This window comes from Ictalurus punctatus, chromosome 5 (genome assembly GCF_001660625.3).
Source record: "Ictalurus punctatus breed USDA103 chromosome 5, Coco_2.0, whole genome shotgun sequence".
Taxonomy (NCBI): Eukaryota; Metazoa; Chordata; class Actinopteri; order Siluriformes; family Ictaluridae; genus Ictalurus; species Ictalurus punctatus.
Window position 1 is genome coordinate 17,058,347 of NC_030420.2, and position 72,089 is coordinate 17,130,435.

A 72,089-nucleotide genomic window follows, 5' to 3' on the forward strand; every position below is an offset into this window, starting at 1 on the left:
AACGATTGCTAAAAATGTATGGTGTGTTTATTTGGTATGTGAGAAAATTATGCATTTATTATGCATGATTATGCAATCATACACAATTATGCATTAATGAAAGGTGATTCAAGACCCCAGAAAGACTTTTAAAAACAGTTTAAATGGCAAAATGAGAGGATCATATGATTGACATTTACATTGAAGTGACATTGAAGGAAAGAAAACTAAGAATAAATAACAAACAAAGACAGATATACATGGAGGGGATCACACTCTACTGTCTGGTTCGCAACTGTGGAAGCCTAAAATTATGGTTCAATCACAAATGACTCCCTATTGGATATAGTGTAAAAAGCTAGTTGTTCTGCACTTATGTTTATGTAGGGAGCCATTTGGGATTCAGCCTAACAACTATTCATATTCCAGTAGAAAATAGCACAGTAAACCCTATAAAACATTTCTTGATAGTGATCAAACAGTAGCTTTTACCATTCACAATTGTATCAGTGATAAGTATGTAATATATTTGTTAACAGCATGATCGTATCAGAGTGGCTGTATATATCCTAGTGCCTGTGTCCTGCTGAGTAAACCAAACCTACTCAATTTTCTCTCAAAAGTGACCACTTGCAGCATAAGGAGAGGGGTGTATCAGAGGAAGTGGAAGAATAAATTGGAATGCTTCTGCCATAGGCAGTGATTTCCTTGGCAATTTGTAAACTGCTCATTGCCATGCTAAGCCTGCCGAAAAATCCACCTTTTTCTGCCAAAACACAGAGTTGGTCAAGTTGGTAGATCACTAATTGCTTAGGTATTGTGCTATTTTCTTAAAACAACTTGACTACGATTTCATTAGTAACGGTTTCTATGGGCTTTACCAGCTCTGCTTGTGTTTTAGAACAAGCTGGGTTTTTCTTTTTTCAGAAAATTATTTCATTCGTTTGTTTGTTTTTTATCAACATCTTCATTTGCATTTTTTTTGGGGGGGGTGGGGGGGTCCCACCAAAAAAAATGGATCAGATTGGATCAGAATGACTGACTCCCCATCCCAGGGCTTATCAAACAAACTACACTTTAACTAAAAATATATGGGAATGCAGACAGTAAAGCAGAGACTCCACTCCATGGCAGGACATTGCATCTCACCGGGGCTTCAACATTTAATCACAAACAGCAACTCACAGACAAATGAAAACATAGATTGCTCTAGAAAATACTTTTATCATTCAAAATTTTACATTTACAAATATATCAATTCTACTTTTTCCCCTTATATTTCAAACCTCTTAGTATAAAAAGTCATTCTTTGGGTTTCTTCAAACCTTCGGTTCTTTCTATTGTTAAGTGAAAAAGAGAAGACATCTGCATAGCTTCACTCAAAATGGGGCCCAAATGGTGCATTCACCCAAAAAAACAACAACATAAAAATGAACAAAATGAAACAAAAAAAAAATCCTCTCCTCTTCCTCAGACACCCAAAATTTGTCTAACTTCCACTATCCATTGCAAGAACATAACCCACACCTAAAATGGCCCTTATGTTTCCATAGGCTGTTGTATGGTGTGTGTGCCATGCACACATTCAGGTTCAGGGGCAATACACATTTATTTATGATTAGTTCACCTGCAACACAATCCTTTAAACTTCTCTGTCCAATATCTAGAATATCTAGCTGTCACACCCTTGAAGACAATCTGGAAAAATATTTTTCCTCAAATGTAGGAGCACAGTTTACATTTTTTGTCAGCCAGTTTGTAGTCATATAAATTAGCTTAATTTTTGTAACTTTACTCTTCTGTGGGATCGAACCAGACAGGCTTCTGCCCAGGCATTCTCAACCAGACTCCCCACACACATCAGTAAGCCTTGGGTGCCCATAACACTGTCACCAGTTCATCGGTTATGTGTCCTTGGACCACTTTTGGTAGGTACTAACCACTGCATACCAGGAACACCCCAACAAGACCTGCTGTTTTGGAGATGTTCTGACCCTGTCATCTAGCCATCACAGTTTGGCCCTTGTCAAAAATTGCTCAGGTCCTTACGCTTACCCATTTTTCTTGCTTCCAACACATCAACTTTGAGAACCTTGACAGGTGCCATTGTAACGAGATAATCAATGTTATTCACATCACCTGTCAGTTGTTTTAATGTTATGGCAGATTGGTGTATTTCCTTTTAACTGTTAACTGATTCTTGTTAATAATATGTTTCTTTTTTATTCAAGCAATAGCTTTTATCAATTATTGAATCACGTTATTTTGATTCAACAACAGACTAAATAAGAGGCCTCTGAAGCATCTTTACAAATGCAGCAGTGATTGCGGCTAATTCACAAAATACAACCTGCAGCCTGACTTTGAATCAATGAGAACCCTGCAGAGTTTAGCTCATCCTGAGTTAAAGGCCAAAAGAATCCTTCAGTTTGACAGAGCTAAATCTGACATTTCCTTTGAAACCCTTTGGCAGTGGGGTGAGGAGAATATCTGAGGCACTAGGATGGGAAGTTGGCCTCAAAATTATTTAAAAGTGGTAATCCTGCACATATCACCCTGAAGATGTAAAATATATAATGTCTTATTCTCTATGCAAGTTTCTTGAATTTACATTTATTCATTTAGCAGATGAATTTCTACTGACTCTCTTGTGCCTCATCTAGAATTATCTGAAGGAGAGGAGTGCTTAGGACAGCTAAAGTGCAAAAATAGCTCGAAGTTTTTGTTCTTTACTGATTATTAATTTTACTGTCTTTGGCTGTGTCGATCATGGTATGCCACTGCTTTCCTTTACACTCTCAGCGTCTATCTTCATCTTTCTTCCTCTTTTCACCTAGACAGATTCAGTTCTTCTTGAAAAACGAGAAAAGGCGCTTATCACCATCAGAGAGGTGGGATGCTCGCCTGGAAGAAGCTCCCGAGGAGCCGTAGGTACGAGGCTTAGCCCCAGAGAAAGAGTTTGGAGATTCCAGCAATTCCCCCTGATGCTTATCTATCAACTGCTGATCTATCACTCTGAGAATATCATCCTGGGAGAGAGTGACAGAGAGAAAGAATTTAAGGTTACAATTACATTTTTATTGGTGTATAAAACAAAGAAAGTTAAGATAAGATGAATATGAATATTATATGGAAAACTGAAAATGGATGGAAATATTTGTATTTGAGGGATACGGATAAAAGTTTCTGTTAAATTGATGGATCTCCATGCCATGGCAAATTCCCACAGAATAAATTGTGGCTTTGGATATTTAGATGGGTCAAGAGGCATACAAAAGCTCACCTCTAAGGCAGGAAGGGTCTGCCACAGAGGAAGAGGGAGTTTGTAAGGAAGCTGAGAAAGGCCACTAGATAAGAAACCACAAGAGCCACACAGTGAACAGCCCTGAGGAGGCAAACTGCAGACAAGGAGAGAGATAGTGGAGCTAGGAGTTACACAGGGAGGGGAATCGATATATATATATATATATATATATATATATATATGTATATATATGTATATATATATATATATATATATATATATATATATATATATATATATATATATATATATATATATATATATATATATATATATAAATCCTGAAAACACAGGAAAAACAGACAGAACATACAAACAAACTAAAGACACAGAATGCACACAGAGTTGGAAAAAGTAGAAGATCCTAATGAGCATATTGTACGTATCTCCCTAGTCTTCTAGTCCCAGTATAAACTGACACAGACTATGTTTAAAAATATTTTTTTAAATGGTGTCCTGCTTTGTCTGTGTGTAAGGTGTGTGCTAATGGCATTCCTGACCCACCTGCCAGGCTTCTAACTGCTGGGACAGATTAAACTTCTGCTGGATAGCATCAAGAAGCTGGCTGTTCAGAGACATAATGTCTACCTTACACTTCGCCAACTCCATCTCCACTGCTTTCTTTCTGAAGTACACATAGAGAGAGTGTTAAAAAAAAATAAAGGATTGAATCTCATGACAGTACATGATATGCTTGACAGAATAAGGTTGTGATTATAAGCATATGGGAACACATTATTTTTGAACACCTGATTCTAATTTCATAGATTTGAAGGTGTGATAAATGTAAGGGTATATTTATTTTTTTCCATGCGACTGATCATGTGAATTTAAATTGTGAAAATTACTACAAAATGTCATTTTTATGTGTCATTTGCTAGAGTGTATCAACTTTATATATAGTTTCAAAGAGGATCAAATGTTTGCTTGTTCAAATATGCCGAACATGCCCAATAAAAATTAAAAAACAATTTCAAAACGGTGTACTTATTTTTTCACATGACTAGTATAAACTGTTCTTAGGCTTCCAATATAAGTGAGTTTGAGTAAACAGGTTTTTGATTCTATGTCCTTGTATTCCCTTCCCTAGTATTTGCACATACTATATTTTACAGATAAGGTGGTTACAGCTTAGTAAAAAAAACATTGTGTGTTACTCAATGAACAAGTTATGATATGGACAAATTAGTCTATGGAATGAAGGCCTACTTGGCAATGGCATCATCTCGGTCTCGGATGGCATTTTGTAGTTGTTCACTTGGCTCTCGAACCTCTGACACTCTTAGCCTCTCGTTCTCCTCCCGTGTTGAGCACACTTCTAAGGAGAGAAGTGCAATCTACAAGAAGACACAAGAAATCACAGATCAAGTGAATAATAAGCCTAAATGTGCCTATGCTTTAAGGCATATCAAACTTCACTGTGAGCCTTTTTTCCACTTTCATTTTTGTTTCATTGTCTACTCTACAGTAAGTGTGTGTGCATTTGATATGTACCTGATTATGTAGTTGCAGCATGTCTTCCTGAGTGCTCCGTACCCTTTCCTGCTCCTTTTCGTAAAGCTCTCGTGCTTCTCGCAGTTCCTCAACAAGTTTCCGCACCTGCTCTTCCAGCACATCCTCATCAGTGCGGCGTGATCCCTGATCCCAAACACACACACACACACACACACACACACACACACACAGTATAGTATTACTACAGTCTTGTATCCATTTCCTTAGGTTCCATTCTACCTAAATAAAGATGGAAACAAATAGATCTAAATGAAAAAAAAAATGTGTCCAACATACTAATTTAAATAAAGTAACTGAGTTTGTTTTCATGAATATTTTTTTGTTTGTTTGTTTTAGCTTTTCTCTGCACAGAATTTGTGTGACTGGAGTTTAAGTTTAGTGAGAAAAATAATGATTGGCAGGAAGAGAATGATATTCAGTGCTGGCAGAAAAAAACTAATTTTTTTCTTACTCACGGACACACAAATACATAAACACAAACATGGCTAGGCTCAGCTTGCCCTAAAAGAACTCAACATGACCTCCGTAAATAAAACCCCACATATTCGCCGTAATCACACATGGGTGAGAATCATCATGCATTCCTTTGAGGTTCAACCCACTTCTCTGCAGCTCCACCACGCCCCCACTGCCACACCTCCATATCTAACGTAGTACGTAAAGTCATTCGTAAATTATATGAAGCTAGTGTGCAGTTCTACCTCAAAAAGACAGAGGCCTCCTGTGTACAAACAGCAAAAGTGAAATGTTCTAAAGGTCAAATACATGACATCCAATCAAATTATCCTGTCTTTCACGGTCAAAACTGCATCCACTCACAGTCATGCATCAGTGTGCATCTTACCGCAGGTCATTTATCGCAAGCACGCGGATATATGATGAAGTTAAGTAATAGCTCGTAACATTAAAATGGAGAAGTACAAAGCTATCAGCCCACAGCCACAGCAAGCACTGCTGATCCACAGTCCTCTGACAGCAGTGGCCCAGGTCCCTCTAACACTTCATCCGTAGCAAGCATAAGTGTACCCACTGTTACTAGCCCAGTTCATGCTGATAGAGACAACAGTGTATCCGAAGTTGAAACGCCACCGCTTCTTCACCAGCAATTCGCAGAAAAACCATCAAAGAGGCGCAAATATGATGAGAAATTTATTTCTTTGGGCTTTACATATGCTGGCAGTGAAGAAAACCCCCAGCCAATGTGTGTATATGTGCAAACGTACTTTTTCATAACTGCATGAAACCAGCATTTCTGCGCGGATATTTAGAAACAAAGAATGCTACTTACTTTTTGCTAAATAAACCTTGAGAGCTTTTTGAAAGACATCTAAGACAACTCAGGAGTAGTAAGACCCTTATAATAGCGTAGGAAAACCTAAATAGGAAGGGTCTGATAGCATCCTACATGGGGAGTTGCAGAGTGGCTAAGATGGGCAAACCCCATACTATTGTGGAGGACTTAATTCTTATTGCTGCAGCTGATATATGAGTTCGGAATCTGATTGATTGATTGCTTCTGTGGACAGGTGTCTTTTATACAGGTAACAAGCTGAGATTAGGAGCACTCCCTTTAAGAGTGTGCTCCTAATCTCAGCTCGTTACCTGTATAAAAGACACCTGGGAGCCAGAAATCTTTCTGATTGAGAGGGGGTCAAATGCTTATTTCCCTCATTAAAATGCAAATCAATTTATAACATTTTTGACATGCGTTTTTCTGGATTTTCTTGTTGTTATTCTGTCTCTCACTGTTCAAATAAATCTACCATTAAAATTATAGACTGATCATTTCTTTGTCAGTGGGCAAACGTACAAAATCAGCAGGGGATCAAATACTTTTTTCCCTCACTGTAGCTGGTGTAATGCTTGGGGAAAAGGCCAAAACCCCCCAAACAATACAGAGGATGCCATCGTCCGACAACACAGTTTGAGAGAGGGGGTACAGAAAAGGATATTAAATGCCTGGGGGGGTACACCACTGTAAAAAGTTTGGGAACCACTGGCATAGAGCATAGCATAACATCCTGTATTGTTCAGTTGTCATGAATCTCCTCACTTTTAACAAGCACATCATCTCTGGTTGACAGCCATTTAAGTCCTTCACATACTGTTGCTTGGTTAAATTATACTGACGTCTTCTACTTTTCATCCTCATAAGAAATGTTCTTTGTGAAAGCATTCAATGCATAATTTGTGTTGATGGGTATAAAGGTGGATTTGGGATAGAAACAAGTGATAGATCACTATTTAATTGTGCTGTCACATTGCCAGGCCTCTGATGGTGGCACACTTTAAAATGTAAACTACAATAAAATCTGCAGAGGAATACCTTTGTGTAAAACTCATTGCCTAAATAAGTTGTGGAAAATGAGACGCCTTTGAATAGATCTGAAACACAGTCAATTAATAAGGGAAGATCTGAGATGTTAATCACTGCCGTTCTCTCTCCTTTTATTGGGCCCTTGATATAAGCAACAATTGCCCTCTCTTGCCCCTTCATGTTTTCCTCTTTTGTTTCAGCTTTGTGGCCTGGGATGGAACTCTAAAAAAAAATCACTTGAACCATGAATCACAGTTGTCCATGTTGGCCTGCAGTCCACTATGGGCCCATCTTCTTTATCTGTACTAGGCAGACTAAATGAAACAGATTGGCTTTCAGGCCCCCTATCCTAGACAGCATCAGTAATATAGTCATCCTGTTCCTTGTGAGATTTGAGTAACTGCAAACAGTCCACATGAGTGCTTGGTTTTGGAATCTTTGCACCAAAAGTGGGATGAGCCAAATTTCCTTTTCGCTGGATGCATTTAAAACTGTGTTCATGTAAAGCAATTCACATGGAACCAGCAAGCTAACTGACTAAATCAAGTGTAAGAGGTGTATTTATGTTGAAGTAACATATTTCATTTGTGATCTGATATAAACATTTGAATCAAGTAAATTCATATAACTTTTTTAAGTGTAGCTTTTGTGCTCCCCATTTGTACTTCTTGTTCTGTACACTGAAAAAAAAGTTTAATTGAATTTACTTGATTCAAATGTGTACATTGCTTCCATGTGAACACTGTTTCTGAACAGACAACATGATTTGATAATGTATATTCAAAGCCCTGGAATAAAACTGAACTCTTCACAGTCATTCAAGCTCAGGTTCAAAGCCAGTTCCCTGTGGCTGCAAGTCCACAACATGACCCACTGTACATTATAGAGATAATTTAATTTAATTTAATATTAGTCAGTGCCAGCACCCTCAAGAGTGACTGGATAGACCAATGGATTAAATTCCCTCTACATAATACAAACTAGTAGATTAAATTTTTGTTTAAAATAAATTTAGTGAAAGCAATGAAATCACCTTCTGCTGAGTAACTAAATATTTTTTATACAAACAACACACTATAGTTTTTCTTAAATCTGACCAACATTTTCCCTTCTTTCAGTATTGCTCTTCCAAACAAACGTAAATTCTGTACTTGCTTGCATCTATAACCAGCTATTTATGAATATTGTACTTTCCACCTGTGTCTATTTTTGCTATTTAAGTCACTGATTGATCTATTAAATTTACCTCAAGACTGTGAATTGTTTGTTTGTCTATGGACTTGTGCAGCTTTTCTCCTGAGTCAGGCTACACAGAGTCAACAAAAAACTACTTGTTTGTTAAATCTCTGATAACGAAGGTGTTTTTTTAATTTTATGTATTCTTTAAGTTGTTTGCTATTCACTAAGATTCATTGTTATCAGGAAACCATCCCAGAACAGTTCCCTGATTTTGGAAAGACATCACTGTTATGAAAGATTTTCTGCAAATTGCTATTTGTTGTTACAATTTGTGAATGAAAAATTACTTCTTTTTCCAGCAGCCCTGGGTTTTTTTCAGTGTCTCCAGGGGCATACTGGTAAGGTCACAAAAAAAAAAAAAACTAACTAAAACAAAGAAACCCCTCCCACCTCCAGTTTACATCCAAATACAGATAAAGATGTAAATATTTTGAGCACTAAAGAGATACAGATACAGTGTTACACCCTTAGTATATTCCATGAGTGTATGTACTGCATGTTGAGTCTGTGAGTGTGTGTGTCTACTGCATGTTCAGTGTGTGTGTTTGCATGTTGTGTGTATTGCATGCTAAATGTGTTTGTGTATTGCATTAATGAATGTGTGTATTTGTGTATTCCATGTGTGTGCTGCATGTTGAGTGTGTGTATTTGTGTGTTGTATGTGTGTTGCATGTTGTGTCTGTATTGTATATTCAGTGTGTGTGAATTGCATGGTGAGCGTATGTATATTGTATGTTGAGTATGTGTGTGTTGGTGGGTTTGTGTATTGCATATTGTGTGTGTGTGTGTGTGCTGTATCAAATGTGTGGGTATTGCATGTTGTGTGTTTATTGAATATTGAATGTGTGTCTGTATTGTATGTTGTGTGTGTATATATTCCATGTTGTGTTTATACTGCATGTAGAGTGTGTATTTGTGCATGTGTATGTATTGAATGTTGAGTGTTTGTGTATTTGCGTGTTGTGTGTGTGTGTTGAAGGTTGCATGTTGTGTGTGTGATTCGGTGCCATACTGTAGACTCGTTGCCATCCAGCACGTTTTGTGTGAGTCTGCGAAGCTCAAGTAGACTGGACTGCAGGCTGCCCATAGGCACGTCTTTAGCTGATGATGTTTCTGATGACTCATCCATGGATGAGTCCGTGGACAGGGCAGAGTCTGTGATGTCATTTCCTCTCAGCTGGGAGCAGATAGAGCGAATCTGGCAGTAAGCTTCCCATAGCTGCAGACGCAACTGCAGAGAAAGAAGATAACATTGAGAGATAGTGATATTCAGAGTGTCAGACTGGCATGTGTGGGTGTCTGTTTCTGTGGAGGAGAAAGATAGGGAGTGAGAAAGAGTGTGTGTGGCCAACTATACCTGCAAGTCTTTACTATGTTATTCATGTTGTGTATGTGTGGGTGAGCTGGAATCTGAGTCAGAGCTCAGTATCTCTGTATCACATGTGCATATGTATGTATATGTGTGCACCTGCTCCCTCTCCTGCTCGAGCTCCTCCTGCTCCATGCTCTGCTCTATCTCACTCAGCAGTGAGTGACTGTTAGAGCTGAAGCTGTGAAGACTTCTCTCCTCAGTCATCTCCGCCAAATGGGCACTTAACTGCCGATGAGACACACGCACCTCCTGCAGCTCCAGTTGATTCTGCCGCAGCTGAGGACACACGAGATACACACTGAAACTGATTGGCTAGGAATAACATAATGGTTTATATGGTTTGCTTGCAGACCCATACAGTAAAAGGTAACTGGGGAGCTAAAAACACATAAACAACTTTAGTGAACATGCCTTACATCAGTGTTCAACCTGTGGACAGTCAATATTTCTTAACATAAAAAAATCACATATATTATGTCTATTTAAATATCTATTCAGTGAAAAGCACAGAAAAAAAAAACTGAGTTGAACTGAATATATTGCTGGCCATCATTATATATTTACAATTAGAATAATTGTTCGTGTAAATCACTTATACAAACTAGTTTTAAATCATCACTTACCTGCAAGTCCTTCTCGTGGCATAGCTTCTCCAAAACAAATGTTCGCTCTTTCAAGTTGTCCACAGTGCTCTGCAGCTGCTCATTCTCCTCATGCAATTTGGTTAAACATCGCTCAAGTTCCTGCTTTCGCTCAGACAGCATCTTTATCTGAGCAAGATAAATGGACAGAGCACTGGGTCAGATACATTGCCACACACAACCTAAGCAACTGCACTTGACCTTTTAAAGCACTTTCTGTTAGTTTGAATTTCCTATAAACCAAACAGCAAATACTGCATAGCTACATGGCAAGGCTACAACCACCCCCGGTTTTAGGAATGTTTAACTTGAACCATTGCCTACTGAAAGCGTAAGTCAGTGACATTGATCTGTCACTGTCTCTGACCCAAAATGTTTTCACTCTGTGCTGGGTAATGAGCCTACAAAACAGCTTAGAACATTAAATAACCATCAGCCTACGTATCTCCCTCATGCTATGACCTATATCTTTAAATTATTTCAGTAGGAGCTTGACTTTATTGAGTTTATCTAAGGGCATTCACAGATATAAGATCTACCTGCTTCTGTAGCTACTGTTTTCCCCTTTATATAATTAACCATTTGTAATGGCTAATTAATTGACAATGCAGTTAAAAGCCAAAATAAAAATATTGTACTTACAAACTAAGTCTAAATTATGATTCATAGTCCTGTGGAATCAGAACAAATCTTCAAAAAGGAAACACGTGCAATTCATCTCCATTCTGCACAGTTTTTTTTGGAACACCCAGGCACTGCATCATCAAACAATAGCTTATCCACACTCTGCTACTGCTCTAGTATTTCACATTTGAGACATCAGAAAGAGAGGAAAGTCTGATACTTTATGTGTAATATTTCATTCATTTTAAATAAATCAACATTGAGGTTCATTATTTTGACAGTGCTGCAATTACATACTTCAGCATGGTAAAAAATCCAGTTATAAAGTCCTTTATAACAAACACTGGCTATAATAATGGTGAAGGTTTTTTTAGAATTGTTTTTTAAAGTGTTTTTATGTGGTTAACCACTTAATATCAATCCACAATTCAATGCACAAATTTATCACCATTGTCCCTGTGTTATAATCCAATAACGCGTGTATGAATAGTCTATAGAAAATAAGTCTGTTTTGTCTTATAGTTAGATTTGGCATTATTTGGAAGTACTGCATTTATACTTCCAGGGAGAGCTACTGGATTCTGTTTCAGAGACAAGAGTTGAGGTATTTCACATGAAAGAATCAGACAGACAGCATCTGAACTTATTATCTAGTCTCAGTCAGTGAGTTAGCTATTTTTAATCCAAGATGAGAAGATAGTAAACAACAAACAAATGTATGTGTTACGTGAAACTAGAATCGAGACATGGAACAAGAACAGGACACGAAAACATGACTGCTTAGCATCCAGGTGGCTAACACCTACCTAACCTACATAAACGTATTCACCTATACATTCATTTAATACTGCGCGAAGTGCACAGCAACACGAGGGGATTAAATAACAAACATAATCATGCTTGAATACAGACAGCTGGAACCAATAATGACACACCCTCGAACGCCAACCAATAACTAAACAGGGAGGAGACATTACAGAAACCAAAACAAGTGCACGTGTCCATTGTAACAAAGTCACCATCGTCCATGCGCACTCACAGAGCGTGCACGTGCGTGCCCATCTGCTTTCCGTGCACGTCGCGCGCCGCAGCGCCATCTGCAGGGGAGATCGTGACAGTATGCTGATCATTAAGATATATACCGTGTGATGATACTGAAACATCACACCATGAGATAAATATAGTTTTATCTATGTTCAATACTGTGATAATATTGTAAACTATGACAGAATTTTATCATGATCAAAAATATTTGGTTTTAGCACTTGGAAAAAAATCTTAGAGGCTTGGGGTGAAAATTATCAGCTTTGCACTTGAATCTCAGTTGCACTGAAATTTAGTTGAAATCAGGCAGAAATAAATACTGAAACCGAGAGCAGAAAAACAATTTATGGATCAAATGTGCATTGCTAATGATTGATTATCTAACGAGTCTTGCTTGATGTTTAATACGCATTTTATACTCTATGAACGTTCACCGAGTATTCAGGATGGCTACTATATAGGACAATGCAGAAGAGTTGCACAGTGTTGGCCTGTGTTGCCAAATCAAAGACTATGGGAACATATCACATGATATGGCACCTGTATCTCTGTGATATTTTAATGAGATGAGTCTCTATTATGAATAATCCATTTGGATGAAGCTCTTGTTTTTTTTTTTTTTAATGAAAATGGAACATCAAATGAGTGACAGATATGCAGATGAGAGGACTGCAGTACATGCCCACTTACTTCTAGCCCTTGCTGCTCCCAGGAAAAGAGAATATAAGCAAAAATAATTAGAAAAGGAATGGCAAAGAGAATTATGTTGAGCAAAATCTTTTTTGCAAACACAAATGCACATATTTCCCAGCCACTATTTCCTTTTGGAATTGTTACTGTAGGCTACTGTGTGCTAAATTCATAATGATTTTATTGCTCTAAATAAGAAAGATTGCATATTCCACTGTCCTTCACCTCTACTTGTAGGCTCTCTAGTTGTGTCATGTGCTGTTTTTTGGAGATGTCCTTCTCTCTGAAATCATCCCTCAATGAATGTACCTGAGTGCACAGCCGTCTCTCCACATCAGCAGCCTGTGGAAGCATGTACACACACACACACACACACACACACACACACACACACACACACACACACACACACGCACACACACACACACACATTTGTATTACTATTGTTGTGGGGTATATAATGCTATGACTACACCTACCCCAACTTTAACCTCAGTAACATAAACATTTTGTACAGTTTTTGTAAGAGAGCTATTTTTTTTTATTATTTTCATATACACAGTCTGAACTATTTTCTATTTAGCTTCATCCATATGGTCAGTGCCTGATCTACTGACCCTCACATATTGCTTTTTGCTTCTTCTTGGATCACCATACAGCCCCCTCTGAAAGTATTGGAATGGCAAGGCCAATTCTTTTGTTGAAGTTCATCTTCTGATTTCAAATCCAAATGTCTTCAGTGTCTAGCAAAAAGAACGAATTGGCCTTGCTGTTCCGGTGCTTTTGGAGGGGACTGTATTTGTTGGACCACAGACATTAGGTACTCAGCCAGAGCCATGGCTGGTTTTCTGTTTCCCCATTTTCCGTTTGTTTCCCTGTGTCTTCCCCTTCCTCCTGTATCCAGTGTTTCCTCTGTTTATGTGTGTGTGTGTGTGTGTGTGTGTGTGTGTGTGTGTGTGGCTGGGCATAGCACTCCCATTTGTGCCTTTTCTGATTGCTCTAGAAAACACACCTGCTGCCCATCAATTCATCAACCAGCAGAGTATATCAACCCCAGTTCTCCAGCCATTCTTCGCCAGATCATTCCGACTTTCAGTGCAGTACATGTCAAACCTCCTCGAATTTGTTTAGCTCTTTTTCTGTGCAGCATTCTGATGCTTCTTCACCCTGTCATTTTCCCTTTTTGTTTTTAGGATCACATCTTCACCTGCCTATAGTCAGCTACTACCTACTTCACCCAGCCTGGCTATTTTTCCTTGATAACACACTTAATTCCCAAGCCACTGCCCCGAGCTCAAGCCCCGGCCAGGTCCAGCACTCAAGCCTGCTCACTCCTTGCTCAAGCCTTGCTTCCCTCTCACCATGGCGCTTCAGCTCGCCTCTCACACAGATAACCCAAGTTCGAATCCCGACCCACCGACACTGGTCACCAGCTTCTTTCACATACACCCCTACTTCCCCTAACCTATCGTAAACCCGTTGTACCTTCAGCCCCAGTGTCTGTGTTCTACTTTTGGATCCTCTCATTCCTGTGTTTGTGAAAGTACTGACACAGTGATTTGTAATCAGTGGTACAACCCACTGGAAATTACATATACAGTGCTGTGAAAAAGTAAAACCTATTTGTTTATCTTCTGTTTTTGCGTATATCTCATACTTAATTGTTTCATAAATTAAAACAAAATCTAAGATAAAACAGGTAACCTGAGTAAACACAAAATACAGTTTTTAAATGATAATGTTATTTATTGAAGCAAAAAAGTTATCCAATACTAACTGGGCCTGTGTGAAAATGTATTTCCTCTGTAGTTACTAATTCCCCAAATCTATGAAACTGCATTCATAATCGGGTTCAGTTGGACAAGACGCAACCAGGCCTGATTACTGCAAACCCTCAAATCAACACTTAAATAAAACAGCATGAAGTTGGTTAAAAGATCTTACCCAGTGGCACACTATGCCAAAGTTGAAAGAAATTCCAGAAATGATGAGGAAGAAAATGGAACTGTTTGGAAGACAGGGGTCCCGTTACATCTGGTGTAAAACAAACACAGAATTCCAGAAAAAGAACATCATACCTACGGTCAAGCATGGTGGTGGTAGTGTGATGGTGTGGGAATGTTTTGCTGCGTCAGGGCCTGGGCAACTTGAAATAATTGAGGGAAACATTAATTCTAAAGGAGAATGTCTGGTCTGTAAGTTTAAACTCAAGGGCAACTGGATTATGCAGCAAGACAATGATGGAAAGCATGGGAGTAAGTCCTAGTCTTGGACGTAAGGGAAAGACTGATCTCCAGTTATTGGAAGTGTTTGGATGCAATTATTGCTGCTAAAGGTGGCACAGCCAGATTTTAAGTTTCACATTGGTGATAAATGTTGGATAACCTTTTTTGCTTCAATAAAAAATAAATAAATAAATAAAAACTGTATTTACTCAGGTTGCCTTTGTTTTATGTTGTATTTCATTTGAAGATCTAAAACTATTTAGAACGAGATATACACAAAAACAGAAGAAATCAGGATGGTGGCACAAATGAATGCAAGGCAGAGTTGTGTTTGTGACATAGAAACGTTTTTGTTTTTTTTTTTTAAATGTATTTGCAAATCTCATTTTATTTATTTATGAATTCAATTCTTTTTTGTGACTTTTTCACAGGACTGTAGTTCACTCAGTGGCACCTCTAGAATTTACCCTGTGACTGTAGCCTTCCCTCTAATATATTTCTGCCCAGTTACTAGTGTTTGTTTGGGCTGTATTTGTGACTAAGTAGCTAAAGGTGACAGATTAGAAAGGGAAAGATGGTCTTCTACAGGAAATGTCACTGCACAGCTCCCACACACTATTGTATTTTATTATATTCCAGAATAATGAAAGAGAAAAATAAGGCCAGTGCCATACACAGTCTGTGACTCATAGATTCTCTGCAAAATATAGAATTTCACATCCACATAATCCCATGCAAGCACACTGGTTATCTTTGGCAATTCAGAACATTCACAGGTTCTTATCAAAGCTCATTGCTCAGTCAGGATCAGACTATTACTTATTTCAGTGCTGAGACCAATAGAGAGTCATTTGCATGAATGAAACAGCACCCTTTAAGCAATGTGTCACATCATGGCTGACTATCACCATGGCAACTCTGGCCATCCTACACAGTTTTTTTTCTTCCATGTTGCCTGAGACAAAACAAAGTTTTGCCAAATCAACTTTTCAGTTTTTCAGCTACCTCCTGTCATTTAGAATTCTGCCAGAAAGGACAGCACTTAAACACTACATGTTTCCCTCAGAATGTATATCACCACCTATACAGAATAGCATTGGTTTCAGTGGGCCTATGATTATTAATTTATTTTGATTTATTGTATTATTTGTTCTAGAGCTGTGTCAAAGCTCTTTTATCTCGTATGATCAAGCTTTTGATCCTTCCAGTTAATATCACAGTCCACTGTATCCCCCAAACCCATCCACATTCTACCCAACATCTCTGTTCTAACGGCCTAATGACTTGGTCTTTGCCCATACTTCTTTGCATGTCTTTTATACCTCATGTTATACTCTGCCTTCTTCAAAACAGTATGGAGATGAACACTATATTTATTTTTCAACTAGAGAAATAGAGGTACATCCTTTTTTTCTTCCATTCAAAAATCATGGGGAGTTTGTCCACAATTGTAGATAATCTCATTTTATTTATTTGTGAATTTAATACATTTTTGTGAAACTTCTAACATATATTTGTGATCTCATTGTGTTTATTTGTGAATTTGTTTAATTTTTGTGAATCTCGCTACATTTATTTGTGGATCGTAATCTATTTATGTGTCTATTCTAACCCCATAATTAACTTTTAACTTGCTCACAGAAAACAGCACAGTCACACCTGTAAAAACATGTCATTTTACAAACACAGACACATGTACAGACTCACTTTAGGAACACAAAGCTCTTAACCTGATTAGAAGGTCATTTGGAATTAGGAGTTGTTGTTGTTTTTTTTGTAACACAACTCTCTCTTTGTCACAATTTCACATTTTCCTGGCTCTGCTTTTGATGTTCTAAGAAATGCAAAAACAGCAGGATCAGTATGAAATGTCATGTTATAATATAATGTCTTCTGACAAAAAGAGGGATATTATAATCAAATTATATGCCTGTGTTTATAAGAATTTCCAGTTATCATAAATGTATTGTCTCACTGTCACCAAATGTACATGCTGACACAATCTTCTTGGCTCACATCTGAAAATAAACCCACTGAAATATTAGTATGAAGAAGAATCTAAGATGTAGCCTCCAAAAACAACTGGCTTTATGATCAAATTTACAAGTAAAAAGTTGGACAAGGTTTCATCTACATTATGTGTGCATAAACAGAAATTGTAGTTGCAGTGGTGTGAGTCTGCCAATTCATGCAACAGTGTGACAAGGTACATGCACGCCCTTACAAAGTATACAACTTTACAGTCAACCTGCTACACTTATATTGACTGTAATTTTTTTTACTGGTATGATAAAATAATTGGGCCACAGTAGAGTGCTTTAGTGCAATTCAGATGCGTTTTCATCAGATGATGGTATCTAAGAATGCAGTCAATGCTAATTGCTTGAAAATTTATTGACAGCATTAATAATGTTTGTTTACCTGCCTATACCTTCTCTTCTTAACTCACTTAAAATTGCACACACAAAAAAAGGGGGATTTTGGAAAACACAATAAATTATTCACTTGAAGAATACATGAACACACACTCATACAATGCACTGATTGTGCTAACAAATATCTGCAAACTACTCTGCAGTGATTTATATGGGCAAACTCTGTTTTCATATTCAGATTACCTGGAAGTGGGTGGGGTCTGTACTAGACTTATTTTTATGCTAACCCTACCACGTTGCCCTAGAAACACTGGAAAGCACTGTGGGGGAAAACAAGGCTGCTAGGGAAAAAAGGGATTTTTCATTCACAAATAATACCAAGCAATTTGCAGAACATAACTTCTCTAATAAGTACTCATGAACCAGACACCCTGTTGAACTTTTTGTAAATGAGTAAGCAAGCTAATGATGTTTCAAAACAACAATGTCTTTCCCAAATCAGGAAACTGTTATTTAGGATGCAGTTGACAACATTAGCCATCTAATAATATTTTTATCAGATTTACTTTAGTTTTGGGTTTGCTACATTCTAAAAGATCAATAAAGTCTGCTGGCCATGCTATCAGTATCTACTGTAAAACTGGGACGCAAAACAAGGAGTGCAGTGCAAATTGTTGCTAATATACACATAAGTACTCGTTAACATGAACAATTCAGGTGCAGGTGGTCATGTGACTGTGATGCAGTGAGGTGCAGCGGCTGCTGGGAAATGGAGTCCAGAGTTCCTTCTCTGTTATTACATGACACACACAGAACTGCTGTGAGTCAAAATGGATGGATGGGAAGGATCCTTGAAGTGGCATTTCATTATAATTCCCATATGATTTTCTGAAAATATTTGCTTTTAATAACTATGGAGTATGAGCATTTAAGAATGATGAAAACATACATTACATAATATTCCAATTTCTACAATATTTAAAAAAATGTATTACTTGAATAATCGTTCATGCAAAATTATTTTGTTTGTTTGTTTCATCCAGCAGTATTCCACTTAATTTTGAAGTATGCCTCTGAATTTGTATTTGTTTAGAACACATTAATTGTTCAGTCCAATAGTATATCTTATGTTTGGTTATAACCCTAGTAAATACTGTAAAATTACTGAAGAAATAAAGGCCTCTCCTGTATTCCCGAGTATTGTGGAAACAACATCCTCCACAGCTATAATTCTATACTAACCATGAATCTCTACAGAAATCCAGTTAAATTGCCCTAGGCCTAGTCTCATCCCATGCATTCTTCTGTTCATTTGTAGAACCACCCACTCTGTCTCATGTGCCCAACTACCCAAAGTGCACTCACTCTGCTGAGCTGCTCGAGCAAACTGTGGTTTTGTTCTGAGAGTTCGGTGATGGTGCGGGTCTTGTCCCGATCAGCCTCACGCAGCTGTACCTTGTGCTTCTCCAGCTCACCCTTGAGCTGCTGCACATCAGTCTCCAGCTCAGCCACACGACCCTCCCACTCGCCTTCTCGTCTCTCCAAGCGTCGCCGCAGCTCATGCTTCTCCTGCTCCAGATTCTGCAGACAAGAAAGGAAAATGCAAAATTAAGTCAGACATTCTTGCACAGACATTCTTGGTCCCTGGTTTGATCCAGAGCTCAGGTTACGATCTATGTGGAGATCTGCATTTTCTTCTCATGACCAGATGGATTTTTGGATTCACCATGACCCTGACCAGAATAAAGTGGTTACTGAAGATGAATGAATGAATGAATGAATAAATGAATGAATGAATGCAGGATGTTATGAATGTGAGGGCTCGCCAGTGTTACTTCAAGTTCCTGGTATTGAACAAATTTTAATCCTAATAGTGCAGATGTAGGACTGTCAGTGGTATTATAAGGACAACTGCAATTAATGATTTTTGATGCATAGCCCTAAAAAACACCTAAAAAAAATAGGCTACTGAAAATACTGCTGCAGGCAGTAGAACATGCAGGCAAGATCTAATGAGTAATGAAAAGGGCAATGTGAGACAGTCAAAGCCATGCCAGAAATCAGTCAATGATCTGGCCTTCAGAATAATAATGGGTACCCAAACACATGAAAATTACTTGCAGCATTTTCAAATGAGACTAATAAGAACCTTACAGTATTTTATGTTCTTGTATGTTGTATACTGTTAATCCCTAGTCTGACAGCAGATCTGAAAGCAGATGAGGGAGAGAGGATAGGGTATGAAGCCATCGTACAAATCAGTAGCAGATGTACGCACAGTTGCCCTTGGAGTGGCTGGGGATTAGGCTTTGTTGTACTGTAAACCATGCACTGAGGGAAGAGGGCTTTGGATAGCCAAATAACTGTGTCAAGCAAGCATACTGTGTCATGGATAATTTTGCTGTTACGCACAGCAGGTAGCATTTTTCCACCACACAGCTCCAGGGTCCCAGGTTTGATTGGGTTACTGTCTATATGGAATTTCTTATGTTCTCCCTGTATCTTCAGGGGATTGCCCTGGGTTCTTTAGTTTCCTCTCACTGTCCAATAACATTCTGATAGATGGCTGCTAGGTGTGAATATATGTATGCCTAGTGGCCTGTGCTTCCATCTAGGGTGTGGTCTCACCTTGTGCCCTGTTTTCCAGATATAAACTCTTGATTCACTGCACCCCTGAGAAAGGATAAAGCAGTCCCTAAGGATGAATGAATGAATAATTAAGATCTGAAGTTACTAGAAGAACTAATAGAGGATTGCTATAAGAACACTTTATTCCATTTTTAATGGCTATTCATATAAGCACAACAGTATTAATGTTTTATATTGTGATTACAGTTTTATACACTGTATTATACAGTTATAAATGCACTTTTTTGCATTCATAAAGAAAACTTTTAGAAATACAGCTTGTCAGGGTAATTAATTTATCACTACAATGGTTTTGGTACATTAAAAAAAACTGCTTGAGTCTGGTTCCTCTCATGGGTTCTTCCTCTTTTGTTCTTTCAACTGTCACCTCAGTGGGCATCTAAATTTAAATCCAGATTTCTTTATAGTAGCTTTGTGACAGTTTATATTGTTTAAAGAACTATATTACTAAAATCTAATTAAAATGATATGAATTTAAATGAAGATCTGAACATCTCAGATTAAAAATCTGATTTAGGATTGGACACATTATGGTATTGATATTGTTATTGTCATAACATGTAAGAGTCTGCAAATGCAGGCAAAACATGGGTTGAGTTTATTTACAAAAACTATGAGCTAGATCATAGATGGAGGATCTGCAATACTCTTTTTACTAAGGACAGCTTTATCATTTCTTGTTAGATCACAAGTTTCAGTAAAAGGTTATTTCTTAAGCCTCATGAAGCTGAAGTATAAGCTGCAAAAAAAGACCAGAGCAGCAGGCAGGAGTCTACAAGTAAAAATATATTTCACTCTGATATCAGACAAGAGAACTTTTTCTAATAAAAGTTCTCCTTGGTGGTTTTCAGGAATAGCAGCTTGCTATCATCTGTAGCTCACCTATCTGATTGTTAGTGGCTAACATAATGATAATGAGTATTTATTTATCACATATACATATGCACAGTGAAACTCTTTTCTTCGCATACCCCAGCATGTCAGGAAGCTGGGGTCAGAGCACAGGGTCAGCCATGATACAGTGCCCCTGGACCAGAGAGGTTTAAGGGCCTTGCTCTGGTCCAGGGGCACTGTACAGCTTGGCAGTGCTGGGGCTTGAACCTCCAACCTTCTGATCAGTAACCCAAAGACTTAACCGCCAAGCTATCACTGCCCCTACACATGAGCTATTTGCTTTGTCACCAAGTACTAGTGTGACCAAACTGTTCAATTTGGTATGCAACATAAGCTAATAAAAATATAGTACAAATAAAAAAAGAGGCAGTAGCTACATTCTGTAAATATTACAAAAACTGTAATATTACACACAACCTGCATCATGCACTCACCCATGAATATGCAATCACCCAGGGGTATTTGGCCACACTCCCTGTTACATACCTTACATACACCACAAAGTCATCCATAAAAGTTGACACTGGAATGTGAAGAGAGACTCATATGGCAATTCCAGACAGTTAAATGTGAAGCTTAGTTAGTTACATAACCTGCTCACTGGCTACTGACAACTTGACCCTACAAATAGTGACTGATATATGGAAAAAATGATTTAATAAGTTACTTGACCCACCTGCCAGTAGTTGTTGATCCACTCGCACTCCACTGACCTAAGGCATATACACCATTTACTTTAACAGGAACATTTTTACACTCATTTATGCAGTTATTCAATCAGCCAATCATGTGCAGCAGTGCAATGCATAAAATCATGCAGATACAGGTCAAGAGCTTCAGTTAATGTTGACATCAAGCATCAGATTGGGGAAAAATGTGATGTCAGTGACTTTAATCATGGCATGGTTGTTGGAAAGAGATGGGCTGATTTGAGTACTTGAGAAACTACTGATCTCCTGGGGTTTTCACACACAACAGCCTCTAGAGTTTATACAAAATTGTGTGAAAAACAAAAAAAAAACATTCTGTATGTGGAGGGTCTTCAGGCTGAAACACCTTGTTGATTAGAGAGATAGAGAGATCAGAGAAGAATGACCAGATTGGTCTGAGCTGACAGGAAGTCTATAGTAACTCAAATAAGCACTCCTTACAACTGTGGTGAGCAGAAAAGCATCTCAGAATCCACAACACATCAAACCTTGAGATGCAGGGGCTACAACAACAGAAGACCACATCTGGCTGACAGGAGTGGAACCCAATATGGTCTTCTGCTGTTGTAGGCCATCCATTTCAAGGTGCAATGTTTTGTGCATGCTGAGAGGCTTTTCTGCTCACCATGGTTGTAAAGAGGGATTATTTGGGTTACTACATCCCTCCTGGCAGCTTAAACCAATCTGGCCATTTTCCTCTGACCTCTCATCTCAACAAGGCGTTTCCATCCACAGAACTGTCTGTCACTCAGTTTTTTTTTTTGTTTTTTTTTTCACATAATTCTGTGTAAACTCTAGAGATGTTGTGGGTGACATTCCCAGGAAAGCAGCAGTTTCTGAAATACTCGTACCAGCCCATCTGATACCAACATCCATGCCACAATCAAAGTCACAGATCACACTTTTTCTTCATTCTGATGTTTGATGTGAACATTAACTCTTAAGGTCTTGATCTATATCTGCATGCTTTTTTTGCATTGTGCTGCTGGTACATAATTGGCTGATTAAATACCTGCAAAAATGTCCAGTTGTGTTCCAAATAAAGCGCATGGTTAATGTAGTGCCAAGTGAAATTGTTCCCCTAACATTTGCCAAAGATGTATATGTTTGGGCTGTTCTTAAATGCCTTTCATACAATCTAGATTTCTTGATGAAGGTAATAGCGTAGGCATGATTACCTGAGTCTTTTTCTATTTTTTAATGATATTTTTGTGCAACTCAGTGCTAAGCCTTCAATATGGAAAAAATTTTAATCTTCCAAAGAACGTTTGGGTGAATCTCGCACATAATTTTGTGTTAATTGTCTTGAACTCCTTGGTTGTTTTATTTAGTCACTTCTTTCTTTAGATGATATGGTCAATAATGTTGATGCCAAAGTAAAGTATATTAGTAAACTATGACTTTTACTTCTTGCTTCTTTACTTCTACTTCTTATTGCAAATAAAAGTGCCTTACCTCTAGCTTCTCGTTCAGGTCCTTGGTCATTTTTTCATATTGCACCGTGAGGTCCTGGTTTCTCTCGAGCAGCGCTTTCCCGAGTTTTGCAGCCAGAACCAAGTCCTTCTCTTTCTGCCGGAAGAGTGCTAAAATATCTGCATCCTGTTCGTTTATGACCAAATCTTCTTCTCGTTCCCGTGTAAGCATGGCCAGTTCTTCCTCCAGGACCGTGCCGAGGCCTCCGGGGCCGTTGTGAAGGAGTGACTGATGCAGATGAGTGAAGTCTTCTCGTGAGGCTCGAGGAGTTTGCGAGTCGCAGTCCGCGCAGGCGCTGTCCAACTCAGATGGTGCTGAAATCTCGGCCGCAACGGACGAAACGGATTGTAGACTGATGCCGAAAGCTGACATCGCAAATCGAGGGATCAAATTGCTCTACAGCCTCTGACTTTTTAGCCTTTTCAGCGGCTCTGTGAGATCTGATACTCTAAGCGCCATGGAGGATGGTGGGGAGATTATGGAATATACCCACTGCCTGCGAATTATTTCATTGCCTTAAGCGTACATAGCCATATCGTGTCACTCCTTCTTTCAGACGTCTTCCCTCGTTTGACCATATATCTAAACCCTGTGCCACTGTTAATCTCCCCGGTAATCCCAGGGAATAAAGCCGCCTCCACAATTGCTGGATTGTTTTTCGTTTCCCGATTTCTCCGTTATCCACCTTGACGCACACTATCAACCGTTTGCTGTGTCCATCTTAATGCATCTGGATCTTGTGTCGCCATAACGTGGGTCCTTACACCTTACATTTTGAGAGTCCTCTGACCTAAAATACATATACCAAGACTGCTTCTGATGTTTGTGCGCGGGTTCTGCGTACGTCGCACCTTCTCAGTGAGCGCGCCCGCACACGTGACGTCAGTCCTACAAACTGCTAACCCATTGGTTGAATGTAATAACGCCATATGTCAGTGCGCTACGTGCCTGACACACATATTGATGATATGGAGATAGGATATGTCCAAAATGGAACATAACTCATTAACAATTTCCATAAACTGCCGTAGATTTTCATCCACTCAAGAGAATAGAAAAAAAAACATTGAATATGTGTCTCACATTATGTCTACTGGGTGTCGCAGTAAATATTGGTGGTGGTGGTGGGGTGCTATTACTACAAGCTACTCTGGCAAAATACAATATCACATTCACACAATCTGACATGGCACGGGGTGGTACTCCATTATTGTGCAGTAAAGTGGATTCATGCAACGTGGGACATCAAGTAAAATAAGACACGTGTTGGTGTATGGAAACAGCAGCCAATAGTTAAGCTGTGCTTGAATTGTTGCTATAACCACAGCTTCATTGGGCAAAGCCAGACATGTCAACAGCAGCAACATTTTAGAGGAGACAAGTTTCCATGCTAGATTTATTGATTTGACAAAAATTCAAATATTTCCTCCAGAAATATTTTTTGGAATAAAGGCAGGCATTAATTAATTTAATTAACTTAATTTAAGTCCCTGGCTAGGTGAATTTCAAGTTAGTATACTGTTTAGAACTGTTAACCTTTTCCTAAATGTAATGTGTTAGCTAATGTCTTGTTGGTAGTAAGAAACTTAAGGCAGTTTATCACACTTGTTTATCAGGATGTAAAAATAGCTAAGCATAGCTTGATATGGAAATTCAGTAGAAATGGTTACTTTGAATCCTCTCTGATATTGTGAGATTCTACTAAGAACCTTTAACCCCTAACCCTAATCCACATGACACTATACAACATGAAGCAACACACAAAACACACCAACCCAAACAAAAACACACTCAGATGTCTCCACACACTGGACTTTTGCTACACCCACATAGGAGGAGCTGTACCAGGTCCAAATCTACCCCATGGACTTTTTGTTCTGTAGCCAGGGTTACAAGGATTTCCTGGCATTTTCCAGCAGTTAAATCACTTGCAATTAGCAGAAATACATGATGCCTATAACTCTGATATAAAACTGTATAAAACTATGATATACTTTTATGCTCACACTCATTAACATGTCATTACAGTGACTTTCTAAAAATGTTTTTAAAAATAAATAAATAAATAAGCCCACTGAAACACCTGTGACTAAATAGCTAACTCACAACCTTCTAATTAGCAGTCCAATGTCTTAACCACTGATTGAATTATTCAATTGTTATTTCATTCACTTTAATAAAATTGCTAATTACAAATATGCTACACGGTAAAATAATAAACAAAATCCATCCATTTTCTGTACCACTTATCCTACACAGGGTCGAAGGGAGGCTGGAGCCTAACCAAATGATGGGGTGCCAACCCAGTGCAGGGCACAATCAAACACACTTTCATACTACAGACAATTTAGAGAGGCCAATCAGCCTACAACGTATGTCTATGAATCCCCAGTCCAGGAGGTGTGGGGCAAACGTGCTAACCACTAAGCCACCATGGCCCCTATAATAAATAAAATGCCAAATTAAAACATATTACACAATTTAACAAGTAACAGACAGAGAAAAACAAGAAACTATGTCTAATACAATTTCAAAAAACAAAAACAAACAAACAAAAAAAAAACAAAACAAAAACAAAGATAAAGTTTTTTTTTTTGTTTGTTTTTTTAAAACCCCCTTATCTCTCTGCACTGGAAAAAAGACTAACACCACCCTCTGGTGGAACACAATTGTACCAAACAGTTTCAAAACTTCAGCTACAGTCCCCTCCAAAAGCATTAGAACAGCAAGGCCAACTCGCTATACAGATATGAAATACAGACAAGATACGAAATGCAGAGATGAGCCACATATGTTCTGGAACCAAGATTAACCTCTACCAAAGTAATGAAAAGGCCAAAGTGTATGTATGGATCTGCTCATGATCCAAAATATAGAAGCTCATGAGTCAAGCATGGTGGAGATAGTGTCATGGCTTGGGCTTGCCTGGCTGCTTCTGGAATAGGCTCAATAATCTTTACTGATGTAACATATAGGGGTAGCAGCAGAATGAATTCAGATGTATACAGAAACAATCTATATTCCAATTTACAGAGAAATGCATCCAATCTAAATGAGAGGAACATCATCATGCAATGATCTAAAAAGCACTACCAACACAACAAAGGACTTCATCAGGGGGGAGAGAGGAAGGTTTTAGACTGTCCAAGTCAATCACCAGACTTTAACCCAGTTGCGCATGCATTACACCTCCTGAAGAGAAGACTGAAGGGAGAAACCCCCCAAAACAAACAACAACTGAAATAAGCTGCATTATATGCCTGGAAAAGCAACACAAAGAAAAATGCAACAGTTTGGTAATGTCAGGTGGTCACTGGCTTGATGCAGTTATTGCAAGCAAGGAAATGCAACCAAATATTAAGTGTTATTTACTTTAAGACTATCTGTTCCTATACTTTTGCTCACCTAAAAAATGGGTGGTCTGCCACAAAAGGTGCCATGTTTTAACACATCTAGACATAAATATCTATCGTCTCATATTCATCTTTGATGTCAAACCCAAACGTCTTTAATATATAGCAAACGCAATACCACTGTCCTTGCTGTTCCAATACTTTCATATATATATTAGAGATGCACCGATGTATCGGCCGATAATCGGTATCAGTCGATAAAGGCTATTTTTCCCACTATCGGCTATCCGCCGATACTTTAAAAACATCCGATGATCAGGGCCGATTATATCCTTTCAATCAAAAGAGGGAAGGAAAACACATCGATTTTGTAAAGATGATGTCTCTTGTGTGGAATGATGACAAAACTGCAGTTTGTAAGCTCTGTAAGCGCTACGCTGCTAAAATTTTACACCGGATGCTGCAACAGTTAAATGAGTTATTATTATTAATGTAAAAGAAGGCATAAAAGGCAGAACTATCGTTATCAGTTTCGGCCGATATCACTCTGAATAATCGGTTATCAGTATCGGCTGAGAAATTTAGTGTCGGTGCATCTCTAATATATATATATATATATATATATATATATATATATATATATATATATATATATATATATACACATACATACTGTACATACAACCCCAATTCCAAAAAAGGTTGGGATGCTGTGTAAAATGTAAATGAATGTAAATAAAAACAATGCAATGATTTGCAAATCTCATGAACCCATATGTATCTTTTGAACCCCAAAAAATCATTTGGGGTTGATCTGGCAACCTGAAGTGTCACTGAGGAAGCAGCACCCTTCGAGCTAACGCTATTACATTAATTTCTTCTAATCTCTATACTTTAAAATTATTTACCTTACGTTATACAAATATAACTGACACTACTTTAGATAAAACAATCGTAATGTTGCGCTGTCGCTAAAATTGATCTGTTTTTTTTTTTTTACAAGCATCCGCGACTAGCTTGCGACTAGCTTGTAACCCGTAGCATCACCTACCGTTAGCCTTGTTTACGTTTCACATTTCTCATTTACCGCTGTTCTGTTTAAAAAACAAATATGTCTGCTGTCTCTCCGGTTTTGAGTGCAGATGAGGACTCGCTCGAGCTTCACATGGTGCGGCTGGAACTGGAGGATGTGGAGAAGCAGATCCGCGGCCTACTCGACAAGCAGGCCCAGCTGCTGGAGCGACAAACTGCGCTGGAAACATCTTGTGCCTCTGCCCACATATCCAAGGTAAGCACACAGCGTGGTATTTCCACTCCCAGCCCCTCTACGCTGTGTGTTTCTCTGTGCAGGGACCGTGCACCTAGGACTTTCCCAGCCGTGGTCTCCGTCACGCCGGCGACAACACACCTCGGGCCTTGGGTGAACCAGCGGCGGAAGGCGCGGGCTGGATCCTCTCCACCTCCGGTGTTCGAGATTCCAACCAGGAACCGCTTCGCCCCTCTCCGTCAGACCAGACCCAACGCTGTGATCGTCGGGGACTCCATTGTGTGGAACATCCTTGTAGCCTCATCTAAAGGTAAGGTGCACACATACTGTTTTTCTGGTGCTTGTGTCCTTGATGTCGCTGCGCAGGTATCCAGGATCCTGAAGAAGGATGAGTGCATTGGAGCGGTTGTGCTGCACGCGGGGACGAACGACACCAGGCTGCGGCAGACGGAGGTTCTGAAGAGGGACTTCTCCAGCCTGATCGAGACGGAACGAGGCAGATCACCCACCGCGAAGATCATTGTCTCTGGACCTCTTCCCACATACAGACGTAGAGCAGAAAAGTTCAGTAGACTTCTAGCATTAAATGATTGGTTAGTCTCTTGGTGTAATGAGCAGAATCTGGTGTTTGTCAATAACTGGAATCTGTTCTGGGAGCGTCCTAGGTTGTTTCGTCCTGATGGCCTGCACCCCAGCAGCCTTGGAGCAGAACTGCTGTCAGACAACATCTCGAAGGCGCTACACTCCAAGTGACTGCCTACCGTAAGTACATCTTCCAATAATAACAACAACATTCAGTATAATCAATGTTCAATTAAAAATCTGGCAAGGGTAATACATACTATAGAGACTGTGTCTGTTCCCCGAGCTATACAAATATATAGAAAATCTCGGAAAGTCTATCTTCGTAACCTAATTAACATAAAATTAAATCATATTGAATGCACAGCCAGCACTTTTGATCTGAGGCTAGGACTATTAAACATTAGATCTCTTGCGTCTAAGGCTCTTATTGTTAATGACATCATTACTGATCAGGAATGTAATTTAAAGTGTTTAACAGAAACTTGGATTAAACCAAACGAGTACATAGCATTAAATGAAGCCAGTCCTCCTGGATACAGTTATGTACATCAGCCTCGATCAACTGGGAGAGGAGGAGGTGTTGGTCTCATCCATAGTTAAAATCTAGTCGTCAAACAAAAACCTAAGCATAAATTTAATTATTTTGAAATTCTTTATACCAGTATAAGTTATGTAGCCACAAAAAATAAGTCAATTCCTCTAATTATTATTTACAGACCCCCAGGGCCATATACTGAATTTCTTAGTGAATTTGCAGACTTTGTCTCAAACCTGGTTGTGTCTGTAGATAAAGCATTAATCGTCGGAGACTTTAATATTCATTTTGATAACCTGGAAGACCCTCTAAGATTAGCAGTTGTGTCCATCTTAGATGCAGTAGGGATTAATCAGAACGTAATCCGGCCTACTCATAATGGTGGTCACACTCTTGACCTCATACTAACATATGAACTAAGTATAGAAAATATTATAATTTTTCCGCAGTCTGAAGTTGTCTCAGACCATTATCTTATCTCGTTCATAATACGTATGATCGTAATATTTCCACCTCGCCTCGCTACCGCGTAAAACGTACCTACACATCATCTACTGCACCGAGCTTCATAAATAACCTCGCAGAAACATCAATTAGATTTGGATCACCGTCAGATCCCATAGAACTCGATCAGACGACTGAAAGCTTGGAGTCAACACTCCGCTACACGCTAGATAGAGTGGCTCCACTCAAAAGGAAAATAATTAGAGAAAAAAAATTAGCACCCTGGTATAACGATCAAACGCGAACCTTAAAACAGACAACTCGACGATTAGAATGTAAATGGCATCAAAGCAAACTGGTGATATTTCAAACAGCATGGAAGGAGAGCCTACTGAAATATAGGAAATCTCTTGGCGATGCTAGAAAAATCTATTTCTCCACCTTAATAGGAGACAACAAAAACAATTCTAGATTTCTTTTCAACACAGTAGCAAAATTAACTAGGAATAAAACCACTACAGAGAGAAACACTCAATCATTACATAGCAGTGAAGATTTCATGAAATTTTTCATTGATAAGGTTGAAAATATTAGACGTGAAATACAGGCCATTAAATTAAAACCGGACAGTACTGTAACAAACCCATTACATGACAATGTAGCAATATCAGATCAATGTTTAGAGTGTTTTGCTCCGCTTAGAGAGACCGAACTAGCTACATTAATCTCTTCAGCCAATTCATCAACTTGCATACTAGATCCCGTACCTACATGTTTGCTTAAACAGATTTGTCCAGGAGTAATTGAACCACTTTTAAATATAATCAATTCTTCCCTAAGCACTGGCTATGTACCTAAATCACTTAAATTAGCAGTTATTAAACCCTTGATTAAAAAACCTGATCTTGACCCGTCTCAATTGTCCAGCTATAGACCAATATCAAATCTCCCCTTCATCTCTAAGATTTTAGAAAAGGTTGTAGCAAAGCAGTTATGCTCGTACTTAGATAGGAATAACATTCATGAAATGTATCAGTCAGGATTTAGACCTCATCATAGCACAGAGACAGCGTTAGTTAAAGTAGTAAATGACCTTCTACTGACCTACGATCAGGGTTGTGTCTCGCTGCTTGTGTTACTCGACCTTAGTGCAGCTTTTGATACTATAGATCACACTATTCTCCTTGATAGATTAGAAAATGTTGTTGGTATTAAGGGAACAGTCCTCTCCTGGCTCAGGTCTTATCTGACCGATCGTTATCAGTTCGTAGATGTAAATGGTGATTTCTCCATGCGTACTGAAGTTACTTTTGGAGTTCCACAGGGTTCTGTTTTAGGCCCACTGCTCTTTACTTTATATATGCTACCCCTAGGTCAAATTATTCGTAAACATGGAATTAGCTTCCACTGTTATGCTGATGATACACAGTCATATGTTTCAGCGAAGCCAGAGGACAGACAGAAGCTTAGTAAAGTTGAGGATTGTGTAAAGGACATTAGACATTGGATGTTAACTAACTTCCTTCTACTTAATTCTGATAAAACAGAAATACTTTTATTAGGCCCACGTGTAGCTAGAAGTAATCTTTCTGATCACATGGTTACTCTGGATGGTCTTTCTGTTTCATCATGTACAGCAGTTAAAGACCTTGGAGTGATTGCTGACTCCAGCCTATCATTTGATGCTCATGTAGATAATATTACTAGGATAGCTTTCTTTCATCTCAGAAATATTTCTTATTTATATATAAAATAAGAAACATATTGTCACTACATGATGCGGAAATACTAGTTCATGCATTCGTCACCTCTAGATTAGATTACTGTAATGCCTTGCTGTCTGGATGTTCCAGTAGGAATATAAATAAGCTCCAGTTAGTCCAGAATGCAGCTGCTAGAGTCCTAACTAGAACTAGAAGATACAACCATATCACACCAATATTATCAATACTGCATTGGCTCCCAGTAAAATCTCGCATTAACTATAAAATACTTTTATTAACCTATAAAGCACTAAACGGTCTTGCGCCACAATATCTAAGCGACCTTTTGGTTTTATATGATCTGCCACGCCTACTTAGATCAAAAGATACAGGCTATTTGACGGTACCTCGAATAGTGAAGGCTACAGCAGGGGGGAGAGCTTTCGCTTATAGAGCCCCACAGTTATGGAACAGTCTTCCAATTAGTGTTCAGGACTCAGACACAGTCTCAGTGTTTAAGTCTAGGCTTAAAACATATTTGTTTACTCAAGCCTACCCTGACTAGATTCTGTTCTACTACTTCGAAGTCATAATAATCTTTTTTTCTCCCTCTCTCCTTTCGCCGAGCCTCACACGAATTTATGGAGATACTAGAGATCCAGATCCTTTCTGCCTCTGGATGGAGCTCAAATCTTCTCTAATTCCAGACTGCTGGGACTACGGCTGCTCCTAAGGCCATACAGACTTCATATAAATCCATAATGAAATTTTTCACACTAACTGTTGTTACCCAGATGAGGATGGGTTCCCTTCTGAGTCGGGTTCCTCTCAAGGTTTCTTCCTCTTAAAACATCTTAGGGAGTTTTTCCTTGCCACCATCACCTCTCAGTGGCTTGCTCAGTTGGGATAAATTTACACCTTTAATATCTGTATACCATGTTGTTATTTCTGTAAAGCTGCTTTGAGACAATGTCTATTGTAAAAAGCGCTATACAAATAAATAAAATTGAATTGAATATGATATTCACAATAGAACCTAGAAAACATCAAATGTTTATACTGAGTAAATGTACCAATTTAAGAAAAAAATCTCACATCTCAAAAATGTTGGGACAGGGCCAACAAAAGGCTGGAAAAGTAAATGTTACTAAAAAGAAACAGCTGGAGGTTAACTGGCAACAGGTCAGTAACATGACCGGGTATAAAAAGAGTATCTTAGAGTCTTTCAGAAGTAAAGATGGGCAGAGGTTCACCAATCTGCGAAAAACTGAGTCTACAATTTGTGGAACACAAATTTCAGAATAAGGTTCCTCAATGTAAAATTGCGAAGACTATGAATATCTCATCATCTACAGTAAATAATATCATCAAAAGATTCCAAGAGTCTGGAGAAATCCAGACTGTATTTGTGTACTTGTTCACAGACCTGTATCTGTGAACAAGCGACAAGGGTGAAAATAAATATTGCATGCCCATGATCTTCGAGCCCTCAGGCAGCACTGCATTAAAAACAGGCATTATTCTGTAATGGAAATCATTGCATGGGCTCAGAAACACCTCCAGAACTCATTGTCTGTGAACACAGTTCACCGTGCCATCCACAAATGTTGGTTAAAACTCTATTATGCAAAGAAGAAGCCATATGTGAACATGATCCAGAAATGCCACCATCTTCTCTGGGCCAAAGCTCATTTAAAATAGACTGAGACAAAGTGGAGAACTGTTCTGTGGTCAGACAAATCAAAATTTCATATTCTTTTGGAAACCATGGATGCCACATTCTCTAAAGAGGACTAAAGAGAAGAGGGACCAGCGTGCAGTTAAAAGGCCTGCATCTCTGATGGTATGGGGCTGCATTAGTGCCTATGGAATGCAGGGCTCCAGATGGCGACTAAAATGGTCGCCAATGCGACTAACTTTTTAATTTTGCAACCATGTTTTTTCTGCCAGTCGCCAGTGGCCACCGTTACAAACAAACAAAATGTAAAAACAAATTAAATAGAAATGACCATACGTCTTGCTGTGTTAGGCTACTGAACCCTCATCTCCTCTTGCGCCTGCGTCTACCTGCCTTATTGCGTGCACACCTGTATGGGTTCCAATAAAAAAACTCTGCACTCTTGTCCTGTAGTGGTTGAAGCGTCGGCTGTATAGACAAACAGAAACACGTTTAACGGGTTAAAAAGTTGGAAGTGTTAACTTTATTAAAGGTGTTTTGATGTGGTTTAGTTAGTTGGAATTTAAATGTATCCATTATATGTAGGCTAGCTAACTGTGTAGTTAACTAACGTTAGCCAACTGACAAGAAAACGAAATGCACAAATTAAAAATATCAGACTTTTCCTCATTCTCTGCCCGTCCAATCCCCTGCCTCCTCTACATCAGATGCCGACGATGTTGAGACCAACTCGACCAGTGAAAGTTCTCAAGTGACATTTGAGTCATCCCAGCCCGTTTCAATCGGTGTGCAATCTTTTATAGATGATGACAGCTAAGCGCAGCGAGTTGAGTCTTCTTCTCCCATCCCTGTGGCTCTCATCCCGACAAGACCGTTTAAATCAGCTTGGCTACAAGAGCCTGGTTACGTTATGACAATGGGAAAATGTACTGCACCTTTTGTGCTAAAGCAGAACAAGATAATGCTGGTAAAACAGAGTTCATGACCGGTTCGTGTCATTTTAAAAAAGAAACCATGAAGAAGCATGGTGACAGTAAAAAACATAAGAACGCCAGGGATTGTGTCATTGCTAGGTCTGTCCCTCGTGCCACCCCAACCGTGAAAGTAGTGCAACGTGCTAGTGATAAGTGAAGTGAAGTGCCAGATACCAATGAGTGATCCACATGTTGGCATACTTGATGTGGTGGGGCCACTCGAGTGGAGCACTGTCCCACCAGAGTGTGAAGGCCTGTCCGAACAGATGAGCACTGGGCACTACTCTCTCTCCACTACCTGGGACAACATGGCCAACATGGCCTTTCCTGTTCCGCTGAAGACATCGCTCTGCTTTCCTGTTCCGCTGAGGACATTGCTCTGTTTCCTGTTCTGCTGAGGACCTCTCTCTGCTTTTTAGTTCCGCTGAAGACGCTGCACAGTCTCCTTGGTCAGCTGGGGACATTTTGCCTAGGGGGTCGGGACCGCCAATGGAGATGGGTGTTTCATGGTGACCCTTGGGGGGGTGGGGGGTGGGGGGGTTATGTCACAGTTTCCCCTTTAGGCAGCACGCTTGGAGAGCCGGAGGGCGCGCGTGTGCACGAGCAAGGTGCGCAAGCAAGGTGCGCAAGCGCCAGCTCTTCGAATGTTGACAACCATGACATTTTTTACTATGGACACATGCGTTTGTTTTGTTTCTGTTCTGTCTCCTCCCTGTTCGGTTAGTGGTTGTGGTTCGGGGGTGTGTCTTTATTGTTTTCAGCCGCCAGCACTTAGCGCTGATTATGTTTCTGGATATATACTGCTTGCTTCCCTGTACACCTCACGGAGTATTATAGTTAAAACAGTTAGATAGTTGATGTTATGTTCCTTGATAGATTTAGTTAGTTTAAACTTTAGATTAGTTCATTTAGTCCACATTGGTTTTTCCGCCCCCAGTTCATAGTCATAGTTCATGTTTCTTGTTTTGTGTCTTGACCCTGTTTTCTGTGACCGCGACTTCGATTCCTGCTTTGCCCCGTTTATGCCTGTTTTCCGATCGCCCGACCCACTGCCTGTTTTTGACTACACATCTGATTCATGTTTTGCATTTGTCTGCCTGCCTCCTGTTGTGGATAAAAATGACATGAAATAAACATGAGGGAGACCTAGTATGAGTAATATGTAATTTTATTGAAAATTCACAGGACTGGTGGGTGCGTAATCTTGGGGAGAGTGGTAGGGGGAAGAAAATGGGGTGTGTCCTGGGGACATGGGATAGTCAGCAAAGGTGAAATAAGGAGACCACTGAGAGTATGGTGGACTGACAGGTTTGAAGAGGGAGGAATGGTCAGAGCCCAGATCAGAGAAGGTGACATCATCCTCAGACTGAAAGCTGGAGGGAGGGTCTGTCTGTGTAGAGGCGTCAATACACACATTCACGGGGTGGATTCTGTATCTGAGAGGGGGGAGGGGGACCCCGCATTTCCATTTCCAGAGGGGGTGCTACGAAGAATGTTAAGTAGCACCATGATGTCAGCAGTGAGATGCGTGAGCTGATAGTGAGTGTTCAGATCCAAATCCAGCCCCTCCAGTAAAGGAGAGAAGAAAAAATGACGATGGGCACCTAGACACACAGAAGCGGTATTAGGCGGATATTGACAAATTGGATTCACACTTTAAGATCTTTTAATAGTAACACAATATGGTTTATTAGTCACAGAGAAGTATAAGAGCTGAGGAGTGCAAACACACACACTCTTGTACAGTCAAGGGCAGGCATAACACACACACACTCTCACTGTCTCTCTCTCTCTCTCTCTCTCTCTCTCTCTCACACACACACACACACACACACACATAACATTATAACTTTATAAGAATAATAAAAAGGAGTATTAAGATATTATAATGGTAATATAAAGAGTAATAGGATATGTAGGATATTAGAAGGGTAATATAATGATATTAAGAAGTAGGAAGTACAGTAAACCATTTGCAAGCAGTTTAACTATACATAAAATAGAGATATAGAGCAAATATGAAAGTAAATTATAAACCAGAAATACAGGAAAATGTAAAAGAAACTTACTCATAATTCAGATGGTGAAGATTCTTGTCTCGCAAGGAAGGGTCAGACGACGGAGGCCTTAATTTTTAGAGAAAACCATGAGGAGCCATTTATAAGGGTAGCTGAGTCAAGCTGCCCCCGCAAGATAATAATGAGACCAAGGTCTCTCTAAATTGTTTTGTCTCTCTCCCACTTTCAATCCTAATGGTAGTTAGAAAAGTCTTCTTTCAAAACATAATGGTAAATTTGATAAGCCTCTTTCAAAACATAATGGTAATGTAGATTAGCTCTTTTTTAACCCTATTGGTATTGATATCATAGTCTTTCGAAAATATATTGGTTATCTACTGTGTAAATACAGTATAAATACTGGAGCTTGAGCTCCAGGTGTCAGATCACTTCTGAGGATTCTCATCGGTGTGGATCTCGTGTGGTTGAACGGAACCAATAAATCTGGACCCTTGCTTCTTCTCACTCACGGCTGGTGTCTTTTTTTTCTATCTCCAACTGGGTTCACAGATGTGAGTATTTGCTTCTATGTTGAATTTTAAGTGTTTTTGGGTAATAGGCTAAATTTGGACCAGCACTCCTTTAATAAAAACATCTTTACCTGCCCCTGCTTCCATATTATACTCCCTAATGTCTCGCGACGTGACACACTGGACCAGATCTGACACTTCTTTTTCAGTGAGATCGGTCAGAGGGCTGGTGACATCTGAATAATTAGGCACAGACCTGCAATAATAATCAGCCAGCCCCAGAAACTGTCTCACCACGGTTTTGGGCAGGCTGCAATTGCTGCTGTATTGTCCACAAGCTGCACCTGCCCTGGCCCAAATGAAAGCCTAGATACCATACTTCTGCCTGTCCTATTGCACACTTCGTTGGGTTTGCTGTGAGTTGTGCCCATCTCAAGGATCTCATGGTGGATGGAGAGTTTTGTCCATGAGTTGTTAAAACGTGGCCAGTGCTCCCAAAAGGGAGGGTGACAAATTGGTGTAACCGAAATGGAGTGGAAAAGGCGTTTTTTTCTGAGGACATCTGAGTCATGGGGACCTGCCAGTATCCCTTAGTTAAATCCAGTGTTAAATAAAAGCGAACCATACCTAACAGATCAAGCAGTTTGTCAATGCGTGGCATTGGATATGCATCAAATTTAGAGACCGCGTTGACTTTTCTAGTCCACACAGAATCAGACTGACCCATCAAGCCTTCTGAACCAGGACCAGTCACTGTGGGATTCCTTGATTATATCCATATCAAGCATGGCTGTGTGCTCCTCATGAGACACCTGTTTTTTGTGTTCAGGCAAATGGTAGGGGTTGCTGCAGAAATGCCCAGAGGCAGGAGTCCGGCCAAGCATGTGAGTGAGTGAGAAGGCACGCGTGGAGTGAGCTCCCGAGCATTTTATCTTTTAATTGTGCTTTTCAGGCAACCTGAATCTTTTCTAAGACATTTGGTGCGTTCAATTTCAATTACTCTGTGTGGGTGTGGGCAACTATATCAGTTTTCATGTGAATCTATAGGTTGTCTGAGATACATGGTCACTGTGGCACCTTTTATGCTCGGGAGTGACTTCACACAACAAGAATAGGTATGGTTTACAAGTATCGGACGTTTCAGTGTCGTGGGGAGGGTGTCGTGAACTGATGTTCAGAGTGGGGAGGGTGGGGTGGGGGAGGGATGCTGTGTTGTTGTTTTTGTTGTGTTTTTTGTTTGTTTTTGTGTTTTGTGTTTTTTTTGGTTGTTTTTTTTTCTTTTTCCCTTTCCTATTGATATCAACCTCTCTGTACTCCATTCTGTATTAATTTAAATTGATGAAAAATACCCGAAGCTCGATCAGATTCCTAAGTTGGAATGTGAAAGTTCTGAATGGTCCCATTAAAAGGTTCAAGATGCATTGACGCATTTAAAACTATAAAAACCTAGCATTGCATTTCTTCAGGAAACTCATCTCCGTCTCAGGGATCAATGCAGACTCCAAGCTCGCTGGACATCACAAATGTTCCACTCCAATTTTGATTCCAGGTCCAGGGGAGTTTCTATCCTGATAAGTAAGACTGTGCGCTTTTCTTTTGATAAAGTTATTTCTGATGTAAATGTGTGATTGTGGAAGGGAAAATTTCACAAACGCCAGTAGTTTTGGTGAATGTATATGCCCCGAATTTTGATAATGCTCATTTTGCTCAGAATTTGTTGTCAAAAATTCCTGCTTCGAACACACATCTCTTGATATATGGGGGAGATTTAAACTGTGTTATTGACCCAGTTTTGGACAAATCTAGTGCTGTTGCAAAGGCTCCCTCTGCAATGGGAAAGGTATTCTCTGAGTTTATGGTTCAGAATGGTTACATTGATCTGTGGAGGTATTTTAACCCCACGGTGAGAAAATATTCTTTTTTTCTCACGTACATAAATGTTTTTCTCGCATTGATTACTTTTTTTATTAATAACTCTCTAATTTCTCGGGTTGTAAACTCTGAATATCTACCAATTGTTATTTCAGACCACGCTCCTTTAAGTCTTGACATTCTTTTACCTTCACATCGCACCTTTTGTCCACCATGGAGGCTTAATTCTCTACTTTTATCCGATTCAGCATTTTGCAAGTATATCTCTACTTCGATAGATGATTTTCTTCGTACTAATCAAACTGATTCAATCTCTTACTCTTTACTTTGGGAAACTCTAAAGGCCTTCTTAAGGGGACAGATAATCTCTTATTCTGCTCATGCCAATAAGCAATGCAAGGATAAGAAAAAAGAGATATCTGATAATATTCGAGCTATTGATGACCCGACCTCTGAGCTACATAAACAAAGGCTTAATTTGCAGTTTGAGTTTGATTTGTTATCGACAGGTGAGGCGGAGAGGCATTTTTTACATACGCGTGGCAATTAGTATGAATATGGGGACAAGGTCGGTCGGTTGTTGGCTCACCAACTGCGTAGCTGAGCGGCTCCGCGCTCTATTGCTCAGATTATGCAGTCCAGTGGTGCAGTAACCTCGGATCCTGTAGAAATTAATTCAACTTTTAAAAGCTTTTACTCCTCTTTATATTCAGCTGTAGCTCCTGACAATTCAGGTAACATGGACCATTTTCTTACAAATATTGATTTTCACAGAGTTGACCCTTTATTGGCATCTGAACTTGACAGCCCCATCACCTTAGATGAGATCATTAACTCAATCAGTTATTGCAATCTAAGAAATCATCTGGCCCGGACAGCTTCCGAATTTTATAAGAAATTTCATGTTACATTGGCTCCATTACTTCTGGCTGTATTCGAGGAATCCTTAGAACTGCCACAGACTGCCACAAACATTGAGAAAAGCATCTATAACTCTATTGCTTAAAGATGGGAAGGACCCAACATTATGTAATTCATACAGACCTATTAGCCTCCTCAATGTTGATGTCAAGATTTTAGCCAAACTTTTGGTCTCTTGTTTAGAGGGGATTCTCCCTAGCATTATTTCAGAGGAGCAAACCGGATTTATAAAAGGACGGCATTCCTTTTCTAATATACATACTCTACTTACTATTTTATATTCAAAACAAAACAGCAACTCCTCTGAAGTGGTCATCTCTTTAGATGCAGAAAAGACGTTTGATAGGATAAAATGGGAATATCTTTTTATGGTGCTAAAGAGGTTCGGCTTTGGGGATGGACTGATATCATGGATCCGTTTATTATATGTGGAACCGCAAGCTTCCATATATATCAACGATGCTAAATCTGACTATTTTACTTTGTCACGGGTTATGCGCCAGGGATGTCCTCTGTCTCCCTTACTTTTTGCCATAGCAATTGAGCCTCTCTCGATAACGCTTAGAACTCTTCCTGTATTTCAGGGTAGAATTCGCAAAGGAATTGTACATAAACTAGCCCTATATGCTGACGACTTAGAACTTTATGTTACGGATCCAATTGCATCTATTCCAGAGATAATACGCGTATTAAATGACTTTGGGAAATTTTCCGGGTATAAACTGAACCTACAAAAGAGTGAATGCTTCCCCATAAACCAATCTGGCCAAAAAATAAAACAGACTGAAATACCTTTTCATTTGGAGGATTCAAAATTCAAATATCTCGGAGATAATGTCACCCGTTCCTATTCTGCATTAATGGCGATGAATTTTACACCCTTAATTTCATACATGAAGTCAGCCTTTCAAAGATGGGCAGCTGTACCACTATACCCTCTTGGTAGAATAAACATGGTAAACATGAACATTCTTCCAAAATTCCTCTACCTTTTCCAGTTCATCCCTTTGTTTTTACCCAAATCTTTCTTCAAGAATATAGACCAATTAATCTCCTCTTTTATATGGGCAGGAAAAACTCCCAGGGTTTCCAAATTTTCACTTCAAAAAAGTGGTGGCCTCTCTTTGCCCAATTTCATGTATTATTATTTGGCGGCTAATATTCAGAAACTGGTGTTCTGGGTGCAGGCCTCCTCTCTTCCATGGTGCCACTTAGAAGCAAAGTCTTGTATTTCATCCTCCCGCACTGCTATGGTGTTCTCCTCCCTTTCTATACCCCTTTCACAATACACGGATAATCCAATAGTATGTACCTCTCTAAAAATTTTCTATCAGTTTCGCTGTCATTTTAAATCCATCTCGGCCTCAACCATGGCACCAATATGTAATAACCACCTCTTTCCCCCCTCCTTTATAGATTCCACATTCTCTTTTTGGGAAAAGAAGGGTCTGAAATGCTTTGAGGATCTTTTCATTAATAATGTGTTTGCAAGCTTTTCTGAATAATCCTCATCATTCAGCCTGCCTCCGTCTCACCTATTTGGTTTCTTTCAAATTAGGCATTGTGTCTCCTCCCTATTCGCTGGTTTTCCCTCCTTACCTACAAAGTCTGCATGGGAAGAGGTGTTCAGGCTGAATCCTCATAAGAGTGGCATTATTTCACGGATATATGCAACGATCTGGTCACAGGATGATTCTTACAATATCAAAACCATTAGTGATTGGGAAGATGAATTGGGCCTGGAGCCTGAGGATGATTACTGTGGCAGAGTGTTAGATAATATATGTACCACCATGTCCTGTGCTAGACTTAGTTTCATACAATTTAAAGTGGTCCACAGAGCTCACCTCTCTAGGAGTAAACTGTCTAAAATATATCCCAACGTTCCGGAAATGTGTGAAAAATGCAAACTTTCACTCTGTAACCTCAGTCATATTTTTGTACTCTGTCCCAAACTGCAAAACTTTTTGAACTCTTTCTTTGAAACTATGTCCAACGTTCTTAAAATCAAATTGGATGTCTGTCCTTTAATTGCCATCTTTGGTGTTCCATCTCAGCGTCACCCTCTGAACCATAAGCAAGCTAGTGTTGTGGCTTTTGCATCATTATTTGCTCGGCGCAGAATATTGCTGTCTTGGACCTCTCCACAACCTCCCTCTATATCAGTCTGGCTTAAAGATTTAAACTTCTTTTTAAAACTTGAAAAAAATCAGGTATAACATCAGAGGCAGTGGTTAATCATTTTTGGGAAAATGGCAACAATTTATTACCTACTTCAATGATGTACGCAACCTGGAGGTGGATTGAGGAGAGGTAGACGGTAAATACTAATCATCTTACCCTTTTTTTGGTTTGTTTGTTTTGTTTTGTTTTCTTTTTTTGTTTGTTTTTCTGGTTGTTTGTTTGTTATTGGTTTTTGTTCCCCCCTTTCTTTTGGTTTTGGCTGTGATTGTTTTGTTGGGGTTGTTGAGTGGGGTGTTATAATCTGTAAAATGCAAATTTCCAATAAAAATTCTATGATCAAAGAAATGCCCAGAGGCAGTAGAGTGTTCTATGAAATGAGTGTACCCAGGTAGAGACAAAAACAAGGTGGAACATTCCATGATATTTGGGTTTAGGAGAGGTGGTCTCCAAATGGAACTGGAGTGGATTGATCTACATGTTTTAGACTCACCTCTGGTCCCAGCTCCTCCCTCTCAGGAATCACCATCGCAAAGCTACAGGGACTAACTCTCTCCCTGATTTGAGGAGATTGGGGTGCTATATTTTCAGTGCCCCACCTCTATCTGTTCGCCTCACCTCATAATCGATGTGTGGTGTGACCTCTAAGGTCCTTTGCCTCTTATAATTTAGATCTCAATGTGGGTAATACTATGAGCACTTCATCTCCTGTGAATTCCCATAGCCAAGCACATCTATTATACAGCCGGGGTAACAAATTGTCCTATTTTAATTGACCCAAAGTGTTGTGTATTGCTCTCATTTCAAGAACAAAATTAACTTAATTTTTACTCTATGGAGGTCCCTCCTCCAAATTTTCTTGGATGTTGTCTAAGACAACGCAAGGCTTGTGGCCATAGAGTAATTCAAATGGGAAGAACCCCACGGAGGCTTGCAGGAATACTTTTCCTGCAAACAATAGGGATTTGAGCCACTTATCCCAATTCTGAGAGTTATTGTGCATTAAGCGTCTGATTAAATTACTAAACCAGTCCATCTGTTTTTGAACGTTAAATGTTGGTACGAATCAATTTAATCCCCAATAATTCATACAGTTTCTGAAGTGTACATGGCATAAAGACATGCCTTAGTCAGTCAGTATCTCTTTTGGGATCCCAACTTGTGAGATAACTTGTAAGAGTGCACTCCATACTAACGGCCTGATAAGGTTCACACCAATTCTTTCAAAGGGGACCTTGATAAAAGGAAGGGGGAGGAATGGCACTTTTGGGGTGGCTGGTGGGTTCACCAGCTGACATTCACAACATGCCTCATACCACCTGCAAACACTGCTGTAAAAGCCAAAAGAAATGGGTCATCATGCCTCAGGGTGTTGTCTTGTGACTGCTCCAAGGGGAAATCCCTGAGGCGAATCCCCTTGAAGGGGGGGTGGGTACAGCACTATCCACCCTCTGTGTCTCCCTTATGCAGCACTGATGTTGGTCCTGGAAATGCCCAGGCTCCCTGCTGCACCAACACACATGGCTGGGCCTCACCCATTTCTCCCTGAGCATGGAGAGAAAAAGCTCAAGATTGGAAAGAAGAAAAGGAAGGGAAGATCAGGGAGGGAATGGGTCAATTCTTATCATGAGCCCGAGGGGAGGGTTTCGGAGGGACAACCCCTTGTTTGTGGTATGTGGTTTTTATAACCATGAGTATGTATACAAGTTTAATAGGCCACCAACATGTCACAGAAGGATGAGATAGGTTAGATAAGATAGGTTAATACATGATGTGAGGAAGATAATTTTAAGGAAGATGGGATGTGGTATGTTAAAACAGGTTAATCAGTGCATTCTGTCATCTAATAGGATATTGATTCCTTTGTTCTCTACAAATTTAATAATGTATGAATGTAACCATATATACTTCAGCTTTTTATCTCAACCCACGTAGCACACTGAGGTAAGGTATGGTTTGGTAAAGTAAGAGTGGCTACCTGGGCACATGAGCAATTGCTGATTGAATAAAGTCAGGTAGTGATCTTTTATTTAACAGGTGAAGTTCCAGCACCACAAGGTCTAGCATCTCTTTGGTAATCCCCTTCTCTGCCAGCACCCACTTCCATCATGTGACTTGGAGCTGCTGGGTGAAGGTGAGAGAGAGCAGGTGTGTTTATACTGACATCATATGACAAATCATGTGACACTTTGATTGCACACAGGTGGATTTTACTCAACTAATTATGTGATTAATGAATTAATTGGTTGGACCGCTCAAATAAAAAGCTGGAGAAATAAAGATGTAATTCTGGCTCAATATGCAATTATGTATTGAAGGGTTGGCCAGCAGAGGTGGAACCTCAATTGAACCCTTACCCCAGAAGAAAACTGGAACTGAATGTATGTGATGGATGTGTACTCTGGGGAGCCAGAGTGATTGTGCCCGGGCAGGGTCATGCAAAGCTTCTGAAATTGTTGCACCAATCACACTCAGGGATGTCTAAAATGAAAGGCTCGATCCTATTTTTGGTGGCCTGGGATGGATAAGGAAGTAGAGAGTGAGTCCCAACTATGTGAGGAATGTTTAAAGCACAGCAAAATGCTGCCGGTAGTGCCATTGCATCCATGGGAATGTCCTGAGACCCCCTGGTGCCATATTCATGTGGATTATGTGGGTCCTTTCCTGGGAAAGATCTTTCTGCTAATTGTGGAAGCGCTTTGGATAGACATTAACCCCACGAGCTCATAGACATCGCAAGATACCATTGAGAAACTACGCCAAAGTTTCAGGATTTTTGGATTACCTCAGATCCTAGGTTCTGACAATGGGTCTTGCTTCACAAGCACACAATTTGAAAAGTTCATGCAAAGTAATGGGATTAGGCATGTGAGATCCACATCATTCCATCCTTCTTCTAATGGATTAGCTGAGCGTGCTGTTCAAATGTTCAAAGAGGGTTGGAAACCAGGTTGGCAAGATTCTTATTTAACTATTGTATCACACCACATGCCACAACAGGTGTGTCACTGGCCGAGATGCTCATGTCGAGAAAGCTGAGATCTACATTTGATCCTCTCTTGCCAGATGTTAAAGCAAAAGTGCAACTCAAACAACAGAAACAGCAAGAGAGTCATGACAAAAGTGCTAAGCTGAGAATTTTCACAACTGGAGATGATGGGTTAGATTGTAATTACAGAACCCAAGTGGGTTCCTGCTGTCATCGTGAGTCCTTCAGGTCCTGTATCATATACAGTAGTTGTTGGAAGTGATCAAATCCTCAAGAGGCATGTTGATCAAATTTGAGTTTGACACACTGCCATGTTCCAGGATTCCACCCAGTTAACACTGCCCTCTGATCACGAGCCGCTGCCATCTGAAATTTCCTGTCCTGCTGTAACAGAAATAGTACCAGAGGACGGCACTTCAAGTTGGGACACAAAACATTTGGGACTGGAAAAAAAATCAGAACTTAACTGAGAAACTGGATATACCTGATGTACCAATGTTGTAACATTCTACAAGAGAGAGACCTTCTCCTGTTCGACTCAGTCACTATAATGTCAAATAATTAAATTGTCTTTGGATTTTTGACAAAAAAACCTTGACTTGGATGTTTGACAAAATACTCAGAATTATTCTGAGATGACTAGGTGCTATGTTCTAGTGTGTTATTTGGGAAATAATTACCTTCTAAAACAATTGTCATTCGAGTAGTTGAATTTATTAGTCATAGTTTTGGGGGGTTGGGGGATGTGGTATCTTTCCTGAAAGCGCTATGCACAGTATGTCCTCAAGAGGGGGCTAGGTTGTCATATATGTTATGTTGCTACCTTATGTGGTGCTTCCTGGTGAGTGCTTAACAGTGTGCACATTTCTCCGCATGACTGAAAAGCTATGTTATTGGATATATGACTCATGTAGTTAAATCTGCACGATCATTCCACATGGACTTTCATTTCTCCCTCCCCTGCAACTCACACCCTGAGAACAAGAACCACATTATCCACAGGTACACGCTCATTCCTGGAATTACTCACTCCTTTTCACATAAAAGAGCCATCCTGCATTCAAAAACAGCTCTCGAAAAGTTACGAGGTGAAAAGGTATGCTTAAAAGCCAATTTCTATGAGTCCAGTGCTTGCTTGTGAAAGTTTGCTTGCTTGAAGGGCAGTTTATGACAGTTAAAGTTCAATCCAGCAATTAAAAACTTTAAACCACCACAAAGTTCAAATAATAAGTTTGGAAGGAAAAACCAAGGAGCATTTCCTCCATGTATACACTGACTACGTTTACATGGACAGCAGTAATCTAATTATCGATAATTATTATTAATTGATAAAAACTAATTATTAATCTTACTCTGATTATGATAATAATTTGATTAAGGTGTTTACATGAGTCGCTTTTAGAATACTCCTGTCATGTTCCCGTTTTACATGTTATAGAACATAATTAGATTAACAGCTCGCATCATTACGTCACCGTGCCATGCCGTCCGACGTCCCTCCAGAATTTCACGTATCAGCATACAGTTTGTCTTCATTATGGTACCGTATACAGTTTTGGGTGTTTTTAGTTAATTTTTTTTACGAACGCTTTAAGTGCAGTTAATTATTTGTCATGCTATACTTGCTAATAGACAACTGATTGAAGCTGTGGGGTGCATCTCAAACCACGTAATTACTGTCTATATAGCAGCCGAGATACATGTATTTTTCCCCATTACAGTCCTATAGTAGGCAAGTATGCGGTTTGGGACGCAGCCGAACTCTCTTGTTCGCCGTAAAACGTAAAACTACCGTGAGTGATCGTGTCCTGTCGCAAAATGCGGTGAAAACTCTCACACGACGTTCATAATGTGATTAAGGTGTTTACATGTCTGTAATACACGTCCATAATGTGACTAAAACAGGAGTACTCCACCTGTCTTAATTAGATTAGAGCTTGATTCGATTACGACCTTAATTAGATTAAGGTAAGTAGAAAATGCTGTTTACACGGTAGTTTCTTAAACAAAGTATGGTCTTAATCGGATTAAGAGTAGATTATTGCTGTCCATGTAAACGCAGCTACTGTTTGACCCAGTTGATTTTAAACACCTGGTTAAGAGTTGTGAAATCAGTAGCATTGAAACCTCCGTCAGAGTAGTCCCTAATCAATGTTTCACTTTTAATGTATCCAGTCTTGTTTTTGTAAATAATATTGAACAAGAGAAAGTGTCCTTTGTTTTTTTTTTTTGCAGTTTAGGAGTAAAATTGCCATTCAATCTTTCCCTCACCGATTTAATTGTTATTCCGAGCTATTTCACTGACTGCTTGTCCTTGATTCCATGGATAATGGTTTTGTTAGTCATGAACAGTTCGCATTTTCTCTGTGTTGATTAGGAGGCCTGAAGCTTTTGAGAAAAGTTCCAGTCCTTTCAGAATTCAATTTCCAATAAACCGAATTAGTATTTTTTGTCTTTTTAGCATGCGAAAGGAGCAAAGAAATTTCAGTATGGTCTGTTTAAGGTGCCGGAGAAATTTCACCAAGGTTGGACATATCTTTTTAGACATGAATGAATCTGTCGAATAGGGGTGAAGTAATCTAAAAGGATCCAATAGTGACAAATTATCGCAAAAATCAGTTATGACAGGATTAATAACATGACCGTGTCAATATTATTATTAATAATATCAGCTACTACCCTGAGGCTGTTAGACTCCTGAACACTGTGCTGCTCCTCTCTACGCATATCACCCTGGGATCCAAGTAATACCCTCTACCCTACTGCACAGACACTTTAAATCATTAATGATGCACATGTCAATTTGTTCATTTATTGGACTGACTTACAGTTCTGTTTACAGCACACATAAACTAGCACTGATTCATTGCATTACTGCACTGACACTTTACTAAATTCATATAGCTTTAGACCCTGTGCTTACTGTAATGTTGATCATGTTAAATGTTCTTTATTGCAATTGGAGTATCTATGCTCCACTTCACATCTTTGTACACACCTCAACTGTTTCCCATACCCCCTCCCTGCATGCTTCTTATTCCTGTTGCACTTTATTTATGTCCTGTCAATGCTGTGTATTTCATACATGTGTCTTGCACCTTGGATCCAGGAGAAACGTTATTTCATCTTGCTCTGTACTGCACACTGTATATGACTGTGAAGACAATAAAGTTATATTTAAACTGACTTGGCTTGAAAGAACTGCCCATGAAGCTTTGAGAGGAAGTTCATAAGAGCACAAAAGCAGGAGAAGGTTATACAAAGATCAGCAAAGCTTTGAACCTTCAAAGGAGCACTGTGACATCCGTTATAACAAAGTGGAAAATATATGGCACAACCCAGACACTACCAAGTCAAGAAGAGCAATTGCCAGAGAAGTATAGTAGAAGTATAGAAGTAGAGTCCAGCTACAACACTGAAGGGGTTACATTGGCTGAAATACGAAGAACCTGTGCAGACCTCAACAATATCAAGTAAGGAAGCCGCTTCTAAGAAAGGCCATATTTAAAAATAAATAAATAAATAAATAAATAAATAAATAAATAAACTGAGAGCTTTTGAAGAGATTTTATAGTCTGTTGAGACTAAAGTGGAGCCATTTGTTCTAAAAACAAAGCATAATGTCTGGTTCAGACCAAATACAGCCCAACATTCAGGTAACACCATTCCTGTTTTCAAGCACAGTGGTGGTAGTATTATGTTTTAGGGTTGCTTTCAGGAGGAGAAACTAGAAATCTTGTTATCACAGGCAACATGGCTGGAGAAAAATACAAGCAAATTGTTGAGGAGAGCCTGTTCCAGTCAGCCAGACATCTGCATTAAGGGTGAAAATATATGGTCCAACATGACAATGAGCCAAAGCATAGGGCAAAACTACAAAGAAATGCCTTGGAAGTTTTCTGTTTTGGAATTGAAGTTTCACAGCCTAGACTTAAGTCCAATTGAGAATCTGTGGAGAATCTGAGTTGGAGAATCTTTGAATTTAGGAATGGAAGCAAATGTACAAATTTCGTAGAGACACATCTGAATAAACAAAGAACTGTAATCACTGCAACAGGACAATTCACATCAAGCAGGTGAATCAATCAATTAAGTCATTTTTAGATTTTTTGTTTTAAAATAACTTTGAGAAAATCAAAATAATTTATTTAATGTTATTTTGGTAGGAGCAGAAAACAATCCAATTCTGATATGCTTAAATTTGATGTTGCAATAAAAAACTTTTACTAGTGAATGCTAAGCCATTGCACTGTAAGGAGAAGACAGAGTCTGAAAAGGGGGAGATGCAGTAAAATGTGATGTGTATTGTTCTAACAGTGTCATGGTGTTATGTAAATTGAACTGTCTGCTAAAAAACAAGATAGCAATGCATAGAATAGGCCATGTGAAAGGCTTGTGTGTGTAATGATCTCATTCTTATCAGTAAATGTACATCAAGGACTTTTTACTGACATGGCCCCTAGATATTCCAGCTTAATTCCAAATCACGGTTTTCCATTTAAATTGAACTATATTTTCAAAATCTAGCATTCAATATCTTGGCATACTGGCAAAGCTCATGACTGAGCTGAGAGCCTAGTTATGAGAGTCTGCCCAGTTTTGGAGACCATATTGTAGGCCAATAAGTTCCTGGTGCCCAGGAAGGGTCTCCTTCAAGAACTTTTTGACCTCCAATCCTTGCAGACATTCATCTGGGGTAAGGCCAATAGGGGTCTGACTGTTTAAAATGGGAGACTGAAAAAAGTTTTCTACCTATAGGCTCCTGTTCTCTGCCCCTGGTCTCCTGGTCTCCACTGCCTGTGACCTTTTGGTCTCAGCCTCCTGCTGGTTTTGTGCAGAAATAGATTGGTATTTGGAGCTATCCATGATTCCCGCTATCTTGACTATAGTCCCAGCTGAAGAAAAGCAGTCCCATAGTATGATGCTGCCACCAGTATGCTTCATTATGGGTATGGTGATCTTTGGGTGATTGGCCAAAGATAAACCAAAACATATCTTGTTTCTGCAATAAACATATATTTTTAAATTATGCCAGAAAAGTTCTACCTTAGTCTCATTAAAACAATTTAATTCAGTTTTAGTTGTATTGTTGCTTTTAACAATGAACATTGTCAGATAGCAGTTTTACAGAAATCTATCAATTTTATTCTAATTCTAATGAGCAGAGTGGCAAGGAAAAACTCCCTGAGATGACATAAGGATGAATCCTTGAGAGAAACCAGACTCAAAAGGGAACCCATCCTCATCTGGGAGACACTGGGTAGTGCAATTATAAATAATTTCCCTTCTATAACTGTATACTATATAGTCAAAAAGTGCAATTGTGTAAATTGAAACTTATAAGCTTATGAGCAACTTATGAGTATGAGCATCAGAGTCATTTCTGAATTCATTATAGTTTTAATTTAAAGTCTATTGTGTTGACTGTTTAATAATGGAGATTGATTGCAAAACTGTTCTGAGCAATTGCAGTCCTAAGGCTATCCAAGGAAGAACATCCACAGCCATATTTATGGTTTCTATGGTGCTACGAAAAAGGATTTGTTTGTTTCTGTTTTTGTGTATATCTCATAATAAATAGTTTTAGATTGTCAAACAAAATACAACATAAAACAAAGGCAACTGGAGTAAACTCACAATACAGTTATTTATTTATTTATTTTTTATTTTATAAAATACCTATCACCCAGGTGAAAAACTAATTTAAAACTAACAAATTTTCCCTTAAACTTAAAATCTGTTTGTGCCACCTTTAGCAGCAATAACTGTAAACAAACGCTTCCGATAACTGGAGATCAGTCTTTCACTTACTTCTAGGACTAGAACTTACTCCGATCATCAGAGGTGGACTTACTCCTCTGCTTTGGATTATTGTCTTGCTGCATAATCCAGTTGCGCTTGAGTTTCAATTTATGGACTGAAGACCAGACATTCTCCTTTAGGATTTCCTGGTTAAAGAGCATTCATGTTTCCCTCAATTATTGCTTGTTATTATTAATTAGTTGCCCGGGCCCTGAAGCACCAATATCCAGTGACTACTGAACTGTCCCTAGAAATAATTTTGAGCAAACATTTAAAATACATTTATATATAAAACCACTGTTGTCCATCAGTGTCTTGTGGTTTTTATTTAAAAAATTATTTAACATTATTTAACCAGGAAAAGTCTTATTGAGATTAAGAATCTCTTTTACAAGAGTGTCCTGGCCAAGACAGGCAGCAGCACAATTTGAGGTACACAAATGGTTAACAGATGTTGTTCTCTACTACGAATCCCACCTCCCTAACCCATGTCGCTAATAGGATTGACTTTGCCGTTTCTTGCTAGCATGTGAGAGGCTGTAGTTACATCCGGTTGTACGAAGTGCCAAAGCTCCGTCAACTAGATGTGCATCATGCAGGTTACCGGTACATGAGGAAGACACCATCCTTATACTAACAGTTCTGTTCTGTACACGAAAATACAGGACAAATCAATCGTGACTCATATTGATCCAGGGACAGTGCATGTTTTCAATACGTGACAATCCCATATTAGCAGGATGAGTGGCAAGCCTAAACATTAGTTTGTGAGTGTGTATATACTTGTTGGACTTGTAAAATAGCTCCTAATCCCCACCTTTCTTTTTTTGGCCACCATCCCGACTCAGCATATCACTAAATTAGGCTAAGTGCCAAACACACACACACACACACACACACACACACACACACACACACACACACACACACACACACACACACACACGAGAAGACATTAGGAGCTACCTTATAACGAGTCAAAGTGTAAATCTCTTAAAGTATTTTATCAATTTCTAATGTGTAGAGTCAACAATAATGGTAACAATAATACTTAACAAAGCCATGAATGTTTTTTTCTCAATGTTCATGTGGCATCCATCAATGCGTTATTTTGTCAGGTCAGGTGACAGAAGCAGTCCTGACAGGTAGTATCTCAGACAGAGCAGGAAGAGAGGCAGTTGGAGAGACAGGGTCACAGGTGAGGTCAAACAATGACATGGTGATATATCAGTGAGATTCAGTATTATGACAAATGTTAGGCTGATGTACTGTCTGGTTCATACATGTGTGTTTGAAATGAAAGCTTTGAATAGGTACATGCTGTCTCTGCGGACTGCTTTTATGTCCCCACCAAAATCAAACCTACACCCTTCCTACGCCCTTTCCCACACCATCACACTTCCACCACCCTGCTTTACTGTAGGTATGATGTTCTTTTTTGTGGAATTCAGTGTTTGGATTATGCCAGATGTAACGGGACCCCGTCTTCCAAACAGATCCACTTTCGACTCAGTCCACAGAACATTCTCCCAAAATGTTTGAGGATCATCAAGGTGTGTTTTGGCAAAATTCACATGAGCCTTAATGTTGGGTTAGCAGTGGTTTTCACCTTGCCACCATGGATGCCATTTTTGTCCAGTGTCTTTCTGTCAGTGGAGTCATGAACCTTTATTGATGCAAGAGAGGCCTGTAGGTCCTTTGATGTTGTACTTGGCTCTTTTATGACTTTTTGTATGAGTAGTTGCTGTGCTCTTGGAGGAATTTTGGATGGTTGGCCACTTCTGGGAAGGTTCACTACTACATTGAGTTTTTCCATTTGGATATAATGGTTCTCACTGTGGTTCTGTGGAGTCCCAGAGCCTTTGAAATAGCTTTGTAACCATTCCCAGACTGATGTATTTCAATCACCTTCTTTCTCATCATTTCTGGAATTTCTTCCCATTTTGGCATAGTGTATTACTGGGTAAGACCTTTTAACCAACTTCTTGCTGTTGAAAAAGTTCTATTTAAGTGTTGATTTAATTGAACAGGATTTGCAGTAATCAGGCCTGGTTTTGTCTAGTCCAGCTGAACCCCATTGTGAATGTAGTTTCATACATATGGGGAATTAGTAACTATGGGGACAAATACATTTTTACACAGGCCCAGTTGGTATTGGATAACTTTTTGCTTCAGTAAATAACATTATCATTTAAAAAACTGTATTGTGTGTTTACTCAGGTTGCCTTTGTTTTATCTTAGATTTTGTTTAATTTCTGAAACAATTTAGTATGATATGCACAAAAACAGAAAAATCAGCAAATACTTTTTCACAACACTGAATGTGGTACCATCCACAATAATCTTATGGTGGTCATAATTTTCAGGTGATGAGAACTCCAAACATAAGTAGAAAAAACTATTAACTAGGGTTGACTAAACAAATATATTTTCAGCCTAGACATAAACACTGAGATTGTGTTACCAAACAGTACCAAACAGTAATTGGAAGGCTGTTCCATAACTACAAGGTTTTGTAAGAGAAAGCTCTACCCCTTCATTATTCAAGGTACCAACAAAGAGCCTGTACCTTTTGATCAAAGCAGGTGTGGAGGATCATAAAAGACCAGAAGTTCACTCTAGTTATGCAGCGCAAGACCATTTTTTTTATAGTCTGTTTTTAATATTTCTAATATTTTTGTGTGAGTACCTCTGTTTTGCTATTGTCAAATCACAATTTTAAAAATTTTACTTGTTTTAAGTATAATGGCCATCTTTGTGTCATGACACACAACAAATTTTGGTTATACAGCTGTTTACGGAAACCTCAAAATCTCGGCTCAGGATGGGCCTAGCTCTTTGGAACAAAAACTGATCTCTAGAGCACATTGAAGGTGAGTAAAACATTCTAATTGCTGATCTGATATCGTTGTATGACAATGCATGCTTCTGTGGTGGTCTTATTCCTAGTTAACTTTTGCAACAGTGTTAAAAAGAATCTAGGATTATTTTTTGTTATCTTCTATTAGGGTGGAGAGATACAGTCCTCTCTGACAGAACAGCAAGGCCAGTTCTTCAGACATTTGCATTTGAGATCAAAAGATGAATATGAGACGATAGATCAGAATTTAAGGTGTCATTTCCTGATATTTACATCTAGTTGTGTTAAACAACTTAAAGTAAGCTAAAGTAAATATCACTTAAAATTTGATTGCAAATACCTTATTTGCGATAAGTACATCAAGCCAATGACCCACTGACATAACCAAACTGTTGCATTCTTCTTTTGTGATGTTTTCCTATGCCTGTAGTTCAACTTATTTCAGTTCCTCTCGCATATACTGGATGCATTTCTCTGTACATTGGCAGACAAAATGTTTCTGTGGACTTCTGAATACATTCTGTTGCTAACATCATGAGTTCCATTATCAATAGTTTAGTAAATAGTAAAAGATTAGTGAACTAGTTTTTTTTTCTCTATATTTTGTTAAGTGGAGCTACATGATCTAGAGTGTAGCAGAACATTGAGTCTAAGCATTCAGTCACCTGATCAAGTTCTGTGGGGTCAGATGGTGATCCAAACAAAGTTGAATTGACTGGGTAGACTTATTATATGTGGCCACATATGTTAATATAAAGAATTTAAAAGCTTCAAACGCATTTAATTTATGTCAAGGTTTTTGTGTGATGCTTAGAATATCATTATAAATAACTACAATGCCTCCTCCTCTGCCAGTTAGATGAGGCTGTTGTATGTAACTGTATATACAGTGCACCCGGAAAGTATTCACAGCGCTTCACTTTTTCCACATTTTGTTATGTTACAGCCTTATTCCAAAATGGGTTAAATTAATTATTTTCCTCAAAATTCTACAAACAATACCCCATAATGACAACGTGAAAGAAGTTTGTTTGAAATCTTTGCAAATTTATTAAAAATAAAACATAAAAAAGCACATGTACATAAGTATTCACAGCCTTTGCCATGACACAGAATAAGGCTGTAGCATAACAAAATGTGGAAAAAGTGAAGCGCTGTGAATACTTTCCGGGTGCACTGTATGTAAAACTAGCTTAATTTAATGATACACACTCAGACCATTAGACCTTATATTATTTTTAATTGAAAATGGCTTCCATCTCGCCACCCTGCCTCATAGCCAAGATGGGAAGAATAGCATAAGAGTCATCATCCTGTTCTGGGTAATGTCACTGTGATGCCCAAGTTTCTCCACTTGATGATGGCCAGTGGAGCTACATGATCTAGAGTGTAGCAGAACATTGAGTCTAAGCATTCAGTCACCTGATCAAGTTCTGTGGGGTCAGATGGTGATCCAAACAAAGTTGAATTGACTGGGTAGACTTATTATATGTGGCCACATATGTTAATATAAAGAATTTAAAAGCTTCAAACGCATTTAATTTATGTCAAGGTTTTTGTGTGATGCTTAGAATATCATTATAAATAACTACAATGCCTCCTCCTCTGCCAGTTAGATGAGGCTGTTGTATGTAACTGTATATACAGTGCACCCGGAAAGTATTCACAGCGCTTCACTTTTTCCACATTTTGTTATGTTACAGCCTTATTCCAAAATGGGTTAAATTAATTATTTTCCTCAAAATTCTACAAACAATACCCCATAATGACAACGTGAAAGAAGTTTGTTTGAAATCTTTGCAAATTTATTAAAAATAAAACATAAAAAAGCACATGTACATAAGTATTCACAGCCTTTGCCATGACACAGAATAAGGCTGTAGCATAACAAAATGTGGAAAAAGTGAAGCGCTGTGAATACTTTCCGGGTGCACTGTATATACAGTTACATACAACAGCCTCATCTAACTGGCAGAGGAGGAGGCATTGTAGTTATTTATAATGATATTCTAAGCATCACACAAAAACCTTGACATAAATTAAATGCGTTTGAAGCTTTTAAATTCTTTATATTAAGCTAAATTTTTGGAAATTCTTTTTACCTGATCGATACCTTTCAAAAATTAGATCCCATGCATGATTTGTACAGTCAGATGTCAGATCTCTGCCTCCTAACTCCAGAGGATGTTGGTTCATGCACTGCCTTGGTGAAGGACATTACTCTTTGTCTTGCCTTTGTGGAGGAAGATGCTCCTCACCTTGCCTTTAAGGTGGAAGTCACTCCTCAACCTGTCTTCGCAGAGGACATTGTCGCTCTGAAAAACAATTGACAATTGATCAAAGTTGGTGAATTATGAAAATAAATAGCCTTGTTCATATCCAAGCAGTAACTCACTGCAGCTCCTTGTGAGTTTTAGAATTGTACAATAAGTGGAAGACCCACAGTCCAGTGGTGTAGGCCAGTCTGAAGTAGTACAACCCCAATTACGAAAAAGTTGGGACAGTATGGAAAATGCTAATAAAAACAAAGAGGTGTGATTTGTAAATGTACTTTAACTTGTATTTAAACAAAAATGTATAATGACAAGTTATTTGATGTTTTACCTAATCAACTGCCTAGTTTCATAGAGATCTGACATCTTGCAAGCATCTGTGGGATCTCATTGTCAAAAGGTATCAATCAGGTAAAGATATATGTTTGTAATAACCTCGGCAGTAGAGAACTTGGAGAACACACTTCTTTTTCTGCCTGTACACACATACACACACACACACACACACACACACACACACACACACACACACACACACACGCACACACACAGAGCTCTCTATAAACTAATAATCTAAGACTATTGCTCTTTTGTTAAACCTTGCTTCATTGGTTATATCTAGAGTTTGTATGTCATTTTAACAGTTTATTTAGAAAAGTACACAAATTAAAATATGATAATTGTACTTGGTCATAGCATGAAGGGAGTGGTAAAATATTTTTAATATGTGTTTACTTTACAAATATAAAGTGAATAACTGTATAATATCATTTCATCACAATAATGTAATTACAGTAATGTTCACATAAGGAATATACACTCACCTGTCACTCATTTATGCAGTTCCATCTCAAGTGGTCCAGTGCAGGTTTTCCTAATTTTTTTGTGTGCCGTGACATAAAGATGGCTGTTGTAGTTAAAACAAGTAAAATAAATAAATAAAAAAGATTTGAAGGGATTTTGCAATGCCAATACATATGTATTGGCATTTCAAAATCCCTTTTTTAAAAATTATTATTATTATTATTATTATTATTATTATTATTATTTTACTTGTTGTAACTACAGTGGCCATCTTTGTGTCATGGCACACAGCAAATTTTGGTTATAGCCTACTGTACAGCTGTTTACAGAAACCTCAAAATCTCACTTCAGGATGGGCCTAGCTCCTTGGAACGAAAACTGATCTCTAGAACACATTACAATATATAAATATTTTGCATATTTATGTTCCTTAGACTCACTTTATAATGGGAAGGGTTCGAGTCTCAGTCTTGATATTTTAGCGGGTACCTAGGCAAGTACATTTCAAGTACAATGCAGAATATTTCAGGCTCTCTCTCTTTTTTATGATGGCAAGAATGTGCAATTGTTTTAAAAATTCCCCTCACTTTCGAGTTGAATATCTCTGGTGGGGGACCAGATGCGAACCTGAAATTTTAACAAAAATATGTCCTCTATAGTAGCATTCAGCTGTAAAAATTGTGAGTTTGAGAATGGAGGTAAACTCTGCAGGACAGTGGACCTTGAGGGCCAGATTTGAAGAACCAGCCTGATCTATCATGTTGATACAGGTTTATAGTTGGTATGCATGAATAGATTTTATCCAAATATGAAAGTACAGTGTTCAGTCGGGTATTTTACAAATTCTCAGTGTCATAAACAGAGCTGTGATGTGACTTCTGAGCTGTAGACACTTACTCCTTTATCACAGGAGAAACAACACCGCAGCTCTGTTTATGACACTGTTCATTTGTAAAACACCCAACTGAACAAACCAGCCCTTTGGGTACCACCATCAAAATCACAGATATCACACTTAAAAAAAAAAAAAAAAATCTGATGTCTGATTTGAACATTAACTGTATCTTTAAAATAGTTTAAATATGTTTATTTTTTAACATTACATAATAACTGTAACATTACATAATGTCTTGGGAAAGTGTCAGTCAATCTGCACACCAGTTACAATGATGATACAAAGACGGCTGTCAGAGAAGACTCTTAGCTAGGGCACCTTTAAATGGATTCATTAGTATGATGAAGGTCAAGGGGTGTCTTTTGTCAGTAAGGAATGTGGTGTCTGAATAGAACTTTCTACCTCCAAATGGAGATAAATTCCTACTTAGATAGCAATAAACATAAAGCACTGAGTTTAGGCAGTGACTCAGTTGCTATGTAGAGCTACTGCAGTAAGTGAGAGAGAGAGAGGTGAGTGAGAGCACACCGTGGGAGAGAGTACGAGGGAGAGAGGGAGCGCTTTGCCAAGCTCACTGTGCCAGTGCGTATGTCTGAGCTGCTTGTGAGTGTGATTTGCTGTTCTACTCTAGGATGCTGTTTCTGTCTCCCCTCTTCTCTCTTAGCCCATCTCTTAATCTTCCCCAACAGCACTGCACTCTGCTCTGAAGATGATTTCTCTGAATGCATCCAGACCCATAAACCCATCTCACTGCCTATGGACATCCAAGAAGCTACACCACTGGTCATCCTTCCAGGGGACCTGCCCTCTCTGAAGTGGAACCTCAGTCATTAGTCTTGGCAAGTGAGTACTAGATGGGAAATAAACTCTCTGTCTACAAGGCAAAATAAATTGTGTTAACAGCTAGTTAGCTGCACAAAGACTGTGTTGATGTCCAAGTGTGTACATGTGTGGATGTGACTTCAAGTATATGTACACTGAAATCAGTTAACCTGTAGAATTGCCTGTATCAGTGTAGATATTTCAGTGTAGCCAACACAGTTATTATTGCCAAATCATAACAATTCATATAAGCTGACTGCTATTAAAAGTTATGAATGATAAGGTAAGTGAAATGGTGTCTCATTAGCAGTTGTAGCTTTTCCATTGGCTTCATCTACATCAAATTCAGTGGAATCACTTATGCTTAGAACTCATGCATTTAGTGTGAGACCAAGTTGTTGCAGCTTGTACCTTACCCAGAGGCAGAACAGACAGTGGGTGCTTGCAGTGCTAGAAAATTGCTTGTAATCATGAAACTGTACTCTGAAACAAGTAACTTCTAACATGGATTTATTTTATTACAGTTTTGTTACACAGTAGAACAGAACAGAATATTTTCCTTGTTTGTACTTTTTAAATGTTCATATTGTTGATTTGACATTTAGATATGTAAAGAGCTAAACCTTACAAATAGTAGCTGGATATGTGTGATGTAATGGCTGGATGCCCATGGCGTATGCTGAGATGGAAAAGTACTATGTGGGTGTAGAAACATGCATCAGAAAAAGAGCAGTACGAAGAGCTAATACTGTATGGTGGATGAGACTTATTTCTATGGAAACAGTACATCACCAGCCCCTCAACTTGCTCAGAGTCTCTTAATATAGATCCTGCTAAAAAAAACAAAAAAACAATAGAAACCATCACTAAAATTCTAATGGTTTAAACTACAAATACCATTACAAACCATCAGCTAACCATTAAAAATATTACCTTACCATTACTGGTTCTTAATGGTATCCACTAGACATAACCTGCCACCAATAGAAGGCAAGAAACCAGTAGAGACCCACAGAGACCATTATAGTTTCCATTAAAACCAATACAATTTCCATTATAACCATTAAAACCATTACAAATTCTATGATGATTTCCATTGTTTTTTTCAGCAGGTAATTAGACAAGTTGCAGCAGATCTCAACATGCCAACAATTAGATCTCACAAAGTTGCACGCTCCCAACCACTTACTGCCCCTGAGCAAGAAACCCCCCCAACATACACACAGAACAAATGTCCATTGTATAATGGAAACAGCTAATCAATGAAAGTGCAGCATGAGAAAGGAAAGAAGCAGAGCTAACGCTTTACATGGTGTATTTTTGGTGTTTGTGTAGCTCACCACCAGGCTACTCAAATGATCTGCACCACGATTACTCTAAATAGATAAATGTTCACTAAGTCACCTTCACTTGACTGCTGCTAGTTTATCATTAGTTTTTATTCCATTTTAAACTTTGTGCATTCATATGCAACTCGGTGTAACTGTTGTAATGATGTAAGCTGTATACAAATATGTTAGATGTAGTCTTGCAGAAGCTGATGGCAGGCTGGCATTTCCACTGCGCCACATCGTTGCATGTTAATAGGAGTCGTGAGGAGCTTGCAGCTTTCAATAATCCCCGAGTGCTTTTCTGTCGGCTTCACCACGAGCGCTAAACGGTCTGCTTTGAAAAATGTCTCCCCTCCCATAGCTAAGACTTGTGTAAAAACAAACAAACAAGCAAAAAAAATAAAATAAAATAATTAAAAAAAAACAGCGATAAAAAAAAGATTTTATTGCAATGTCCATCACTACAGCTCCTTTCTTGGAGTCGTGACTGAAACAGAAAAAAATGCTCATGACGCGTCGTGACCATGGATACGGTCGATGGACGAGTGAACTAGACACCATACGCAGAAGGAATATATGAAAAGCCATTAGGGTTAATCCACATGGTATTATGTGAAAAATAATTTACATGTTAACACGGATAATATGAGATTTTGTCTCACGCCTAGGTTTGTTTTCCTTTTTTTTTGTTGAAAGAAATATGGCCAAGAACTTGGATTCTCTCAATCACCCCCTCCTGCTCGGGAGCTGGAGTTTTCCCAAAACACAACGGACCTTTTTATTTATTTATTTATTTATTTATTTATTATTTAACATTTCGAAAGATGGTATTTCACTCATAATTCCCGCTACACAGAGAAGTGAGCCAAATGAGCCATGATGCAAGAACTGCTTTTGGTGCAGTTGCTGTTTGAACATCTTGGAAGCCGAAAGCTCCAGCTATGTGCTCACTGTTATTTGGACTGGAGACTTTGGGTGCCACCAGAGGTTGTTTTTTTTTTTGGGCGCCCAAGTATGGAATCCCAAACCTGTCAAAATAAGAAAATCTGCAAAGAAACGTAACAAAAAATTTATACATTAATAAATAGGCCTAAATAAATGAGTATTTACAGATTTATTGAATTATTTATGTATTATTGTATTTGTTTCCACATTTATTTATTTATACTTTGTCCAAATGACAGTGTATGAATGATGTAATGAGGGGGCGTGTTTTACTTCAGACATAGCAATTGAGCTCAGAGTGGGAGCTCAGTCTGGATTTCTAAAATGTCTTGGCATACATGAACAGAAACCGCATCTTCAACAACTCTGATAACAGACACTGTGACATGGAAGCACATGGAAGCATGTGAAATGGCCCAGAATTAATCACATTTACTATAAATGGATGTGGCTGATAGAGCTAAATGATAGAGCTTATTGTCGATGAGACTCACACACCAGCTCAGAACTCAAGCTCGAGCCACAAGCACGCATTTAACTAAATATTAGTAATATTTACTCCTCTCTTGCACAGTTCCCCATTGTAATCATACAGTCATCTTCCCATAGCGTACTACGTTCTTTTTGATTAAAGATGTCATTTACAGTACAGATGTGGCCTCTGAAAATGCGTGTCAAAGGAAAAATGATCCTGCGATTTCTTGCGGTATCATGCAGTATCGCCCGCTAACACGCGCATGCTGTGGGCGCAGGAAAGACAAGACCTTTTGAACAAACACAGCTTGGTAGTAGATACAGTAGTTCTTCCAAGACATATACTGTATACAGAATATATTCTTTTACCAACCAAACGGTGCAGTTTCTTGTACTGAAGCCCATGATCTGCTTGTGCTTGGCCGGCGGATCTGTGAACCTCTCTCAGAACCGTTTGTAATAAGCAGCAGAACACATTAAACGTTGTTCAGCCTGAAAAAAAAATGGAATCTGTGGCCGGTTAGATTTAAGAAAAAATATTATTCATGGTTTACATAAAAAATATTACGTTTCTCATCAAAATGTATGCTAAACCTAATTTAAATAAGTTTCTAATTTGAATTAAAAAGACTGAATGATACAAATTGTACGTGTACTACATAATTGGGTCAGTCTTCATTTAATGAACTTTTTTTTTTCAGTGTAGAAAGTCGATTTGTGTGTGCATGTGTAATTATTAACGTCCTTCAAAGTAGCATTGAATGAATTAAATTTTCTCCTTTTTTGCGAATGGAAACTTTTGTCCTTTTCTTAGATTTAAATTTTCACTATTGAAAAAAACTGGTTTAAAGTGAACACAGAAGTCCAAACACTGGGGAAAAAAAGCTCATTTGAATTTACTTAATTCAAATGTGTACATTGGTCCCACGTGATTGAATTGAGTTATATTAACATAATTTGTTTTCATACATCAGACACGATTTGACTATATACAGTGGGGGAAATAAGTATTGGATGTGTCAACATTTTTTTCAGTAAATATATTTCCTATGGGACTATTCTCTTGAAATTTTCACCAGACATCAATATTAACTCAAGAAATCCAGAAATATAAAGAATTCTCAACATTAAAGTCCATAAATGAAGTTATGTGTAATAAAGTGGAATGACATAGGAAAAATGTATTGGACACGCTGACTGTAATTTATTTAATACTTAGTGGAGGAGCTTTTGCTTGTAACGACGGCCTCAAGACGCTTCCTGTATGAAGAAATTAATCGGCCACAGTATTCAGTTGTGATTTTGGCCCATTCTTCTAAACATATTGTCTTTAAATTAAATTTTCAATTGGATTCAAGTCAGGTGATTGACTGGGCCATTCTAACGCCTTGTTTTTTTTCTCTGAAAGCAATTGAGAGTTTCCTTTGCTGTATGCTTTGGATCATTATCCTGCTGGAAGGTCCACCCACGTCTCATCTTCATCATCCTGGTGGATGACAGCAGATTCTTCTCAAGAATCTCCCGGTAAAGGGCTCCATTCATCGTTCCTTCAATTATATGAAGTCTGCCAGCCCCACACCATGATGCTTCCACCTCAAAACTTCACTGTTGGTATAGTGTTTTAAGGGTGATGTGTGGTGCCATTTCTTCTCCAAACATGGTGTGTAGTATGACGGCCAAAAAGTTAAATTTTTCTCTCGTCTGACCAGACTACACTCTCCCAGTATTTCATAGACTTGTCCAAATGAGTTGTAGCAAACTTCAAATGAGCTTCGACATGCCTTTTCTTTAGTAATGGAGTCTTGTGGGGTGAACGTGATCAGTGGAGTGCATTGCCTATTGTTTTCTCTGTGACAATGGCCTCCAAGTGTTTCTGGAGCTCTTTCTGAGTGGTCTTTGGCTCTTGGGCTACTCTTCTGACTATTCTTCAGACTCCCTGGTCAGAAATCTTGCGAGGAGCTCCTGTGCGTGGCCAGTTGATGACGAAGTGATGTTGCTTCCACTAGTGGATAATGCCCCCAATGGTGCTTACTGGAAGATTCAGACGTTTTGAAATACATCTGTATCCGATTCCATCAAACTGTTTTGCAACAATAAGGTTCCAAACGTCTTGGGAGAACTCTTTGCTTTTACCCATCATGAGATGTTTCTTGTGAGACACCTTGGTAACGAAATGCCTTTTTATAGACTATCAATTTACTACCCCAGCTGATATGAATTTGTACAGATAAGGGGTATAATTACTTATGGATTTCAGCTGGTTCCTTGCCATATACTTTTTTCCTGTGTCATTCCACTTTATTATACTTAACTTTATTTATGGACTTTCATGTTGTGAATTCTTTATATTTCCAGATTTCTTGAGTTAGTACTGAAGTCTGGTGAAAATTTAATTGGAAATATATTTACTGAAAAAAATTTTGACGGGTCCAATACTTATTTCCCCCACTGTATGCTCAATGCCCCGAATAAAATTTTATTTCACCCGAGCTGAGGATTGAACCCTGGTTGCTGGTATTCTACAACAGCCACATTAACACTGCATTATTCTACCGCAGACATTTTACCATGTTAATCTAAATACTATAGTTATAGTACCTGTACTATGTGAATCGATCAAAAATAAACCAAATATTCAAACATTTTATGTATTAATTTAAACATGTGGCAACATTTATCAAATATGTTGTTACAGAAAGAGCATATTCACCACCTTTGTTATTAAAGTGTTTACACTAATGTCCTTCAGTTGATGTTACCTTGCAATAATAGAGGCCATAATAGAGGCTCCAATGATTTCTAAAATATTGTGTTGATAAACCGACACCTGCAGGGGAGACCCGGTATGTTTGTAACATGGGGAGAATTGTAACCCCACCAATTCCACCAATCAGGGATAATTTCAGTGTTTACACACTTTATCCTCAATCCCACATTGTGTTTGTCAAGGCTAGAAATAAGCACATGCAGATTCTATAGAGAAAAAACAGAAAGTACATTTTTGACCAAAACTATTTGACCATTTTGTTTAGTACTTTTGCAGATACAATCATATGACTCATATTATATTAAATTGTAGTTTCTCATTCAAAATTTGATCCATTTCCCCCCCGTAAATTTCAACCCACTATGCTTATACGGTTAGCTAAACAATAGCTTACAGGGGTGATGTGGGTTATAACACATCTTAAAAATGTGTTACAACCATCCCCTTACATACAATTAAGAACACTTTGTTGATTTTAATCATTTTACAGAATGCCTAGACAGTGGAGAAAAAAGACAGACAGAGGTGTGTCTGCCAATGTTTTTATTTATTTATTTATTTTAAAAAAAGCATCTGATGAGGTCACAAAGAAGGGCAAGTCTGTCAGATCAGTTGTAAAGGGACATGGGATCTGCCATGTAACATTGAGCAGATACTGCAAATCACTGCAGAAGCTGAGAGACCAGGGGTCCATTGATCTTCCCAGTGTAGGTTACTGGAGCAGCTGCAAAGTTTTCCCTGAGGTGAAGAAGGAAGTGTTAGCTCACTATTTGACTCAGGCAGCAGACCTGTATTATGGACTGACTCCACGTGAGGTATGCATATGAAAGGTTAGCCACCGGAGACCAGAGTAGAATTGAATACTAGTATAGGCGCCAGAGAAATTGAAAATTTTTTTGTCTATGTAGTCAAGTTTATATTCCACTTTCTTTTACAGTATGTCACAATGTTTGCATATCAACTGACTAATCAACTAATATATAACGTCCACAAACATGGGATGAGAAGCAGATGGAAGGTCCTGAGTGGTTCACATTTTTTATGAAGCACAACCCCAGCCTTTCAATGAGGAGTCCAGAGGAAACAAGCATTACACAGGCCACAAGTTAAACCGCACAAACTTGGAACATCTCTTCAACATCCTTGGACAGGGTATTAAGAGTTACAACTTAGACGGGAGCAACATATGGAATGTAGATGAAACTGCGGTAATAACAGTTTAGTCACCATACCGTGTTGTTGTACATCACAGAGTCAAGCAGATGGGTGCAATGAGGTGAGGTGAGAGAGGTGTGCTCGTGTCAGTAGCATATTCTGTGTAAGCACTGGGAAAATACTTATTTGTATTACCCCATAAATGTTACAGGGAATAATTTATTCAGAGTGGGCCTGCAAGGAGTGTCAGAAGCGGTAATGCCTCAGGATGGATGCAACAGGAAGACTAACCCTTTAATTCCATGATCACTTTGTAAAACACATAGGTCCCACAAACATGGCCCCAACAAGAGAGTTGTCAATTGAAACAATGGAAAGGATTATAAAAAAATCCTTCAAGAAGGAAATCCAACACGGAGTGTGGCAAAAGATGTTGATTGTTACCAGTCATTTGTGTCTAAAATTTGGTGCAAGTATAAACAAAATGGGAATGATGCAAAAGGAAAACATACGGGTCGACCAAGGAAGATGTCAAAGAATCAGGATAGAAAATGCAAAGCAATATGCCTTGAAAATGGAAAATGCACAACAAAACAAATGGGTGGAACCAGGAGTCAATATTTGTGATAGAACTCTTTCACAGAAAGCGAAAACTGTTCTGTGGTCAGAGAAATCGAAATTAGAAATTCTTTTTGAAAACCATGTGTCCATTGGAAAGTGGACTAAAGAGGAGAGTGACCATCAGGCTTTTTATCAGTGCTCAGTTCAAAAGCCTGCATCACTGATGGTATGAGGGTGCATTCGTGCCTATGGAATGGGCAGCTTGCACAACTGAAAAGGCACCATCAATGCTGAAAGGTATATACAGGTTTTAGAACAGCATATGCTTCTATCCAGATTCCATGCCATCTTTATGTCGCTCTAAGATACTTTTTTTTTTACACCCAATCATGTTACTGACCCCTTGCCAAGTAACCTAATTAGTTGCAAAATGTTCTTCCTGCTGTTTTAGTAACACTTACTTTTCCAGCCTTTTGTTGCCCCTCCCAACTTTTTTGAGACGTGTTGCCACCATGAAATTCAAAATGAACTTTTTTCTTTTCTTCAAATGGTACATTTACTCAGTTTAAATATTTTATATGTTTTCTATGTTCTACTGTGAATAAAATATGGGTTTATGAGATTTGCAAATCATTGCATTCTGTTTTTATTTACATTTTACACAGCATCCTAAATTTTTTGGAATTGGGTTTGTAAATCGAAAGATAAGATGTATAGGTAAATCAAGGAAAGAAGAGGTTATTTATAATAGAATAATGTTACGGAATTCCAATTTAAATAGCACACTTAATTTCCTGATGAAATTCCCACATTTTCCCTTCTCTATCATGGTTCCCTAATAATCACCATCCCAGAATCGGCTACATCACTCTCTCCTCTCCACTAATAGCTTTTGTGTGGTGGCCATTCTGGCGCACTATGGCTGCCGTCGCACCATCCAGGTGGATGCTACACATTGGTGGTGGTTGAGGAGATTACCCCCCGGCCCCCTACCATGTAAAGCGCTTTGAGTGCCTAGAAAAGTGCTACATAAATGTAACTAACTAGCTTAAAATAATAGTGAAACATTCAAATGGGCTATGTGAACAATGTCCTGTTGAAGAAAAAATGCCTCATGCGATTCTTCAGTGTATCAAGTATGACAAGAAAGGAACAATATGATAGAAGAAATGAAGAAAAATGGAATTCAAGAATTAAACTTTAAGGTTTTAATAAAATGGTCCATAAAAAAACAGCAAAGCTTTCTTAGATTTTATTAGGGCTGATAAATAGAATTTGAAACTCTGTTCCACACTCTGGAGCAAAAGGTGGCGGTAATGAACCTATTACGCTGGTTGCCAGTCATTGTTAAAAAAGAAGAAGAAGAAGAAGAAGAAGAAGAAGAAGAAGAAGAAGAAGAAGAAGAAGAAGATGATGATCTCTCCGCTGGCATTATTCAGCTATTCACGTAGGAATGGGGGAAGGAGCTTGCTGAAGCACAGACTCTCATTCGATTTTGAGGCCTATAGACAGGACATGGAAGCTCCTATTGGTTCAAATGAGTTGTTATTCAATAGGTCACTGCCCAGGGGCCATTTTGAGATCTAGCATTTGGGTGTGTTCAGTCGTGCGCTAAGGAGATATGGAAAACAACGTGGTCTTCTGAGATAATTTGGAATGACACAGCATCAGTTTGTGCAGATTTATTGATGTAAAATGTGTTTTATACCAAATGTTGTTACATAATTGGATTGTTTGGACCTTTGCCAGTACAACAAGTGTTTTTGTTGGGATGTTATAGATCAGTGGAGTGCTATGAAGCTTCAAGGGTGAGTTGCCTCTGTTTGGTGTTTATTTGTTTGTATGCTGGTGGTCTGATTGTATCTTTAAACGGTTTATATCAATTGAATCACAAGATTCTTTGCTTTCCAATGGTATATTGCAGGAGTACATTTAGTTGCGGTCAGAAGTTTACATACACTCATCATGAACATGAATGTCATGGCAATATTGGGCTTCAATAATTTATTTGAACTTTTTTTTCTGGGGCAGAATGATTGTACAACATACATCTTTAATAAATAAAAAAAAACAAGAATTGGTTCACAAGTTTTATTTATACATGATTTATTTGGAGATTTCTGTAGTCAACACAAGGTCAAAATTATGCATACAGGGTCAGAAATATACATACAGTACACCTAATATTTAGTCGAATGTCCCTTAGCAAGTTTCACCTTGAGCAGACCCTTTTGGTAGCCATCAACCAACCTCTGGCAGAATTCTGGTTGGATATTTGACAATGCTTCTTGGCAGAATTGGTCAAGTTCAATGACATTTGTTGGTTTCCTGGCCCTGACTCGACTTTTAAGCACAGTCCACAAATTTTCGATAGGGTTGAGATCAGGACTTTGGGGAGGCCATTCCAAAAGCTTAAAGTTAGCCTGCTTTATCCATTCCAGAATAAGCTTGGATGTGTGTTTGGGGCCATTGTCCTGTTTGAACACCCAATTGTGTTCAAGTTTCAACCGTCTGGCTGATTGTTTGAGATTATACTGAATAATTCTAAGGTAGTCCTCCTTCTTCATTATTCCATCCACTTTGTGCAATACAGTAGTTCCACTGGCAGCAAAATAGCCCCAGAGCATAATGCTACCACCACCATGCTTAACAGTTGGTAGTGTTCTTGGGGTTCTTGGGGAATGACTCACCTTTACTCCTCCAAACATACTTCTGGTCATTGTGACCAAACAACTCAATCTTTGTCTCAACTGACCTTAAAAGCTTCCTCCAGAAGGCTTTTTCTTTGTTCATATGGTCAGCTGCAAACTTGAGATGGACATGGTGTAATTTTAGGAGCAGGAGCTTCTTTCTTGGACTGCAGCCTTACAGTCCATGACCATGTAAAACTCACTTGACTGTAAACAGTGACACTGATGGTCTAGTAGCTTCCAGTTCATGGCAGGCCTGTGCCTTGGTGGTTCCTGAGTTTTTCTTGACTGTCCGAACCAATTTACTCTCAGCTGAGGGTGACAGTTTCGGTCTTCTTCCAGACCTTGGCAAAGTGCCTACAGTTCCCAATAACTTGTAGTTACATACAATTTTTTGAACTGATGATCTTGGAATCTGCCTTTTTTTATTTATTTTTTTTTTTTTAGAAATAGCTCCAAGAGACGTTCCTGACTTGTGCAAATCCACTATCCTCTTTTTCAAATTTGCACTGTGCTCCTTGGACCTTCCTGTAGTACTGTGTGTTGGTCAATACAATGAGTGCTGTCAAACATACACTTTTTATGTTGGCACAGAGAAGCTGCCAGCTGTAGTCAATCATGATCACTAACAGAAAATTAAGAGGCCTTGGTTTTGGCAAATTAAAGGACATTTTGGAACATTCAGCACCACTGAATTAATAATCTAAGTGTTTGTATGTATATTTTTGACTCTGTATGTACAGTCAGGGGAAAAAAGTATTTGATCCCCTGCTGATTTTGTACGTTTGCCCACTGACAAAGAAATGATCGGTCTATAATTTTAATGGTAGGTTTATTTGAACAGTGAGAGACAGAATAACAACAAGAAAATCCAGAAAAATGCATGTCAAAAATGTTATGAATTGATTTGCATTTTAATGAGGGAAATAAGTATTTGACCCCCTCTCAATCAGAAAGATTTCTGGGACATGTGTCTTATACAGGTAACGAGCTGAGATTAGGAGCACTCTTAAAGGGAGTGCTCCTAATCTCAGCTTGTTACCTGTATAAAAGACACCTGTCCACAGAAGCAATCAATCAATCAGATTCCAAACTCTCCACCATAGCCAAGACCAAAGAGCTCTCCAAGGATGTCAGGGACAAGATTGTAGACCTACACAAGTCTGGAATGGGCTACAAGACCATTGCCAAGCAGCTTGGTGAGAAGGTGACAACAGTTGGTGCGATTATTCGCAAATGGAAGAAACACAAAAGAACTGTCAATCTCCCTCGGCCTGGGGCTCCATGCAAGATCTCACCTCGTGGAGTTGCAATGATCATGAGAACAGTGAGGAATCAGCCCAGAACTACACGGGAGGATCTTGTCAATGATCTCAAGGCAGCTGGGACCATAGTCACCAAGAAAACAATTGGTAACACACTACGCTGTGAAGGACTGAAATCCTGCAGCGCCTGCAAGGTCCCCCTGCTCAAGAAAGCACATATACATGCCCGTCTGAAGTTTGCCAATGAACATCTGAATGATTCAGAGGACAACTGGGTGAAAGTGTTGTGGTCAGATGAGACCAAAATGGAGCTCTTTGGCATCAACTCAACTCGCTGTGCTTGGAGGAGGAGGAATGCTGCCTATGACCCCAAGAACACCATCCCCACTGTCAAACATGGAGGTGGAAACATTATGCTTTGGGGGTGCTTTTCTGCTAAGGGGACAGGACAACTTCACCGCATCAAAGGGACAATGGACAGGGCCATGTACCTTCAAATCTTGGGTGAGAACCTCCTTCCCTCAGCCAGGGCATTGAAAATGGGTCGTGGATGGGTATTCCAGCATGACAATGACCCAAAACACACGGCCAAGGCAACAAAGGAGTCGCTCAAGAAGAAGCATATTAAGGTCCTGGAGTGGCCTAGCCAGTCTCCAGACCTTAATCCCATAGAAAATCTGTGGAGGGAGCTGAAGGTTCGAGTTGCCAAACGTCAGCCTTGAAACCTTAATGACTTGGAGAAGATCTGCAAAGAGGAGTGGGACAAAATCCCTCCTGAGATGTGTGCAAACCTGGTGGCCTACTACAAGAAACGTCTGACTTCTGTGATTGCCAACAAGGGTTTTGCCACCAAGTACTAAGTCATGTTTTGCAGAGGGGTCAAATACATATATCCCTCATTAAAATGCAAATCAATTTATAACATTTTTGATATGCGTTTTTCTGGATTTTTTTTGTTGTTGTTATTCTGTCTCTCACTGTTCAAATAAATCTACCATTAAAATTATAGAATGATCATTTCTTTGTCAGTGGGCAAACGTACAAAATCAGCAGGGGATCAAATACTTTTTTCCCTCACTATATAATTTTGGATCTGTGTTGATTACAGAAAACCCCTTTGAATTATTAGTTTAATAATTAGTTTGAGTGGTCGAGACCTGTCTGCTTGCTCTATCTTTCCTTGTTATCATCTCTGCTGCCTGGTTCAAAACTACACTGGTTTTACCTTGGTTATGGCCATGACTGCTGACTCTGTTGAACTTTCTTCCAACTGTTCTTGAATGGAAGGTTCAGTCTTTATTCTAGTGAAAGTGTCCATGGTGGTAAAAACATCCAAAATGGCAGTAGAGTAATTGCTAGCCATTGTCCAAATTGAGTTGTTCTGAGTTAGTCAATTTGAATTGTCCTTCTGTCATCTCCTGTTGTGGAGCTCAATGTAAATTGGGTTGCTTTATATATTGCTTTCTTAGGTTCTCCTCTATATGTCTTATGCGTCTTATGTGTCTTGCAACCCACATCATAGATTCTTAAGGTAAGTCTAGGCCCAACCCTTTTGGTCCTGACCATTATGCATCCTGACAGTGCTTCATACCTGGGCTGTCTCACTCTTTCTGTCCCTATGATGGCAGAAGCTGCCATTTCTTTCCATAGGCCAAAGTTTAACTTGGTATTGGTTAAATCAAGCCTTTTATCTTCCTGAGTCTGGATTGTTCCTAACCAGTTCTCAAAACTTGCCATTGTCCTTCCTTTTAAGGTCATGGTAGGATCAAATGAAAATGACGACATTATCTCTCCTGTCCTTCCTTCCCTTCCACTAATCCTAGTGGGCTACAATTCCTTCTGTCATCCAGATGGATTTTAGCAAAGGGACTTTCCATATCTTCACATCTTTTACACTTTTTTTACACTCTATGGTTTGTTCATCCCATCCACAGCTACAAGCACTTCCTAACAATTTTAGGCCTGTTATACACATTACACTTTCTGCAATTGCATTTGGGGATATACTGGATCTCCCAAATCACAGATTTTCCCTGGGCCAATCTGCACTTCCCACAGATTACTATAGACCCTATCTCACATGCTGGGGGATCTAAGGGATTAGTATTCCACTCATTACAGCCCCATTCATCCTTGTGATTTTTTTAATAGGCCTGGGCCAAATTCTTTGGTCCAGTGTATTGCACTGTAGCAGCATCTTGCCTACAGATTGCACACATTCCTGTTTTATATTGCTCTACTACCACTAGTTCCTCATGCTGTGAGCTTCATAGAGATCCTTGGGCCCTTGCCAGATTGTGATTTAAGGCAGTGGTATATATGATGCAGATTTGTCTGAGTTCCACCCTAATCATTCATTTTAGGCATGTCACTAAACAGATTAAGTCGATTTTTTTTTTCCATACTCAAATCTCTTAATGTTTGGAGTCTGTTGGCTTCAGTTACAACAGTGTTGGATCCTGTCACTTCCTTGACTATGTCTTTTGTTCCTCAGGCTTCTTTACACCTTCCTTTCTTTACTTTTCTCTGTAAGTAAACTATGCCTCCTACCTTTAGTGGATTTATCTTTGTCAAGACCTTGCTTGTTTTAGTAGTTTCTGGAGTAGCCTGATTTAGATAATGGAGACATAACTCCATGTTAATATCCCATGGGTTAGATTGATCTGTATTCTTTACAAACCAGTCTTTTATTTCCCTTATCCTTCTTTCTGCTATTCCATTGGATGGTGGATTATAAGGAACTGACTTCACTAAGTGTATTTTCCTTTCCTTGCAAAATTACTCTACCATCTTTTCACAAATGTTATGTGCATTGTCTGTTCTGATGCTTAGTAGTCTTCCATGGTCTGTACACCATGGTATGTACACCTTATAGGCCCTGCAAAATCTATAATTACTTGTTGACCCTTATAGATTTTTGGTAAGCTAGAAAAGTCTGAATTTCTTGATGTTTTAGTTTTTCTGCAACCGAGCACGAAGGCGGAGCGATGTCCAAAGCGAAGCCTGGTATAGTGAGGTTCGAGGCAGAGCAGGGAAGAAAAGCGGAGCTCTTGGCTATGCCGGAAGGCCAAGCGTCTTCAGCTGAACAGGGCGACTGAGCGGCGTCCTCAGCTGAACAGGAATGCTGAGCGGCGTCTGCAGACAAGCAGAGAGGTTGAACAACGTTCTCCGTCGACTCAGCATGCTGGACGAGAGCCACAGTGGGGGAGGGAGGGTGGGAAATGGTTCCAGCCTGGTTGGAAGGCTCCCCTTTGGCATACCCCATGGTGGAATACATCACATCAAGCCATTCCTGATTGTTTTTAATTAGGGAGAATTTACCTTCGTTCTCCCACCTTGGTTTCTCCCTTTCATACGGGGACTCT

General features: G+C 39.0%; 2 protein-coding genes across 3 annotated transcripts in view; one reads left to right on the plus strand and one right to left on the minus strand.

Annotated features, from left to right (window-relative positions):
• Window positions 1-2,880: 2,880 nt before the first annotated feature.
• On the minus strand, window positions 2,881-23,879 carry bicdl1 (BICD family like cargo adaptor 1). 2 transcript variants are annotated; one of them, XM_053680260.1, is made up of 12 exons: window positions 23,034-23,879; window positions 18,691-18,906; window positions 12,951-13,067; window positions 12,726-12,737; window positions 10,350-10,496; window positions 9,823-10,002; window positions 9,367-9,585; window positions 4,778-4,921; window positions 4,493-4,620; window positions 3,788-3,908; window positions 3,263-3,377; window positions 2,881-3,008 (listed from the first exon to the last, which is right to left on the minus strand). In XM_053680260.1, exons 1-11 carry the CDS (start codon window positions 23,421-23,423, stop codon window positions 3,327-3,329), a joined length of 1,725 nt encoding a protein of 574 aa, XP_053536235.1. In that variant the 5' UTR covers window positions 23,424-23,879; the 3' UTR covers window positions 2,881-3,008; window positions 3,263-3,326. The 2 variants fall into 2 exon arrangements, with proteins under 2 accessions (XP_053536235.1, XP_053536236.1); XM_053680261.1 differs by lacking the exon at window positions 12,726-12,737.
• A 33,393-nt stretch (window positions 23,880-57,272) lies between these two features.
• LOC108265536 (citron Rho-interacting kinase) overlaps window positions 57,273-72,089 on the plus strand; it is a 139,162-nt gene continuing 124,345 nt past the window's right edge. The window contains exon 1 of the mRNA XM_017467973.3: window positions 57,273-57,557. The gene's annotated coding sequence lies outside the window, so the exon portion shown is untranslated. The remainder of the gene's footprint in view (window positions 57,558-72,089) is intronic.

Coding starts and splice junctions, on each gene's coding strand:
- bicdl1 (XM_053680260.1), bottom strand. CDS start 23,423: ATGTCAGCTTTCGGCATCAGTCTACAATCCGTTTCGTCCGTTGCGGCC. Junction 13,068..18,690: donor TGCTCGAGCAGCTCAGCAGA/GTGAGTGCACTT, acceptor ATGCTTCCACAG/GCTGCTGATGTGGAGAGACG. Junction 3,378..3,787: donor AGCAGTTAGAAGCCTGGCAG/GTGGGTCAGGAA, acceptor CCTTGTCTGCAG/TTTGCCTCCTCAGGGCTGTT.